The 72,089-nt window shown below is 32.5% G+C and overlaps 2 protein-coding genes across 2 annotated transcripts; both read left to right on the forward strand.

Moving 5' to 3' along the window:
• The first annotated feature begins 11,475 nt into the window (after window positions 1–11,475).
• LOC132751965 (solute carrier organic anion transporter family member 4A1-like) lies at window positions 11,476–26,393 on the forward strand. The gene is made up of 14 exons (XM_060742192.1): window positions 11,476–11,607; window positions 12,782–13,054; window positions 15,220–15,545; window positions 16,036–16,242; window positions 17,715–17,817; window positions 19,506–19,627; window positions 20,234–20,349; window positions 20,703–20,841; window positions 21,735–21,933; window positions 22,416–22,587; window positions 23,686–23,839; window positions 24,315–24,435; window positions 25,091–25,155; window positions 25,455–26,393. Exons 2-14 carry the CDS (start codon window positions 12,810–12,812, stop codon window positions 25,775–25,777), a joined length of 2,292 nt encoding a protein of 763 aa, XP_060598175.1. The 5' UTR covers window positions 11,476–11,607; window positions 12,782–12,809; the 3' UTR covers window positions 25,778–26,393.
• Window positions 26,394–29,179: 2,786 nt separating this feature from the next.
• Window positions 29,180–53,934, forward strand: LOC132751980 (SH3 and multiple ankyrin repeat domains protein 2-like). The gene is made up of 4 exons (XM_060742213.1): window positions 29,180–29,360; window positions 50,303–50,449; window positions 51,238–51,340; window positions 53,786–53,934. Exons 1-4 carry the CDS (start codon window positions 29,319–29,321, stop codon window positions 53,881–53,883), a joined length of 390 nt encoding a protein of 129 aa, XP_060598196.1. The 5' UTR covers window positions 29,180–29,318; the 3' UTR covers window positions 53,884–53,934.
• The last annotated feature ends 18,155 nt before the right edge of the window (window positions 53,935–72,089 follow it).

The following is a 72,089-nucleotide window of genomic DNA, read 5'->3' on the forward strand; positions in this document are numbered from 1 at the left end:
GGACGTTAAACATAATATTATTTAAATATATATAAATAAATAAATAAATAATAGAAAAAGATCTATTTGGGCATGGTTGTTTTAGCTTTTTCCGGGATTTCAATATCTTTTGAAGAAAATAACACTTTAATTAGATCTAGTCCAATAAAGTATTCAATATAGAATGTAATTAAACTAGTAATATGAAAGTAAATCACAAACTTATGTTTTAATACATATCTTTATTTGTATTAAATCGATAAATTGAAGAGGAGAAGAATTGCATAAGACATATTAAATTGTCTTTCATTCTAATAATGTTTTTAAGAATATTTGAAATGCTTGTATATTGAAATGTATATTGTTAATTGTAATTAGCATGCATACATTGAGAAATTATATATGTTTAAACTTAATTGGATCACGGACTTTAATTGTAATATAAATCCGCATAGAATACCGAAAATGCAGTAGAACTTTATAAAGTTGTCAATAGCCTACCCGCGTAGCCATATTAATGGGCAGCACTGTCGATATTTAAAATAAATAAATAAAAAGATAAATAAATAAATAAATAAATTCAAATTTAAATATACAATTAAACCTTAAGTAATTATAATTAACATTAACTAATTAAAGCAGTCTGATTCCATATAATGCTTTTATTCAAAATCGTCAAAATGGGCATTTTATCACATGGTGTATTACAGCTGCGTTACTGATTATTACTTGATATGCCCATCATTAACCCATTTTACATTTACATGTCTTAAATTTTTGTTTGATGGTGTGTCGATCCAGTGATGATTTTCTCAAGCGCCATTGCTTTTAATAATGATGCTATTTGATGTAGGGTTAAATTAAACTTGTTAGACCAGTAACTTGTGTTCATGCACTCCAGAATGTGAAGAAATGACCTTACACTTTACTAAGAATAGCACACACATACGATTTTCGATCTACATGTATTTCTGAGTACATTTATTATTTATTTTTGTATTTCATTTCATTCTGTTTTGATATTAAAATTTAAGCGAAGCTGTATCACATTTAACTCCCCTGTACATGCAAATATGAACTGAAGAGTCATCTCCCTTGGAATACCTGCCGTTTCACAAATAATTACTGTGTAAAAACATCACCAAACATCCTCAATTTATATGGCCAAATGCACCATTTGCATCGCAGGTGTTCATTACAGTCGTGTCACCAGGTAAATGCACATATCGTACCGTGGCGTTTGTAGGATGCTGCAACAACACATTATATACTGAGTATATTTTCTATGGTCAAGGGTGTTTACTTCTCAAAAATGGGGCTGCAGGTGTTCAAGCCCTACTTCAGCTCTTTGGTCATGCCAATATTTCATCGCATGGTGCCATTACTTGTTCCAGGCTGCAGTCTCGAGTTTGTTTCATATTAATTGCAAGACTGTTAAAAGTTTACTGAACTAGACTATATTTTGCATACATATTACATGAATTAGTTACAATTTATTCAGTGCAGCAGACGAACACCATGTCAGAACGCCGACAATCGTTATGAGTATTTAACAATTCAATTTACTCCATTTACCAACGAATCTTTCCTGCAATAGGTTGTTCTTCGGAATTATCTCTTCAAATCTTCGTTTTGCGCAACATCGTACATTTGATTTGGCAATTTTCGGTCATTGTTTTGAAGGCACGTTCGGGTATTTTTTGCAGGAAAGTGGTAAGTACATTGTGCATTAGAAACATTTTTTGGTTGGGTTTTTATGTCGCACCAACACATTATAGCTAATATGGCGACTTTCCAACTTTACTGGTGGAGGCCTCGGATGCCCTTCCGTGCATTATTTTAGTCTCGAATAGAACCACTGACGTTCCGTAAGCTAGCTTGATACTTCCTCATATGATAAAATCCAACGTTCATGTCGGGATTCGAGCTCATATCGGTTAGGGGCAAGTAGTTAGAAAGCAACGACCTTAACCACTCGCCCACGACGCCCCTTAACAAACATTAGTAAAAGTACTAGTAAAAATATTAAAATATGTATAAATACATGTATATAAGTTTAAAATGGAACTTTTGTTAATTTTTATCATATTTGTAAGAGCGCACATGATCCATATTCGTTCAAAAGAAGCATGGCCTTCGTGGCACTGTATAGTTTTTCCATTACAAATGGACCACAAAAATGTTTGTTTAGGTTTTTTTGTGTATTGTCCAACAACATTGACCTGGAACTTCATTAACTTTCGTAAAGGTCGTTTGAATAAACACTAACCAGTAACTATCGAATATATCAATATATTTGCTTACTTCACTCGTCTGTGAGGTGTGGTGAATTTGAATAGATGTCGGACTACCAATCTGAAGGTTTCTGGTTCAATACCTTACCAACACCACCTTATGATTTTTTTTAATTTAATTGCAAGAATTAATTTTTTCTGCACCTGATTTAAGAAACCTTTTAAGTGGTGTTTTTATACAAAATTAAATTTCTTTCAGTACAGTAGCTTTCAACGGTTGTCTTTGTGACATTATGCAATCATATATTCTTTAGCGCATATATACACGCTTTAAAGGAAGTATTAGAATAGTACATACAACAAAATTGTTTGCAATAGTTCGAAGAGAATGCAATTTTAAAATAAAAAGAAAAAAATAAATTGCTGAAATTGGGTTCGAACCTACCAGTTTATGTCTACATTTTTCATAAAACCCCTTTACCAACTGCGCTAAGAGGGATTTTTTAATGTACATCATTTTAATTGGATATTTAGATTTAACTTAACCAATAACGTAACTTCTGAAATTAGTATACTTTATGTTTTCATCACCTTTATACAGGTATTTTAAAGGCCTAAAGAATGAATGACTTTTTGTATCTGTAGTAAGGTCAAGATATCAAACTTAAATGATTGTTACCTGCCAGAATATAGCACTGAATGTAAAATAATTTGCGATAAAGGTAGCGATAAGATTTTGTCTTCCACACAAAATGCTAAATCATTTTAACTGTAATAATTGCCATAACAGAAAAAGTGGCTATTAAATTAAAAGATTCAGCTTTTTGTTTAATGAGTAACCTTTTGCAATTTAACAGGAAAGCAAAAATGAAAAGCTTTAGAAAAAATGCATTTTTAAGGTAAAATGGGCCTTTTCAAATAAACACCACAAAATATAAGACTAATGTTTGGCAACTAAACATCAATGTTGCGATGACATCCATGTCCTATAGACACAAGTTCAGTTCTATACGTACAATTATATGTTATCTTGAAATTCTTTTTTAGATCAGTGACCCTTTTCAGCACGGGGGAGGAAGTGTTACACGAAGGATGGAGTTCTTATGATAACTTGTTTGGAGTTCTTATGATAACTGTCACAGAGTTCCTGGAAAATGGTACGGATTTCTGTGGAAAACTTTTCTATATACTTGGAGAACTCGCCTAAAAAATGGTTATTTTTAACTTTAAATGGGGAGTTTGAGGTGCTAAATTAAACTTTGATAATTAAGCTTGCCCTACATATTGTATTTTGTTTCAGAAAAAATCTTTTAGTCCATATTTTGTCGCCTTTTTTTAAAAAAATCTGGAAGTTTTGAGAAAAATTACCAAATTACTTGCTAATTCGTACATATTGACCTTTTCATTTGTGATCTTCTTCGTTGCTATACTTAATTACCTAATTATTATGGAGAGTTGCAAACATAAAGCCCGGGCTAATAAATTTATACCCGATTTTTCAAATGTTACGGAGTTCTTGCGATAACTCAAAATATGTCCTGGAGTTCTTATGATAACTTTTGTTACTGCCAGTGTGTTTTTGTGCTTAATCACGGCGCGTTTAAGCGTATTTTATTAGACAATAAGTGTGTAAATCATTATGAAGCATAGTACGCTTATTATTTGCACAAAAATTTGGTTATATAACGTTGGTTTTGATCGTGTTTTTCAGTTCAAGAGATATTTTTCTTACCTCCGTTTCTTGTGTTTTTTGTGTTTGTTTTGGTCTTTTTGTGTGTGTGTTTTTTATATTTTATTGGAATGACTGTAAACATACTTGATGTAGAGCATTTACTTACAGGATAAAAATACGCTTTGAATCGTGTTTCGTCATATATACATTATTCCTGGCAGTTTTAGAGAACATTAAGTAACTATGCTATCGGTATGCATATAAATGGTTTTCAGCAAAATAGGAGGTAGTATGCACTACCTTTATCTAAATTTAATGAGGTGGGTGTCGTCTTTATGTTTCAACGGGTATTTCAATTTCTAAAAGGTATCAGTTTTTGTCATAGAAACGTATCAAGTTATATGACAATGATCACGGTGCATATCCATATTGGTACCCTCTTTGCGAAATCTGCTCAAACGGTACCCTCTTCGAACATGCACAGGTCATTCTCTGCTAAAAACAAACCAGCGATGGATAACAATCCAGTAAAATTTCATTGTAATAAGGAAAGGAGGTATGACACGTAGAAAAGATGTATACCACGGAACACTAGAATGTTTTATTTATGTGCTGATTTGTCATGTGTACGTTTTTCATGTACTGCAAATTCACAATAAGCTACAAAAAATCGACATGTCTTGCCTCGCCCATCACATCGACATATTTTCGGGCTGAAATGAACCTATGGCTTGATTATATATGCATCACACATATTTAATATGTTCATATACATATCATCTTCGGACAAATGGCAGTATATATTGTCAAAAATAAATGAAAAATTCATAAAAACACCCTACTTTCGGTTTTGCAGCGGCACGGGCTACCTCTCTTCATTTGAATTTTCATATCACAGGTACCCTCTCATATACTTTTATGTGTTAATCGCTAAGTATGTAATATTTACATAAAAGTAAGAAATATTACATACATACTTAACGATTAACGCAAATAAAAGCATATGTCGTGCTTTGAGGGTACTTATGTGTTCAAAAAATGAGAGGGTACCTGTGATATAAAAATTCAAATGAAGAGAGGTAGCCTGTGCCGCTGCAAAACCGAAAGTAGGCGAAAGTAGGGCGTTTTTATGAATTTTTCATTTATTTTTGACAATATATACTGCCATTTGTCCGAAGATGATATGTATATGAACATATTAAATATGTGTGATGCATATATAATCAAGCCATAGGTTCATTTCAGCCCGAAAAAATATGTCGATGTGATGGGCGAGGCAAGACATGTCGATTTTTTGAAGCTTATTGTGAATTTACAGTACATGAAAAACGTGCACATGACAAATCAGCACATAAATAAAACATTCTAGTGTTCCGTGGTATACATCTTTACTACGTGTCATACCTCCTTTCCTTATTACAATGAAATTTTACTGGATTATTATCCATCGCTGGTTTGTTTTTAGCAGAGAATGACCTGTGCATGTTCGAAGAGGGTACCGTTTGAGCAGATTTCGCAAAGAGGGTACCAATATGGATATGCACCGTGATCATTGTCATAGAACTTTATAAGTTTCTATGACAAAAACTGATACCTTTTAGAAATTGAAATACCCGTTGAAACATAAAGACGACACCCACCTCATTAAATTTAGATAAAGGTAGTGCATACTACCTCCTATTTTGCTGAAAACCATTTATATGCATACCGATAGCATAGTTACTTAATGTTCTCTAAAACTGCCAGGAATAATGTATATATGACGAAATCATGATTCAAAGCGTATTTTTATCCTGTAAGTAAATGCTCTACATCAAGTATGTTTACAGTCATTCCAATAAAATATAAAAAAAACACACACACAAAAAGACCAAAACAAACACAAAAAACACAAGAAACGGAGGTAAGAAAAATATCTCTTGAACTGAAAAACACGATCAAAACCAACGTTATATAACCAAATTTTTGTGCAAATGATAAGCGTACTATGCTTCATAATGATTTACACACTTATTGTCTAATAAAATACGCTTAAACGCGCCGTGATTAAGCACAAAAACACACTGGCAGTAACAAAAGTTATCATAAGAACTCCAGGACATATTTCGAGTTATCGCAAGAACTCCGTAACATTTGAAAAATCGGGTATAAATTTATCAGCCCGGGCTTTATGTTTGCAACTCTCCATAATAATTAGGTAATTAAGTATAGCAACGAAGAAGATCACAAATGAAAAGGTCAATATGTACGAATTAGCAAGTAATTTGGTAATTTTTCTCAAAACTTGCAGATTTTTTAAAAAAAGGCGACAAAATATGGACTAAAAGATTTTTTCTGAAACAAAATACAATATGTAGGGCAAGCTTAATTATCAAAGTTTAATTTAGCACCTCAAACTCCCCATTTAAAGTTAAAAATAACCATTTTTTAGGCGAGTTCTCCAAGTATATAGAAAAGTTTTCCACAGAAATCCGTAACATTTTCCAGGAACTCCGTGACAGTTATCATAAGAACTCCAAACAAGTTATCATAAGAACTCCATCCTTCGTGTAACACTTCCTCCCCCGTGTTCAGTATTACTTGATACAAGTTACCTTCAGATAAATAACGGTTATTTCAAAGTGATTCTACTTTGCGATAATGTAACATTTTAAAGAAATTTTAAGCAGCTATCGCTTAACTTGAATGAGGGTTGTTCATAATGTTCCACTTACCAAGGTAGAAAAAAATCACTTAATTTAAAAATGTTCATAATATACAACTAACCTATAGTAAAAGAAACTGTCGCTAATAAAGTACAGACGTTGAATAAGGGTTGTTCAAATAGTACCACTAACCTAGATAACAATTAAATGGTCCATTAATTTAGTAAAAGAAACTGTCACTTCATTGAAATAACCATCTACTCACGATAAATGAGGATTGTTTATATAACGTACTTCTAACCTAGAATGGAACTGACAATTATGATTGTTTATAACAACACAGCTCCTGCAGGCCCCGTGTTCACAAGGATCAAGATCAGGATCAAATCTAAAAACTCAAATATTCTGCATTATTTATCCTCATAGATTAAATATTCAGTGTTAACTTGCTAAAACTGGACTAGAAATAGCATGTTTATGAACTTTAAGAATAATCTTTTGTCATTTTTAAAAGATACGAGCATGTAATTGTTGATCCAAATTTTTATCTTGATCTTAAAATTGATTCTCATTTTGATCCGATTATTTTTGTATTTGTTTTGTTATTTGTTAAATTAATCCCAAAAAGGTTGGTTTCTTTGCATATAAACAATTATTTATATCTCAAATATGTAACATTTAATTCTAGCATAAAACGATCAGTTTTAGTTTCATAAAACAATTAAAATAAAACCAGGATCATCTGATCCTGATCCTGATCCTGATCTTTTCTTTGGTAACACGTGGCTGATTATCTGTACGGACCTGACTCTATTTTGTTGGCAAAGGCCAATCACTGCTGCAGGTACATGTAACATGCTTCTATAAAAAACTTGAGAAAAATGTACATGTACATTAGATTTTAAGAAAAGTAAATAAGAGGGCCAAGATGAACCTAGATCGTTCACCTGACCCATCGAACTCATCCGAACAATTACCTAGACAATCATTCTGACCAAGTTTCATGACAGGTGAGTCAAAAATGTGACCACTAGAGTGTTAACAAGGATTATCCAAATTTGAGCAGTGTGACCTAGTTTTTTCCCCAGCTGATCCATATTCGAACTTTACCTAGAAATCATCAAAACAAACTTTCAGACCAATTTCCAGGACAAAGTTTGATGATGATTGAGGCAAAGAGGGTTAACAAGGTTTTACTATTTTTAGCTCCGGTGAACTAGTGTTTCATAAGAGATGACCCATGCTCGAAATCATCCAAGCTATTAACTAGATAAGCATCCTGACAAAGTTTGATGATGATTGAGGCAAAAATGTGACCACTAGAGTGTTAACGGACAAGTGTGGACGGACGACAGATGACGGACGACGGACATTCAACGATGCTAAAACGATGCTAAAAGCTCACCCTGAGCTAGCTCAGGTGAGCTAAAAAAAGCTATGTGCGACATATGACTGTTTTTGTTGTTGTTTTTTTCTCGTATTTATCACTATATTTCTACTGCGCTACTAACGCATGTAGTAAGGGCTATTTTTTCACATTTTGACGCATATATTGGTAATTTATGTGGAATATAAGCGTTATTTGCAACGTGTAAATCAATTTATTAATTTGCTTCTTTTATATCATTTTCAAATGTTCTATGATAATAAGCATGGATCTGAAAGCACACTGCTTTAAAGTTTATAGAATTAATTAAAGATATTCGAGATTTATTGTTTTCTTTTGTTTTATTCATAAATAAACTTCCAATGGAAAATCGGGCCTTAGCCAAACAACTTCACGTGCATATATAAAAAACAACAAAAAACTTAAACAATGCAGGCACGTATTGTTGAATTCAGGGTAAACTTAAAGACACTTTCCCATTGTGACCACATGTTATCGATGTGGGATCAAGTGCTACCCACTCCCAGGATACCCACTCCCAGGATACTCTATACTACCAAAAATCCTTAAACCCAGCGCCCCCCCCCCCCCCCCCCAAAAAAAAAAATAATATTTATATATATAAATAAATAATTAAAATAAATAAAACAACACCAAAAAAAAAACAACAACAACAACAAAAAAAAACAACAACAACCAATATAAATAAAACAATATATTAATGAGCAATAAACTATCCTAGTGTGTGGCATCATGAATATATATATATATATTTTTACAATTGTTTGATGTTGTATTGAATTATCTTTTGAATGATAAATTGATAAATTTTGTTTCCGGGGGTTAAAGTAAATTTTGGTAGTACAGAGTGTCATGGTGGTCCCTTGAGGAAGGGGTTTTGTCCTACGCCGATAGACTGTGATTGTGTCCATGCTATACAACGAGCACACGTAACTTTCTTGATTAAAATTTGATTACTTATGAGAACATTGTTTGCAATTGAAACCTTCCAAATTTCTTTTTTTTTGGGACTTTGAATATATATTAAAATGACTCTCGGTGTACATATGTATATTATATAGATCATTTTACATTTTTCTGGGAAAAAAATCAACTGTTCGATTAATTCATTCATGTCTCCAGTAATCTTATTAACGTCAGGCAATTTTATTAAAAAGCGTAATTCAACTTAACGGTATTCTAATGGATTATGGGTAAAAAACCCTAAATTATCTCCCAATAGACCTTTTTACAATACTATTTTTCCATAGTTACGGATGTTGCATTTTGCGCACGCGCATTTTTCGTAGGGCAAACATGCAATAAGGAAAGATTACATTTTATCATACTTAAAGATTTCAAGTTATGTCATACAAAAAACAGTAATTTTGGGATGCATTAAAACGGTAATTAAGTACTTAAAACGTTAATTGATATTTTTGACAGATATACGAAAATATGTGCATACAGTCTTCTTTTTAAGGTATCATTAGACGATTTTTGCATGACTATTTAAATTGCAACAGCAGGATTTTAATGATAAAAGTCGATTACCCCTTTATTACATAATATTGCACATTTAGGACTGTTCACTTAATTTGAATAAGTTGATTGGCAATGCGGTAATGAAATGTGACCGGGTTTTTCTAAATTGGTTTACAATATCATTCAACCGGGGCGTTTTGGTACCATGACATAGTTAATTATGTAAAATCATATAAACCGTAATTCAAGTAACTTTTACATATATCAATCTCATCAATGTTTATTAATTTTGTGAAGTGACAAATAGAGTGACGTTCATTTACGGTTGTTATTTCACTGCCCATCTTAACCTTTAAGATTTTGAAAAAAATATTGAGATTTATTTAATTTTACCCATGAAATATGGTACTATATCAGTCAAATATATTTAATATTTTTTAAAAATAAATATGAAATATAAATATGAAAGTGGGCGGAGTCAAAACTCATATTTATTTTAAGGGACTTCTTTCGCCGTTTTGTTTGAAAAATCTGATAAATGCAAAACAACTTTTTCTTGAATTTTGTTTTGAAAACTACCTAGCATGATAGAAAATGGTCTAACTAAGAAAATTAATCCGAACGCCAATATCTTAAATTCAGTAGAATATATACCATATTTCACGGAAAACGAAAAAATAACCTTTTTTATTTAATTTCATTATCAAAGAAAATGGTAACGAATCCCCTTGCTTGCTACCAACCAATCTCCTACGCAGTGATCTCCCCTTATCAGTACAGAGATCTCTGCCATCACAAACATTGAAATATCCAAATTTGGATATTTATATTTTTTAGCTTTTTAATTTATTTTTCATTATTTTGTGTACTTTTGATAATTTTTTGTTAAAATATAACGGACGTAGGTACAAAAAGTTAAAAATAAAACAGAAATAGAAAAATGACGTTAGATTTTCTATGTAACGGTCGATATTTACATTTGAATTTCGACGTTACGTCATGTGACTTTCATCATCATGTGACGTCTGTGAAGGCAGTGATTACATAGAGGATATTTGTTTAGTTCAGTGTAAGATCGGAATTTATCATGTCATTACATTGATTTCTGTTGATAAAGTGCATGCCTGATAAACCTAGCTTTATCAGTCACCCCAAGCTTTATCAGACACCTCATCAAAAATATGCGAAATTTGCGAAATGAAATAAAAAGAATGGAATATATTTTCCTGCTACTGGGTTGGAAATATTTAACTGATAAACTTTGAATCGAATAGAAATTTTGAATATGAACGCGTCACTTACAATTAACTAAAACATTCGGGACTATTTCTTTTTGATTTGACATTTCACATATTATTGCGCGCCGTCTGAACACGAGAGGTTCTGGATAGGGTTTTGCTTCAATTAAAATAAAAAAAAATCAAACAACAATTGAAATTGAAAACATGATAAATAGAATACCAAACAAGTGTCAAATATTATAAAATTTATCAGGCTCGGCACGAAAACAAATGAGGAGCTCGGCAGAGCCTCGCCCTTCATTTTTTTTCTTAGCCTTGCCTGATAAATTTTATAATATCAGACACTAGCATGGTATTCTCTATATATTTCACCGAGTGAGCACCAAAAGGTATATTTCACGAGTGGCGCAGCCACGAGTGAAATATGAACTTTTGGTGTTCACAAGGTGAAATATATTTCGATCTTACACTAAACTAAACAAATTTTCTTTTTATTATATGCAAAGGAACGTTTTAAAAGACATTAAACCTAATACTGAATGAAAAGCGCGCCAAATAATAATACAACGTGACGTCATTTACGACGTCACGTCATTAAATTGGTACCCAGTTCTGTGCACGCTGATATTTTACTGAAACAACGTAAGGGGCTTAAATTCAAAACAGTGAAATTATCAAAGTGGTAATTTCACTGTTTCAAACAGTGAAATTACCAGTTTTATATCACTGATATATTTCTATACACCAGCGAAAAGCATGTAATAAAATTCTGCCAAGGGAGGTAATCAGTGTGAGGAGTTTGGCCAACATGATACCGGCTCGTGAAAATATGTGGCATTTTATCATGTTTCGTGAAAATATATTCCATATTTCACGCAAACTAAAAAATATCCTCTTAATATTAATGTGACTTATACATTTTCTTTTTGGCATCGCAGTGAAATCGGATAAAGGATAAAATCAGGTAAACTGGAAACTAAAAATGCATTACCACGTGTTTTGACTTCTTCAGAATTATATTTAACTTCGATTTCATATTTTTAAAAATTTTCAACAACAATAATTCGCTTATGATATGTTTCCACATTTCTTTGAAAATTGAAATCTTGGCCACAAAAATAAAGACATCTTTTTTTCCCCCTTTTTTTTTTTGCTTTTTCATAAAACTTCACACTTTTTACCTTAAACTAATTTTGAATTGTCTATGAGCTTCTACTACATTTTTATGTAGGGCGATGCATTTTTTGCCCGACGCAGTTTGCGCATGCGCTAATAAAACTACTTCAGCAACGGACCGCGTCGTAAAAGGGTCTATAACGTAATCCAGCCGTCTCTGGGTTGATCTTTTGGCAAGGAGAACGTTTTCTTCCCGGACATTAAATGTAATGGTCATTACTGCTGATTCGGAAAGCATGCTGGATGAGTCACTTGTGGAGAAATGGATAATTACTGGTTAGATATCCAGGAACGCCGGTTAGATGGACCAACCGCAAATAATGTGTTTAAATTGGACAAAAGTCAATGGGCGAAACAATCAACCATTCAAACTTAGCAATGATTACCTATATTACTCTTTAGATATGGCAATAATATGTTTTAGAATTTTGTTATAATAGATTAAGCGGAAGTTATACAATTACACTGGAAGTGAAATAGTTTGTCATAAAAGTTACAAAATATAAACAAATTGATATCAATGTTTCCATACAAAATCGCTTAATTACACTAATTGCCAAAATACTATACAAGCATTAGATGATTCAGGTATATTGCAAATGATTACTGTAAACATACTCCAAAATAATAATAAAAAAGATTTTTTAGAAATAGAATGTTTACTATTAATCCAGGTTTAAGCGGCCTTAAACAGGGTCAATTTAGTTGTCGCTTTACATTTCGAGATAACGCTATATAGGAAGGCCTACTCTTAGTAGAGAAAAATTCCCGCTGCAAGGATATACTATAAAACTTAAACTCCTCGGATTGAATTTTAACTGATTTTGATTCGAGAATCATAAAAAAGGATTGCCACCTTATTTTTCTGATAATTTCAATACGAAAAGTGAGAGAATAGAATTATATTTAGACATCAAGATTCAAATTGTATGAGTTCAAAGAGATGAATATTTTTTTTGAAGTGTTGCTATAAATAGTAACTGAAGGCAGATGACGATGACAACAAATGTGGAAAAATCCAACGGTTCGTGGCGCAGAGATATCAAACCAAGAAATAATGGTGCCGACTTTGAAAACCAGATTGACGACTGGTATAAGGAAAATAACGTGGTTTCCAAGTTAATAACATCAACACGTGGTGACACGACATACGAGAAAAAAGAGGATGAGGTGCATATGGACCCGGAATGGGAAAGGCAAAACTTGCGATTTGGTTGGGGAAAGTGGACCCCAGAGTAAGTTTGATTTTTGACTTAGAGAAAGAAGCTTTGTCATGCAATTCCGAATTTCATCTGAATAGAATAAGTGATTGCCCTTGATCTGATACAGAAATATAGAAGCAACAATGTTCATTTGAAAATATCTGTCTACTCACAAATTATATAATATGTTACTCAGAATGAAATAAATGTAAATAGAAAAATATTGTTTGGATATTCTTAATATTGCTTGAAAAAAAGTTCTTAGTGATTCAAATAGTAATGAGTAATAATATTTTGTCCTAGATCAATTCATTATCTGCTTATATAAAATATCAGATCATGTATATAATACTTGTCAACAACATCCATATATGATTATTTTCTATTACATGTATGTCAGATACTTAATAATATTAATGTAATTATTAGTTGTATTATAAACAGACTTTTCAGTTCACTCTAAAAATGGTGAATGAAAGCTAAAATTGTAATTTCAAATACCTCTATTCAAACCTTCATTAAGACACACTGCTTTTTCACATACTTTACAATTCAATTTATTACTATTAAAATTAAGGGGAGAGGTGCCTAGTGGCTACGGTGTCTGTCTCTCAGCCAAGGGATCATGGACTCGAACCCTACCTGGGTCTCGTCCATGTTTCCTCATATGTTACTATAGTATTTGCTAGTTCGAGAGTGATTAATATAAGTTTCAAGAACTTGTTTCGCATTCGAGCTAAAATAAATAGATTCAACTAATTTATTGCTAGCATTACTCTCCTGCGCATCGGTCGAATGTTCCACTATCGCTCACGTCTGAAGTAACGGGAGTGTATTCAGTAAGCTGCGAAGGGAGCGTATGCTAGCATATGAAACATGAAAATATCATTTTCACTTCTCAATTTAACCGTGTAAGATTATAATACTGCCCTCACACATACCTCGCGACCTTACTGCGTCGTTACTGCGACCTTGCTACGACCCAGGACGCAGCACAGTCGCCATGGACGCAGCAGGGACGCAGCGAGGTCGTAGCGAGGAACCCAAGGACGCACAAGGTCGCAGACCGTCGGCGACTATTTTGAACATGCACAAAACAGTCGCAGAAACTCTGCGTTCTTGCTGAGTCCTGGTTAGGTCGCAAGAACGTAGTAGGGTCGTCGTACAGTCGCAGGACAGTCGCCGGACACACCAATAGTCGTCGTAGAGACGCCGTAAGGACGCAGAGAACATAGCACAGTCGCAGCTGGGTCGCCGATGATCGCCGTGGGGTCGCCTTGGGGACGCAATACAGTCGCAGTGGAAACGCCATGGACGTAGAAGGGTCGTATTGAGGACATAGAGAAAACGTACTGAACACAAGACTGCAGAGCCCCGGACCGTCTGCGAGAGAAACTTTCTGCGAGAGAAATTTGGAAAATTGAAAGAAAACCAACGATTCTCAAAAGAAAAATGCTATTTTACTAGTTTTCAGGTCGCAGTAAGGTCGTGGTTTATGTGTGAGGGCAGCATTACCAACGATAGTTTTTCAATTTATCTAGTACACTCTTAAGATATTTTCATAATTAAAAACTACGTTCTAAATTTATCGGTGGACTATTTGCTCAGTGATATTGCCAGATGGAAGTCGTATGGTCAGATATCGGTCATTGCCCAAAGATGACCTACTTTCAAATCCAGCTGTACTCATTGACGCCCTTATACGATTGAAGATCTTAACACAAATTCCGTTTAGGTCGTTCAGCTATTTATTGATGACATAACAAAACAATAGATAGTATAACAGCATCCTTAAAACTGCGAGCCTCACGATTAGCCAAACTATCAAAAAAATCAAACTTGAAGAGAAATGTACTGAAATTTCTCGAAAAAGGAAAAAAGAAAGATTCAAAATATAAGAATTTATTTGGTGTGTGCAATTAATGACCGGTTTTGGAGAATTTGACACCATATTCTGCTGCATAACTAACGTTAGACATAGTTCCTCTTTCTGGTACGGTAATTGACGTTGATTGTAAATGCTGTTTGTTCACTGTGTAACATAATACTTCTAAATAAATTTTAATACAATTTTCATGAAATTTAGTATCTAGATGGCATGCTGCTTTAAAGTGTTTTATGTTGTCTCTTTGTCTTTGTAGTGAAATAAAATTCACGTTTAAAAGAATCAATTTCTTATGATTTTCTATTTATTCAAGCTGTCTACAAATATTTAATACTATTCGATGGTACGTGTTCTGGGTATGCATCTTCAGCATCGTTCAAGGTTTTATTGTCAACGGTGTCGTCAACGCCATCATCACGACTTTAGAGAGGAGGTTCGATCTTCCCAGTTCCAAATCCGGCCTCATTGCCAGCTCCAACGACTTCCTGGCGTTCTTTTTAGTGCTGGTAATCAGCTTCTATGGAAGTGAGCGTCACAAACCGAAACTTATAGGCATTGGGGTGATTGTTCTGGGATTGGGTTCATTTATTTTCTCGATACCCCATTTCCCGCCAGATCTGTACGACTATGGTGGATCAGGTAGGCCGCACGAAGTAAAAGTGTTTTTTTTATCAACCAGGATTGCATATTTATAATATTCGTTTAATGTTTCAATCATAGTCCATGGAAAATGACGCAGATATTTTCATATGTCCATTGTACTTTATATTTTATTGTACTTGAATGTTTGTTTGTTTATATTTGTAATGTATCTGTTGATAAATTAACACAATTCAGCATCATTATCATAAGTATAAATACAATGTACATACAAAAGTGTTGGACCAAAAGTTATACCAGCATTATCTAGGGTCCTCCTTTACAATTTATCTAAAAGAGCATGTGTGTAATCTACATCAAATTACTTTTCTTCATAAAACAAACCATTAGATTATACATGTATAACACGAGCGTTTTGCTCACCTTACCTGATGCATAATAATCTCAAATAGTCTCATTTGTTTTATATATACTACTGTTATTAAGTAATTTTAAAACGAATATCAATGAACAGCAACTTTTTTTCAAGATCTCCATGCCTTTGAAAACGTATGCCGCCCTAGCAATGGAACTATGGAATGCTCACAACAGGAGACAGTCTCTAACCACCAGAATTATCTCTACGTATTTATGTTGGCCAATGCTCTACATGGTGCCGGGTCAACGCCAATGTTCACTCTGGGAACCAGTTTTATAGACGAGAACAGCAAGGCTGAGCAAACACCATTGTTTCTTGGTGATTGATTTTTTTCAATATTTTGTTCAGTTTTAATACCAAGTATGTCTCATTGAAACAGGCCAGTTATAAAATCCAAAAACTCACTGACAAGCGTCCAACTGGTCCAGTTCTTTCATTCGCCGGTATTCGCAACTAATACATATCAATTCTAATGTTAACATATGTCTTGTTTATGTAAGTTATGAGGGATCTTTTTAAAAATAACGACTTCACATTTTCACAAGAATGCAACGAAATATTATTTTGATGAGATTGCAAAATACATAAGATAATGTCATTTTTGGGTCTAAAGGTCTTTTGAATGGCTTAACGTCATGTAACGTGTCCAGGTAATCAACGAAACCGTTCAGTCTGTATGTTTGTACTGTAAATGAGAAAGTAACATAATTATTACTATTTATAACATTTTAAGTCGATGTAAAAGATATATCACGCTTTTAGTATATCACGCTTTTAATTTGAGACAGTCCGTATAATACGCTTTTAATCTGGACAGTCCGTATGTCACCTTTTAATTTGGTACAGTCCATATATCACGTTTTAATTTGGGACAGTCCGTATATCACATTTTTACTTTGGGACAGTCCGTATCTTACGCTTTTAATCTGGGACAGTCCGTATGTCACCTTTTAATTTGGGACAGTCCGTATATCACATTTTTACTTTGGGACAGTCCGTATCTTACGCTTTTAATCTGGGACAGTCCGTATGTCACCTTTTAATTTGGGACAGTCCGTATATCACATTTTTAATTAGGGACAGTCCGTATACCACATTTTTAATTAGGGACAGTCCGTATATCACGCTTTTAATCTGGGACAGTCCGTATGTCACCTTTTAATTTGGGACAGTCCATATATCACGTTTTTAATTTGGGACAGTCCATATATCACGCTTTTAATCTGGGACAGTCCGTATGTCACCTTTTAATTTGGGACAGTCCATATATCACGTTTTTAATTTGGGACAGTCCATATATCACGTTTTTAATTTGGGAGAGTCCATATATCACGTTTCTAATTTGGGACAGTCCGTATATCACATTTTTAATTAGGGACAGTCCGTATACCACATTTTTAATTAGGGACAGTCCGTATACCACATTTTTAATTAGGGACAGTCCGTATACCACATTCTAAATTAGGGACAGTCCGTATGTTACGCTTTTAATTTAGGACAAGCCGTATATCACGCTTTTAATTTGGGACAGTCCATATATCACGCATTTTATTTATAACAATCCAATCTGAGTTTTAAGGAATTCAATTTGAGAACACAAAAATACCTTCAAAAGAATTAAACCTGCATGTTCATATTATACGGATATGCAGGTTGACTAGGCTATAAACTGATGCCAAATGTAAATCACGTTCAGCTACAAAAGGTAAAGTGTTGAAACGTCCACATTTTTTTTCTTTAGTTGCTTACAAAAAACATTATAAAAACGGTATATTTTTCCCGCATTTCAGGTATAATTTACTGTGTAGCAGCCCTAGGGGTAGCTGCTGGCTATATGGGTGGAGGCCAGTTTCTTAACATATACACAGACGCGGACACTGTTGACACAAGCAAGTATGTTGTTTTCACTGTTGTTGAATGCTTATAAATCACCTCAGAGCCAGATTCTAATTTCTAATTTAAGGTTGGTTAGTCTGGTTTTCAAATCGCTTCGGCACTGTCAATTTCAACCAGCGAAGTCTATTTATTACGTGAGGAGTAAGACCTAAGGTGTTGGGTGGACTCCTGGATAGAAAATTCTACCTCCCGTTAGTTACTTTGTTGAATAATTTCCTCAAATGATGACATTGACAGGGTTTGAACCCTTGAGAGTATAAGAGAAAGTGTTTTATTTCGAAATGACGAACTGTCTTGAACTGTAACCACAAAGTAAAATATTGTGAAGTAAGTTACGCATTGCCTATGGCAATTACAATCCACGTGAATTTCCTGAATGAGGAAAAATTTGTAAGATTAATCCTTACTGCGTTAGTCACACAGTAAAAATAAATATATACTTATAAATGCTGAAAAACGCGTCATTAAACGCGCATAACATGGCAAATTATTACTTGAATCATGAATCTTTGTTACTTTTCCTAACTTCATATGCATTTTTAATTTTATTGAAACATTTGGCTTATGCAGGCATGCAACTATATAGCTACTAAATATTATAAAATGATAAGGGCGTCATTTCAGCGGGTCTAAACAGGACAACGAAAAAAGGACCTTTTAGCAATTAGTTTACATCAATTACTGTAATCTAATGGCCTTTTAGCCATTTATTAACACAACGTCACGAAGACTCTGGTCATCTAAGGTCATTGAACACCACTTCAATATACCAGATTAATATCTAGGCATTTTGGCAGTGGAAAAACAATAACGGCCAATGCTCCATCAAAGATAAAATATAGTTACGAAAATATTTATGTGGAGAGTGACCTCAATCCCGAAGGATGTACCGTACTAAACATACACATTATAGTCATTATCCGAAGTTTGGTAGGAATATCCGAAAATATATCATTAGAAAATAAACGTATTCAGCAACAAATACTGCATCGATACACCATTGTTGCAGCTTGTACGCCAATTACTTTTGAACTTATCAGTTCATTGTATAGAAATAGATCCCCCGTAATTTTAAAGGACGTTTACCATTATAAGAAGTTTAATTTTGGGGGACCCGGAAAAAAAAAAACCCCTCCCGATTTTTTAAAAATTAAAAGTTTAAAGGGGTTTAATTTAAAAAAGAAAAAAAAATGTTTGAAAGACGAATTTGAAAAACCAAAAAAAAATTTTTATAATTCCCTTTTTAAAAAACAACCCGAAAACCCCCCCGGAAAAAAAATTTCATTGTATTCATTGTATTTTCATTGTATAAATAGATATCGTCTTTTTCATTGTATTTCATTGTATAAATAGTTTAATTTTAATCCCTTTAAAAAAATAATCATTAAAATTTTTGGCAAAATTTTCCCTAACCCCGATTAATTTTTAAAAAAAAATTTTTAAAAAAAAAAGGAATAAAAATAATCTAACCTTCAAATATAATAAAAACCCAAAAAAAGAATAAATATTTTTAAATTTTTTTTTTTTTGGCTTTTTTTCCAATACCTTTTTAGTCTGGCGCTTTTTGTTTTACTTCTGCTTCTTTACATATCTTAATCAGTTGCAAGGAAAACAATGATTGCGCATTGTCTCTTAATTACTTCTCAGAAATTCAGGACTTTGTTTTGTTTTGTTTTATTATTTAGAATAGATATTACACCAATGGATCCTAGATGGGTCGGTGCATGGTGGATACCGTTCCTGATCAGCGGAGCCGCCATGTTTATTATAGCTATACCTATATTAGGATATCCAAAACGTCTGCCTGGTATGTTTAAGTCTTTACCTTCCCTATTCTTAAAACTCGTTAAATTTATTTTGGGAAAAGTCCCCTTTTCAATTTTGGGGGTTATCAAAATAAATTTGAATGTTGGCAACCCCCGGGGGCAAAATGCACGCATTTGGAACTGCAGATTTGGATTGTCTTTTATTGGGGAAAATATTATCACTTTCCGGTTTAAGATCAAAAATCCCAAAAAAATGAAATGAATCATGACTAAATATATTCTTGTGAGAATAATTCAATATAGATATAATTTACAAATTTAACATACATGTACAGTAATCTTCTGAATTGTTTGTGAAATCCTAAGCAGTAACGTATAGCTATTTGTGCAGCAACAAAACTTAATATATTTTGATTGTTGAAGACTTCTCAGATTTTCAGAAGGTATTTGCTTGCATGTTTGAATGGTGCCTTTCATGAACCTGCCATGTTATTTGGTGATAAACGTGACAAAATCTGACTGTGAGTTTCCAAACGATTGTCTGTGTATTCGTTATTTAAATTTGTCTAAAATAGTATTTTAATTATTTGAAAGTCTACAGTTAATTATATTATGAATACATTTCATTTAACTATGCGTGTCTACAGGAAGTTTGAAGTTACAACTGCAAAGGAAATCGGAAGCCATCAAAGGCGCAGACGACAATTTGCAGCAAAATTTTGGTAAAAATTGGAGGGATTTTCCAAGGGCATTGTTCAACTTGGTATATATAAAAGTTCATTAGACAAATTTTTACGTCCCTTCAATATATGTCAAATTCACATTGAACTCACATTGTAAATGTAAATTACACTTTAAAACAATTTCTTTTAATCTGCAGAGTTATAAAGGTTTAATTGTTTATTTACAGACCTATAAAATAATATCTTACGTCAGACACGAAATTTACAGGAATGCAAAAGAGACATTGATTCACTCATCAAATTAAATTCACGAGCCGCTCTTGTTCCAGACTCGTTGCTATTTTTGGCTATCATGGTCCTTAATAAATTCCACTTAAATTCAATCGAATCGAAACTAAATGTTTTGATTATCAGTTATGTTTCCATTTTCTAGATAAAGAATCCGACTTTCCTATTCCTGTCACTGAGTGCATGTACAGAGGGGATGATAATCAGTGGTGTTGCAACATTTGGCGCCAAATTTCTGCAAGAAAAGTTCAATCTCCCTGCAGCGTTTGCAAGTTTTGTCATGGGTAGGCCTTATCAGTTGAAAACTTGTTATAAACCTTATTTGACAACCCCATGTCCCTCAAGCCGAGGTGTAAATGTATAATAGATTGTTTTCGTTTTTGAGTGCAATATCGTATTACACGGTACAGATTCAATTTTGAACGCATTGTCGTACAATATTGCAGGGTATTGCGCATTTTGTTCTTTCCGCACAAAATGTGTAAAGGCTCGGATGATTTATCACGGACAGAACATCCGAACACCCTATCATCATACATGCAATACATATACACGTCCCATATTACAATGAACTCAAATTGAAAAAAAAATCCATTTTAACACGCTTTACCTTTGAAGAGGAAAAGAAACATTAGGTCAACTGGTTCTTTTGTTTGTTTTGCATTGCAGAATAAAACGGCGAGTGCATTATTGCGTATTAAAGCAGGGTTCCTGTTTTCTTTGTTGGTAAAACAACATCTCAATGCACATTAACCAAAATTCCAACACTGACTCCCATTGTGCCCCCCTTTGCAGTAGCACAGAAATAATGAAGCTCTTTCGAAGGTCCAAAATGGTTGTATACAAAGGCTCATGCAATGATTTATACATTTCACTACAGAAAAAGCAACTGCTATCCACACGCAAAAGAGCACTGTGATTTTTTACATCAATGTCTCAATTGATATAGATTATACGAGTTTTTTGTTGAAATGTACCGCTATTAAAACTTTTTTATGGAATTAAAGAAGCTCAGTTCCCATTTCAGTATTCATTTAGAAAATCGCATAGCAAAAGATTCTAAAATAAATTTTTAATCAGAAATATTGATTTCCATGAATTATCATCGGCCATTTCTTTTTGTATTGTTTTAAATGTTTTTTTTTACCATTTGGTGCAGATTCGTTGTTTATTGTAGGTATAATCACGGTACCAGGGGCGGGTGGAGGTATGTTATTGGGAGGTTTTATAGTGAAGAAGAGGAAACTGAAATGTAAAGGAATTATAAGGATGAACATGATTGCTGCATTCCTCGGTATACTGGTCAGTTTTGTCTTCTGGTTACAATGTCCTACGCAGAGTATTGCTGGTGTGACGTCAGAATACGTCTCAGGAACGTGAGTATAAAACTGTGTACTGTCCGGTTAGATCCGTGTTCGATTCACGGACAGTGCATGTCACTTGTGTCCTTGTGATTGATCTACTAATTCTAAGGGAACTGCTTGACAGCCTCTACAGGAACGGTGCGGTGGCTCAACTGTGCTCTGGTAAATTCAGTGTGGCTGCGCGAGCCGGTCTTTAAACTACCAGCATCAACAACAATGGCTAAAGACAAATACTGTTCATCAATGATCATGCTGTATGCATGCATCTTTTTCGTTGTAATAGACAAGGAGAGCATGCACTCACACTTTGTGTCGTCATGTGAGTGTCCTTCCCCCAATTATTTTTGCAAATCCTACCTTAGATTGTAGATGGATTTGTTTTCGTTCTATGAACGTCATGCTCACTTGTTTTTCACTCATATTTTACAGAGGACCACCTTCTTTTATGATGTACACACGCAAACATTATGTCAAGCATATTACATACATTTCAGTTCTTATAACGGTCCGGTGACTTTGGATAATCAGTGTAACACAGACTGCGCATGCTCGGGTGCTATGTACGAGCCAGTGTGTGGAATGGACATGAGTATTTACTTCACTCCTTGCCATGCTGGTTGTAATGAACAATTTGTGTTGATGGAAGGCCCGATGGGACCTTTCAAAGTGAGCAAATTTTCTATAAATAATTACGTTACAAATAGAAGTTCCCCTATCCAGACGAAACGTTGAAACATTTTTTTTTTGTCAGACAAAGACTTAAATAAAGAAAAGAAACTTTTCTCTTATGAAGGCAGTTCAAATGTAATGAGTTAATATTATTTAAGATCATCATGTTTTCTCTTTCAACAAACAGGGTAAGCATTAAAATCACAAACATTAAGCCGCTGAAACGAAGTCATATAACAATTTTATGAATTGATATATTTCTGAGTTACGAAATTTATGTGATAGGGACAAGGGGATGAACTCCGTATAGTCTTTAAATTGAGCATTGTTATAAAAAAACGTATGCATTTTCGCTGATCCAGATGTGCAGTAAAAACTCCATATGTGAAGACGACAGTAAGTAATTCGCTGGTTAAGTTTTCAACCTTTTCAACATATTTTTAATGAAATTCCAAGCTCGTTTCGACAATTGTTGAAAAAAGTATAGTTTGGGTTGTGCATGTTCGAGGAAATTGTTTATAATAGTTATGCCAAGAGTCACCATTTTCATGTATTCAGTATTATTAGCATTCAGTGCAAGCCTTTTGTTGTACTTTCCTCAATGATATGATATCAGTATTGTTGCTTGAGTCTGGCTTTTCAGTATTTATATGGAATTGACTTATAGATACTTTCGTTGTGATTGATAATGAAATCCTTTCTACGGTAGTTTGCACTGTTCCTTTGTGTAGATTATTTTCTATACCACTTCTTTTTCTTAAACACCTCAGCAAAGATGGAAATTTGAGCAGCGGTTCCTTAGTTTGAAGCCAAATTTCAATAAATGTTTAAATGAAGATCCAAACCAGAAAATGGTAAAAATAATGGAAAGAATTACTTTTCAATTTTATAAAAAAAGTTTTGAATTTTATTTTTTAAAAGTTAAAAAAGCTAAATAAATTGCCTCTTGAATGTTTTATACTTCCACACTCACATATGGAGGTTCTAAAGCACATATGTATCAGCGGAAATGCACATTTATCCATATCATGTATCCACTACTCAGTTTTGAGATATTGAGATCTGGAGATATGGATACACATTCCTCTTTTGCAGATGTACACAAACTGTAGTTGCGTTGCATCAAGTATAATATATAAAATGAACGTTACTGTGCAAGATAAAGAAACCATGACAACCACGCTCCCAACAACACTTCCGGTTTCCACAGAAAGCCTCATGTTTTCTAACGAAACTGGACCACCTTTAGGTTTGTTTTCATTTTACGCTAATTAATATTATGTAGAGCTAGCCTACATGTACGTGGTTTTTATGCAATTTACCACTGAACATATTTTTTCTGAAACAGGTGAAAGTTTTCCTCAAAGAATAGTATTAAAAAAACAAACAAACAAAAACAAATAAATACAATGTAAATAAATAAATGTAAATAAATAAAGAAAGACAATTTAATGTTTTTACAGGTAAACAACTGGGGCACCATGCAAATGATAACTTTGCCCGATGCGCGTAAAAAGATTTTCTTTTATATTTTTGTCGTTTTGCACAATTAATTGTTAATTCTGTTAAAAAAGAGTAAGCAAATGATCTGAAATTTTGCATTTAAGTTATTTGTGCAGACCTCCAAAGTGTACAGAAATCTTGAAAAATTGTCCATTCCCACCATGTCGAAAACTTCAGTTGAGTCCCTTTAAACTTGACAGAGAGTAATTTGTACATTTTAGGTGCGTTCCAGGGTATATGTATGTCTGACTGTAAGTTATTGTATGTAGTTGCTCCATTGTTGTTTGTTGGAATGCTGATCACATTTATGACATGTTCTCCTACACAAACAGCCACCATGAGGTAAATTCTCGCAAACATTTATTGTTAGACGTCACCATTCCCTGCAGTTTAACAAGTTTATTTCCATATCTCCGAGCGCAGACCATTTTAATCATTCAACCAAGTTACAAAATTATTGCTATTTCTTTGTATGTTGTTTTCAATCGGGGATTTACAAACTGCCCTTAATTTGATTTACACAATGTATATCTAATGACCAGTTTTAAAGAGACAGTGAAATGTTCTTAAATTTCATTCATACAAAATCAAAATCATTCTATGCAATGTCACAAATATCCACAAAGATTGAAACATGACAATGTTTGTATAAATTGAGCCGCGTCATGACAAAACCAACATGGTTTGCGACCAGCATGGATCCAGACTAGCCTGCGCATCCGCGCAGTCTGATCAAAGGATCCATGCTGTTCGCTAATTCAAGCTTTTAACTACTTGGTTTAAAGAATTTTGTAAGTTGAAACAGCAATGGATCCTGATCAAGAACTGCGCGGATGCGCAGGCTGGTCTGGATCCATGCTTGTCGCAAACCCACTATGTTGGTTTTGTCATGACGCGGCTCAATTAAATAATTCATTAAGCATGATGCATATGTTGCAAATGTAACTCCTGTTTTTATTTCAATTTTCATCATATTTTTTCCGGTGTTGTTTTCAAGGTGTGTACAAGAACATCAGAGATCGTTGGCTATTGGATTGCAGTGGCTCTTTCTCAGACTTTTAGGTAGATTTTCTTAAACTTTAAGTACAATTGTTACTTGAAAAAGAGTTGTCTCTCGTGCCTCATTCTCAATCTGAAATTGTCTAAACGAAAGTATAAGAAATACGACAGGAAAATTATTACTACATGTACTTTGATTTATGCAGTTTCTTTGTAAGTCAATACTTCTTTCAAAGCTTATTTTAGAAGCTCAGATTAGTCATTGTTATCCTGTCTAATTTACATGTATACGCCAATGGGCAGGAAATAGCCAAGAAGAAGTTAAAAGAACATTTTTTTATAATATACATTATATATTTCAGGAACCACACCTGGACCTCTTATGTTGGGGTCTATAATGGACAGTGCTTGCCACGTCTGGCAAGATATTTGCGGCACAAGCGGACATTGCTGGATTTACGAGAAGACTAGCATGGGCGTGAAACTCTTTGTTTGGTGGATTATAGTTAAGATAGTGGCCTTTGCATTCTACTTTGCCGCTCAGTATTTTTATGAACCACCAAGCGATGACAACGATAATGGGAACAGTGTAAAAGATGGTGCTGAGCCTAATGACGTAGAAAGTGACGAGAAAATAGATCTTACTTTCCAAGATGAAATTGAGTGCAAAGAATCGGTGATATGATGATTTGACTTGATAAAAAACTATAACGCCAGAGCTTTCTTTTAAGTGTGTTGTAAAAGACTACACTTGTAACAGTTTGGAAAGAACATACCATGTTGGGTTCTTAAGGACCTATTAGACGTCAAACATCCCTAGCTTGATCATTTAACCAATTTCTTTGTATAATTTAATTTTCCTTAACTTAGTTGAGACTTTTCAACCGTTTATTTCACTGTTGAGTGAGTTAATGTTGTGTGAGAGATGTTGCTCGCTCTGTTCATTATCTTGATCAAATCTAGTCAGAATAATCTCCAGCAGCTGCTTGACATACATTTTGCTTGGATTAAAATCTCCCATTACAGGCGGAGATATTGCTAATATATCAAACATGTGAATAAAGGTTATCAAAGGGGAACCTTTAAGTGGGCTTTATTTGGAGATGATTTTGTTCTTTTTAAACCATGAAGAGTTGTTGAAGAGAGGTCTTTACTAGCAGGATGATCTGTATTCAGAGGTGGTCTTTAGCACAGGTTTGACTGCAGGTCACACAGAGTATCTTTAATTAAAGAAGGTCAAACCGAGTTTGTAATTTTCATTATCGTTGCTCTTTATTAAGGGGCCTCCCCTATTCAGAATGTTTATATATTGTTGGTTATATGTTGACACATGATTGAATGATTTACTTTATTAAGTACCATGTATATTAATGAATGATCTAGCAAGGGTTAATAAGTTTTCATTAAAAGCGTTTTAGCATTGTGGAAACTTGGAAGGTCCGGTTTACGGTTGGGTCGTCTTTTGAGTTTTTCATGACAAATTTCTCAAAATTTCATGACAAATTTCTGTATGTATGTATGTATGTATGTATGTATGTGTGTATGTGTGTATGAATGTATGTATGTATGTATGTATGTATGTATGTATGTATGTATGTATGTATGTATGAATTTATCGATCGTATGTGTTGTGATTCGAATATTGAGATCGCAAAACTCGAAGTTAGTGCTAAGGGGTTAACTGCACTGGTCCACTATCTCTCGGTCAACTCATTGACAAACAATATAACCGATCCTGCAAATGTTCAACTACATGTTATTTTGTTAGTTATCATTCTCATCGTGGATCTCCCTGTTGAGCTATGTTCAGGCAGGGCGTCAGCTAAAAATTTCCGCACGAATCGTGAAAGAAAATTAAAAACTCTCATAAAAAGCACTTTTTATGCAATATAACCACCAGATAGCCCCAGGCACATGTGTTGGGGATATTTACACTATCCCAAAACTTAGCTGGGTTAATAAACGTCATTATTTTTTTCTAGAATTACTTTTTTACACTATCCCAACACTACGTGCTGGGTCCACTGTGGCGTATAAATATCACAGGAGGGAAAAAATTTGAGTGCGACTATTAAAAATTTCATTGGGTTAAGATTAATAGGAAAAAGCAATTTTCGCGGAAACAACACCCTCAATTTATTTTGAATAAAAAGGATACCCCGTATTTTGCAACAAATATGAGCGATGCAAATAAATGAGATGAAAAGATTGCAAAAGGGGGATAGATGTAAAAGGCACCAATTATCTCTTAACCACTGGCTGAAATGAATGTATTTTAAAGACTAATTAATTCAATTCATTTATATTATTAAACTTTTTTTTAATCGGAACACCTCGACTATTGACTCATCAAATAATTCCGAAGTTTAGAGATTGCCGATCGTAAAATTTTAAATTTATTCACCTGTTTTACATGCATGCATATCAAAAACTTAAAGTAATGAAGTAATGAAGTATAGCCCTTAAAGCCGACTGGGTAAAACAAACAAACACATCTTGTTTTTTGTCTCCCGCCCACAACTCATGTAACTGATCGTTTTCAACAAATTATGTCTGGCCTATTTTTTGGCCGTTCATCTATAATTTTCATATATGGTATTGGTTACTAATTTTCCCGTTTGAAACCAAAAATTAAATAAGTCAATCATACTTCTTTACTTAAAATTTTTTAAACATTCGGGCAGTTACAAAAAATAGTTAAATTTATTCCCCCAAAAAAAAATTGATAATACTATTTTCGGGAAAAAATTCTGTCATTGTTTTAAAAACGTTGCTTATTTTTTTGGGGTGATTTTTAAACCTAAAAAAAAAAATTCCCTGATTTCCATCTCCCAAATCAACCTCCTAAAACATTTAATCCCCCCCCCTCCTTTTCCTCTCCCGGCCTTACCCCAACCTTTTTTTCCTTGAAAAAGTTTGGTTAAAAAATAATTTAAATTATTCCCAAAATTTTTAAATTAAAAAAAAATTTTAAACAGCCTTTATTTTTTTCCCGGGTTTTAAAAAAGGTTTTTTTTATTATAATTTTTTTTTCTTTAAATTTTGCTTTTAAAAAGGGAAACTGGGTTTTGGGTTTCAGTTTTCTTTTAAAAGTTTTGAGAAAATAATTTACTGAAATTTTCGGTTTTAAAAACTTTTTGATTTTACTAATTTCCAATTTCGGGGAAAATTCCTTTGATATTTAAAAATTTGTAACTTGAATTTTCTAGGGGGTTTTTAAAAAAATAAAAACAATCTTTCTGCCATTCTGATAAAATGTTTTTAATTTCATCCCCCAAATAAAGTTTCCTTTTATACAAAAAAATTTTGTGATGTAGATTAACCCTTTTAAAACATTTTTCAAGTATATACATTTCCCATTTCTTTTCATTTCGATATACGTTTTTTATGAAACTTAAAGTTTTAACAAATTATGGGGGAACTTCCTTTTTTTTAAAAACTGCTTTTTTCATCCGGGGTTTTTAAAAACCCAATTGGGAGACTTAATAAAATATTATTTAAGCTCAGAAAAAAAAGAACAAAAATGAGCCCCGTCATGACAAAACCAACAAAGTGCGTTTGCGACCAGCATGGATCCAGACCAGCCTGCGCATCCGCGCAGTCTGATCAGGATCCATGCTGTTCGCTTACCAACCCTAAACTAATAGCGAACAGCATGGATCCTGATCAGACTGCGTGGATGCTGGTCGCAAACGCACTATGTTGGTTTTGTCGTGGCGCGGCTCAAATCATAATTCCAGCAGCACTGACCACCGCAAACGCACTTGGTACAGAATCAAACAAGTAACTAAATGTAGGACAGATTCATCACGTGAGCTCACCAATAAATGATGGAATAATGAAATCAAAGCTATATACTGTATATGAAAATGATATTTAGAAACACAATCGTTTAAAATTGTCAAGTAGATTCATTAATTCAGGTACATGTGTTTTGGAAGTACTTTCTTTACAATTTTAGAAGCAGATATTAACTTTATAGTAATACATTACCATTTAGTAAAACATCATTATAAGGGCGGCAACTTTGTAGGCTGATATTGTTGTTTTAAAAGCAGAGTTATCCGAACTATAAAGCTGTTAGCTTGTTTGGGTCAAAGGTCGTATCAGCTCGCGAACGTTTCAATATACAGCTGTCAACAGTGTTTACTTATACGGTTGTTTTGAAGATCAAATTAAGGAGTAAAAATTAAAATGACAAATTAAATGGAATAAAATATTTTTAGATGGAGTATACAGTTCGAACGAGGAAGAAAATGAAGGGCAAAGTAAGTTGATTTAATTGTTTACAAAATTAATATCGTCTGCACGCGACAAGAAGGGGGCGGATTATATCTACACTGGAGAACAAAATAAATTGTAGGCCTAAAAGCTTACTAACTCTTAATTTAAAAAAAAATAAAAATTGATATTTAAGAAACATTGGATTTAGTTTTTTTTAATCAGAGAGCAATTTCTGTAAAAAAAATAATTTTGTAATTATGGAATATTAAAATACAATTAAATTTAGGTATGATTTTAAAAAATTGCCAAATGATTACAATACAAAAAAAAAATCAAACTGTTTCAACTTTTTTATTTGTTTTGACTTGTTTCTTAACAGAAGTGACATGTTACATGATCATACACATGTTAAAAGACCTTTATAAGTCATGTGTAAGTTACATTTTCAACTTGCTAAAATTTCTTAAATTTCCCAAAATATTAAGTAATTTTTCCCTATTATGCCAGGGGCCTTTTCCAGCTTCTTGGGCCTTTTCTCAAAATAGCTGGAAAATAGGTTGCAAAATAAAAAAAGGGTGGCATCATGACATGATAATCAGCTGTTGAAGTATGTGAAAATAACTGTTGGCAGGAACAGTATGATACTAGGTACTATCATTCATTAACAGGTATCATCTGAATGGTTTCATTTTCAACCATCCCATTAATAAAATGGAGAAAGCCACAATATCTCAGAAATTATGCACATAATTAGTGGCCTTCATAATGGATGTACCATAAAATAGTACACAAAAAAGGGACGATGGAGGTTGAGACCAGGTTTAACTTAAAGATGCAAATATACTGGAACACTGGAAGCATGCATTTTGTTTCACTGTAGACAGACACACCCCTGTGTGAAATGTGTATGTGCTGTGTATATTCTGTGAACTGTTTATGTACATTCTGTGTACTATTTCCCAGGTGTACTGATAACATACTTGTTCCTCCTGTGTACATTCTGTGTACTATTTCCGTTGTGTACTGTCAACATACTTGTTGCTCCTGTGTACATTCTGTGTACTATTTCCGTTGTGTACTGACAACATACTTGTTGCTCCTGTGTACATTCTGTGTACTATTTCTCTGTTATACTAACAGCATACTTGTTCCTCCTGTGTACATTCTGTGTACTATTTCCCTGGTGTACTGACAACATACTTGTTCCTCCTGTGTACATTCTGTGTACTATTTCTCTGGTGTACTGACAACATACTTGTTCCTCCTGTGTACATTCTGTGTACTATTTCCGTGGTATACTGTCAACATACTTGTTGCTCCTGTGTACATTCTGTGTACTATTTCTCTGGTATACTGACAACATACTTGTTCCTCCTGTGTACATTCTGTGTACTATTTCTCTGGTGTACTGACAACATACTTGTTCCTTCTGTGTACATTCTGTGTACTATTTCCCTGGTGTACTGACAACATACTTGTTCCTCCTGTTTACATTCTGTGTACTATTTCCGTTGTGTACTGTCAACATACTTGTTGCTCCTGTGTACATTCTGTGTACTATTTCCGTTGTGTACTGTCAACATACTTGTTGCTCCTGTGTACATTCTGTGTACTATTTCTCTGTTATACTAAAAGCATACTTGTTCCTCCTGTGTACATTCTGTGTACTATTTCCCTGGTGTACTGACAACATACTTGTTCCTCCTGTGTACATTCTGTGTACTATTTCAGTGGTGTACTGTCAACATACTTGTTGCTCCTGTGTACATTCTGTGTACTATTTCTCTGGTATACTGACAACATACATGTCCCTCCTGTGTACATTCTGTGTACTATTTCTCTGGTGTACTGACAACATACATGTTTCTCCTGTGTACATTCTGTGTACTATTTCTCTGGTGTACTGACAACATACATGTTCCTCCTGTGTACATTCTGTGTACTATTTCCCTGGTGTACTGACAACATACATGTTCCTCCTGTGTACATTCTGTGTACTATTTCTCTGGTATACTGACAACATACATGTTTCTCCTGTGTACATTCTGTGTACTATTTCTCTGGTGTACTGACAACATACATGTTTCTCCTGTGTACATTCTGTGTACTATTTCTCTGGTATACTGACATCATACATGTTCCTCCTGTGTACATTCTGTGTACTATTTCCCTGGCTGTAATAAGACTGGTATGATTGTCTCCTTGATCCGGTAGAGATTTGCTGTCCAGACTTTAAGTCAGAGAAGTACATAGAATTAAGAAAATAAAATTCAGCACCGGGCTGCCTAAATAAAAATTGGTTTAAAGTCATATGCAGTGACTCTAAAATTAATCTAATAAAAACAATAATAAATAAAAGACTTATTCAGAATTATCTAGATTATATCATGGAGAAGTTTTATGGTATTATCATGGACATAAAACTATTTATTATATTATAGCCAAAGCTATGTATTATATAATATAATAATATAGCCAGTATTAAATACCCATTTTGTTCTCAGGTGTAATTTATAATCTTTCAAATCAATAAAATTTTGAAATGTCATGCGTTTATCTCATTAATTTTAAATACAGATATTAACACACGCATTTAATGATTTTTATACTTTATTTAACATGCATACTGCGTTAATGACTTTATGTCTTATTATGTTAAATGCTTTTTGGTAAAAGGTCATAGTTGGCACACTTTTTGAAAATTTGAAACTGTGAGTGTCAGTGAGTGTTGGGTCGCTTGTTAATTAGAAACAGATAGGATTGAAATATACAGAGATCTTAGTGCAAACATGAAATTACCATAGACTACCATGGCAATTACTAGCTTATAAGCCATTGGCTGAAATTCCCCTATACTGTAGTTCAGCTTAACATACTCTTACATTTAAGTACACTTAAATAGAAATAATTGGTGATTAAAAATGAATGAAATTCATGCGGTCATAGATATTGATTGTTGGTAATATATAAAGATATTTCATATGAATTTCCATTATTTTCATCTTTATGTATTATATATGTTATATTTTATCTAAGTAAGTAAATACGATTTTGGAAATTTTGTGGTTCCCTGGGGTGTATTAAATCTTGAAGTTTTCACATTTAAATAAATGTTTTAAGAATTCTAAGACACTACCCCTTGCAGTAATTTATATCATTTATCTTTAACATATTAAAGCTCTCATTTTAAAGCAGCAAAACCTCTTAAAGCAGATTCATGCTAATTTTCATGAAAATTTTGAAATATATTCAAAAGTTAAAATATTGTAAAGTGAACAAAAAAACAACTTACACAAAGCAAAACAGCACTTAATTTAAACCCATGTAAATTACCAAATAAAGGCCAAAAATTGCAAAAAAAAAAGGCCTAATTATTCTGCGTTAGTTACTGAATAGAAAATTTGATATAAATGATAAATACTGCAATTAATTGCACATAACATGTAAATCATTACTTAAATTGTGAATATTTTTACTTTTCCTAAAATACATTTTTCTCAAGTTTGATTTTCTTGAATACCGGTAATTTTGGCTAATCTGGAGGCTGCATGCACAGTCATGTACTTTTGCGGCTTTAATAACAAACTCGAAAATCATATTTCATTCTTAGGGTATTATTAAAATTATTACTTTTCAAAATATTACATGGTGAACCAGGATGTTTATGAAATTTGAGCTATTTTAGGGAGGTAGCATTTTAACAAACTTTTACAAAATAAAGTGTAGGTTTAAAGTTACAAACCCAAGAAAATTTATACTCCATCTAAAATCATAAATCTCATTGAAGGATGAGAAAATTGTACTATCTGACAATTTTTTAAAATCCTGAACTGTTCGTTATTAAGGGGAGAAAGTCACAGACTGTAAGCAGCCAGATAGCTCAGTTGGTAGAGCAGCGAAACTGAGAATTCCGGGGGTCCCAGGTTTGAGTCCCGATCAAACTGCTCATTTTTCTCACCCTGTGACATTTGGCACCCAACATGAGAATTAATGTGACTGCATATAGCTCAGTGTTTAACTCATATCAATTGCTCTGCGTAACCCAGAGATATTCAAGGATAAATGTCAATTAATATAGCAGGGGAGTATGTCACGTTTAAGAAGTGTTCGATACTTAGGGGAGAAAGTGTGTAAGTGGCCGGAAAGCTCAGTCGGTAGAGCTGCATAACGAACTATTCAAAGGATCCCAGGTTCAAGTCTCAGTCAGGCTCCACATTTTTCTCAGCCTGTGACACAAGTCAGACCCTCTGAATAACTTGGCGGCAGCTTTGTCGCAATTAATTCTGCCTGTAAGTGAATGTTTCTATAATGTATTATATTAGTTTACATATATTAGTCACAGTCAATTCATGTTAATCTTTCATCTTATTGTAAGTAGTATGTATCTATTTAAGTTTGTGAAGTTTTGGCTCAAAATCTTTTGAAATCTTTCTTATAAAGTTACAGTAAAACCTCGTCATATTTACACCCTTTGGGAGACAAACATTTTGGTTATTGCTGAGAGTGGTTGTTTAAGAGAGGTTAAAATTATTGTGAATTAGTCTTACTTTGGGATGCACTCATTGTGTTGTTATAAAGAGGTAATTGCTTTATAAAGGGTTGTTCTGCAAAGGTTGCACTGTACCAGCATTATGGCACATTATAAATTTTATGGTATGATTATAGTAAAAGAATAACAAGTAAATAGGTGTTATTTTTGGTCAGAGTCCTTCATTAACTTACTTGAGTCCAGCTTAACATTAGATACATTGTGTGTGGATTGACCGACAAATGAATACATGTTTTAAAAAAAAATTAAAGACCCATTGTTTTCAAGTCATATTTTTCATCAGCTTGTAACAATTGCCTATTTCCTGGTGTACAGAAGTGAAAAATTACTCTTAAGGAAATTAAGCACACTATCAATATTTAATCTTGATATTGATATATTTTCTTATAATACAAATGTAACAAACTCTTGAATTTTGTTGAATTTATTACTGTATAATATAAATACTGGTAGTAAAGAATAAGAAGTTAAATAGAAATTCCTGAAGCCTTTAATATACCAATGTGTCGGCTGTCAATAGCCTTCTTCAGGGTACATAAATAAATAAATAATAGAAAAATACTGTATAATATAAAATATTTATTATAAGTCATAAAGATATATAAATTGTGACAGGTTATATTATATAACCCTTTACAATATCGAAAATAAATTTTTCGAATTTTGATTTGCTTAAACAACAACAGTGAAGTTGAATAACAGAAATCTAATGATAGTATAAAACGGCTATATTTATAAGTAAACAAGAAAAAAAATCAGCTTATGTATAATTTAGCATGTCAATGGCCTGTACGTTGTCTTTCTTTAATTAAACTAATGCATGCCGATTGACATTATACCAGGTATAGTCAGTTAGCAAAATCAATCTTTCAAGACATGCAAGACACGAAGCTTTATATAGTTCCTGCTAAAAACAGACATACCGTATACCCCTGTATAGATGCTCCCCCAAATACACATGTAAATATCCCAATAAACCTCCTGCCCACAACTATATTATAAATTAAAAATTAAAAAAAAAAATCTTCTTTTTTTATAAACATTAAAATTACTTAAAGACTGTAATGTGTGAAAAATCATAGATAAATATTCCCTTAAATGAAAACTCTTTTATAAATATATTTACAAATCAAAGGAATACTTAACTTATTATATTAATTTAAAAACAATTTTTTTGTCATGCCCCAGATTTTAAAAGCAATGCAATGCAATGCACATAAGGGCTTTAATACAGCTGAATTATATTATGGTATATCAACAAGTATAGTACAATTAATTTGTCACATTATCATAATCAGTATCTGAGACTAAGAAGCCCATTAAGCCCTAGAAATGCCCCTATTTCATTTCTAAAAACCTTTCAATTTATGGTATCCTGCAAATAGTTTCCAAAAACTTACTCATTGACCAATTACCACATCTATTTTTACTTCAGTTGCATTGGGTGTGGCAATTAATACAGTTATACATGATTCAGTATTTTGTATGGAAGTCAATATACCATTTTGTTTACATTTGGCTACATTTAATGACAAACAGTTTTACATTTAGTGCTAACTTTTTACAAGTTAAAAGGATATAACTTGCTCTGTTTATTTAAAACCAACATTTAAACATTATACAACCAATATTTGCCTTTAATTCTTAAAAAGGAAAACATTATTCGTATCTGAAGCATTATCAATGTGCCTTTAAAATATTTACTTAATGAAACTGATCAGTGGTTTGATTTGATAGGGTAAATATTAATATATTTAGTACCTTTATTATCGTTTATTCTTTATTTTTCATATATAGTGCATATCAAATTTCAACACGAAAATAACCAGTGGCCTAATTAAAGTACAAATTATCAAATATTGTTTATATGAATATCAAATTTCAACATTTTAATATACATTGTATCAATTAAAGTAAGTAATGGCTAAGTGATTAAGGTTTCTGCCATTTTAAACCTACCGGTCCAGGGTTACAGCCCTTACTTAACGGTTGGGGCCATTTTAGGTCGGAGGTTAATTATGACAAACTTTTCCAAGCTCTTTCAGGTTAAGAGGCAGACATTTTACTATTATAAGGCCTGTCTTGTCACCTAAGTGGCTGCAGTAACAGATTAACTCCTTATATAGTTTAATAGGAGTTAACCTATTACTGCACTAAGGTGATGATCTATCCCTTAAATTGGCACCAAGTATTTCGAGGGCATTCAAGTAACACCAGGACTGGTGCCTGTATATGTTCTATCAATGGTTCTTGAAAGTTTATTGTGTACACCTTTAAATTATATACAAAATATACATAATAGAAAATTATATGAATTACGTATAAAAAAGGGAGTTGTCTAAGTCATAAAATTTTGACTGAATGTAATTGCATCCAGGATTTAATTTAGTATTAAAATACCAATGTAAAAACTGTAATAAAATATTTTATCTAACTATGCAAATTTTAAGCAGTAAAGGCTTAAAATTTCAATAACATATATCCATCCATCTATGTAAATGTCTTATTTTTTGTGAGTACAGTATTTTAATTTGCTACAGTTATTAAGAATTAATGATGCAGGAATTCTTAAGTGTGTGCTTATGTCACAAAAATGTGCAACAACTGTATATTATGCATGATGAAATAAAAGTAATTAAATTTGTTGGATGTGACGTGATCCGTCAGTTTTGTGAGCTTGCAATAGCTTTGTGTGACTGCAGGGGTCACTGCATTATTAGATGCAATGCAGAAAATTATACGGAAATAAATTTGCTAAAATATTAGTTTTGTAACAGGGGTATTGGCCGGGAGTTATAGATTTGGAGCTAGGGGCAATTGTATGATGAAACGTGTCTCAAATTTATTCAATTTTGCTTAAAATGCATTTATTTCAAACCACAGCTACAAATTTGTTCATTTTGCCGTAAGTGCTAAATTAATCGTAATAATGAAAACATATGCTTATGCAGCAGTCAAAATGTACATCAAATGTTTAAAATTTATGTCAAAGGTAAGAATTATAGTGTACCTTCTAATGGACCAAACCTGTGTAAAGCAAAAACCTCTGTAAAGCAAAAACCTCATTTCTTCGAAACATCTCTTCTGAAGACTTCTAAATAGTTATTTCTTCAACAAGTAAGCAGTTAGTCAGTCAACGAGAATCACATCTTTTTATCTTTCTCATATTTCTGTGTTGTATGTGCTGGGATATATGTTATATAAAACAATGAAACTTTGATTAAAAATTTTAAGCAGATACTAAGCATTCATGCCTTTTTTTTCAAATTCATGTAATTTTAGATAGAAAAAAATTTATGGATAAAAATAGTATTTTTCCAACTTTACTGCACCCTATTTTACTCAGAAAATATAGGTCGAGTCATGGCCAAAACAAAGATAATTTTAAGTCAAGGCCTGGCAAAGCGATTTCTTTAATGTTATTTTTGTTGTTGTCCTTTTTGCTGTGCTTATAGATTAATTGCTTACAATATGATAATAATTACTTGAGATTGTTGTTCGGCTAATTGTATTATATGTGTTAGTTATAATTGTAATATGACTGTATAAATATTGACATTAAGGTGTCAATACCATGATTTATTGCACTATTTGGTCACATTACCGGGCTATATGAATAAATAATCACCAGCATATTGTATTGTTTTTTTTTTATCCTATCTCTCTGTTAGTGCAGAAAAGTGTTGGTGCATCTTTGTTTTACACAAAAAGAAAAAAAATTAAAGAAAAAAAACAACAAAAAACAAATTTACAGACGTAAACAATGTTGCACACTTTAATGGATAAACCTGCTTTTTACCAAGCCAAGTGGTTGACTAATCAAAGTGGGGTAGGTTCATAATTAATTCTTTTTAATCATCTATTCACATTATAAGAGGCATAAATATGGATATATCAATGATACTGATAAAAAATACTGTACAATCCAATGTATAATCATGTTTCTCAAATTGTAACATGAAGTAAATGCTCAGAAATTGCTATTGCATGTAATATATCAAAGCACAGAAGGCGCTGAATTTGTTTGGGTCTCAGAATGTAAGAAAGGTGCAGGTTGTGAGATTATATGTTTAGTGCCACCAATGCTTTCCAGCGTTTTAATTGTAGTAAATTGGCTATAAGACTAATTGCAACACTGATATTCAATCCAATGTTTATTTGACTTTAACAATTTAAAAAAATGAGTTACCTTTACTGGGATTTGAACTCCAGACCTCTCGCTTCCTAAGCGAGCCCGAAAACCCTTCAGCCACGGTTAAATTTATATGTGAACGGCCTGAAGAAAACCATATTATTCTAAATTAGGGCTTGTAACGACTTTTAACTGTTGTTTAACACAGATGTAAATAATCCTGAAGCTTACTATAAGCATGTATATTTATAAAGAATCAAAGGGCTTCAAGTTCTTTGGTATTTTCTGATCTTTGCAATCTAAATCGTACTGTATATCTGTATGCATTTTCCTGTATAAGTTTATTTTTATGTATTATAATTCATTTTGTAAGGCACATACGGAATTCTGCATAACTAGAGTTGCATCAAAAAATCATTTATGTACTTTTTTTACGACAGCCACACTTTATCCTTGTAAATCATGGCTACTTCCTTAACAAAAACAATTAAAAAAAGAATTTAACAAAAAAAAGTTTCCTCGACTGGGATTCGAACTCGAGACCTCTCACTCACTAAGCGAGCGTGTTACCACCGTACCACGGAGAAGTTATACACAGAACGTCTGAATAATATCAAGTCATTCTAAATTTAGAACTTCCATTGCATTCAGGTTTGTAATCCTTATTAATTTCGAGGTATTTTGTTCAGGGTAAACCTGTTGTTTAAAATTGAAGTAAATATTTTAGCGAAAATCCTCTCGCCCAAACAGTCCGACATGTAGAATCTATATATTCCACTACTCGGTTTGTGTAGTATTCGGTAATCTACATGGCTAAAAATAGTATTTTCATTGATAAAATCATATTCATCCGCGTAATTTGTGATTGTGCATTTATTGACAATTCTATAAGCCAACGCTATTGTTTAACTTTAAATGCGTTGTAATTTGTTGGATACTTGTAACAAAATAAAATATTTCTTTCTTTTAAATCGCTAGTTTTAAGCTGTTTTGAGAACTACTTGTTGTTAGGTTTGTCATAAACTTCTGTGTCAGAGATTGAATGTCCGCTTTGTATTAAGTTATTTTCGATCAGAAAATACCAGAAAACAATATTAGAAATCTTGACCATCTTTACGCAGTGATCTCCCCTGAATTTTTCGGCTTTAGTGTACATACAAAAGGGAAGTAACCGCTTCAAAAAAGTGGACTACTTTCGGCATTTGCAATTAAGAACATTAGACTCTGAAATTTCGCTACCATTATTTGTTTGGTCTGACGACCCAAACAAATAATAACTATAAAAAGTTAGAAAAGTAAAATTACTCCTTACTATATTATATTAATGTAGACAGGCTATATTCCTTAACAAAATAACTTTTTTGTTTTTGATTAAATGAAGCCATCATTTTGGGCAGAATCGCCACTCTAATTTTGATTTAAGTTAATAAACATTAAAGGTCACATTTAAGTTTAGCGTCAGGTTTTTCTTTTCATTAATTTGTACACACATTTACGCATCATTCTGATGTTTTAACATGTTTTCCAGCATGATACTGGATAAAAGAAGATTTGGGCCTTTAAAGAAATAAATATATACCATGTACAATAATGTAAGCTTTAAAGGACTGAGGTCACAAAGCCTAAAACATAAGATTTTGAAATTCTTACATAGATCAAGTAATGCACTTGAAATAAAAAAATCTTCAACAGATAATAAAGAAATATACTCGAAGTTAATCAAAAATTGATTTTTAGTGTAATTCTTTATAACCTGATCAAGTGAAAAGCGTTGCAACACTTTTCATTTTTAGTTATTTTGTACAATAAAATTGATTATTCCAGGAAAATAGATTGAGGGAATGATGTGAAATTTTGCACATGAGAGACAATGCATCAAATGGTACACAAATCTAGAAATTTTGTTTTCAGTTTCCTCATTTCAAAAAACTTCAGTGGATCGAGTCCCTTTAAGGTAGCAACAAATTATATATGTATTAAACTCATGTTGATAAAAGCCCAGCTCTGATTTAACAACTCTGATTTTCTATACATCAACCTGATATCCTATTGGGCTATTATATTGTACCAATACTTTATGTACCAATATCATTTGATATCATTTTATCGACAACCATAATGTACTCAGATAAGAAGAGTAAACATTGAAAGTCATGGCCTATACATACTTTGTTTACAATTAAACTTGATATAGTTAAACCTGCCACTAACATTGGCTTAATTGCTGTTTATATTTGTGGGTCTAATTTTGTTTTAAATGTACTGAATATTATCATATTATTAAGTATTTTGCTTTGCAATGACCTCTATAAGCACCAGTATGAATCTGTTATTGTCAATCAGTTGTCATAGTATTAATTATTTTTACTTTTTCTTTCAAGTATATATCTCTTGAAATGCACCCCTCCTTATTGTTCATAATTGCGGGGTTGCCATTTAGTAATTAAGTTATTTATAAGCAGTTGTGGATTCAGCTAGCACTGGTCCTTATAACACAAATTCATGCAACTTATATTTATCTGTTACTAAAATCTGGTCCGCTTTTTATTAGTAGAAAGTGACTATAATATTGAATAAAATCAGGCACATACAGGCATCCGGACTTGTTAATATTCAGCATCTTAAATTGTCCTGATTCAAACCAACATCATTTTGGAATAACTGATTCGAATCATTCACATATTATCCCCTATTGATTTTATTGGCATAGAATTTATGCCACAAATTAATTGGTATTATTGAAATCTTTATTGATATTTTCATTGATTTGCTTATCAGATTATTTAATTTGTATACAATATGTATATATATAAAGAAATATGTGAAATTAAATAATAATTTCAACACAGTTTTACAAGATATATTCAATATAGTTAACGAATTGTCCACCCTTAAGGCATTTTTCTTTTATATTTCAATAATTTCATAACATTAAGTATAGCTTTTGTGTATTAACTTTAGCTTTGATATAATGTTATGCTACAGTGGTATTAACTAGTGCCACTTTAAGCCTGGGATTATCTTGTAATTCTCTCATACTTAGGATATACACTTATTAAAAAACATATATTTTTTTTGCTTCAGTTAGCATAATGTACTATTAAGTCTCTGAATGTTTAGCAGTTAAAATGACTCATTTGTACCATAGGTTAGGAATATAATGATTATATATTCTATTTACTGCCAATATTAACTTTTTGATAATTTGAACACTGCATGGCCTATAAAGACTCAAAATCAAGGGTACTGGTACTTTTTCTGATTTCAAGTTATTTTTTTGTTATTTTGTATAATGTTGGCTACTTAATTTATACATGTAGTAGTTTTAGGAACTTTAAGATCATTTAACAGACCCTAATTTGAACCAAAAGGCATCAGCTGTAACATTACTTACAAAAATATACTCAATTTTAGATGCTTTTAGTTTAAGACATTTATTGTAGCATAAATCAATATTAGCAAATTGAACTTTCAAAATTCTTTATTACTGATTTTTTAAGTGCCACACCCCAATATTTGCCCAAGTTTTATGTGCAACTTATTTCTTTTTTTTTCATTTTGGACCTATACAAGTAACAAAATAACTTTAATAACCAGTGAGTTTTGCTTTTAACATTTTTTTCCCCATCTTTAATAAATGCATATGTGTGTAAAATTATGAAACTCCCCTTTTCACAGACTCAATGGGACAATGTCACATCTTTACCAACAACTTAAACTGGTGACCATGTGTAGTGCATCTAATAAAACTAACAAACATCTTCAGAGAATGTATAAGTATATATTCAAGATAACATGGCAGTGTATGTATAGATAATGTCAAATACAAAAGATTCAGCAGAACATGGTCTTGGAAAATCTTATGAAAAATGTCAGAACTTGCGGGATAATTAAACACTGATACAGAATTAACACGTATGACATCAATAGCTTCCTATTTATTTAAATATAGCTCTGTGTTTGCATACATTTTGGCATATAAATATAATCTTGAGAAAAAATGATCGCTTAAAGAGACATTCAAAAAATTTAGTTGCCTTAGTGGACCAGAGGATTCGAACCCCACATGCGTTTAACGCGTGTTATATATTGTCGCTTCTGGTTATTTTATTACGTTTTGCAAAGATGAATTTAAGGCATCTAGCCAAACTGTCTTCAATAGATGATTATTGGATGTTCTTTTGTGTGTGGTGATAGTGGTGGTATTGTAGATCACACAGTAAAACCACAATGAATTTGCCAGAGCATTATAGTTCAGCCATGCAGGCTGTCAAGCACTTTACCAGTACTTGTTGCCTTCACAAGGAACTGTTTCTTCTGTACATGCCAGAGCAGAGGTCTGAGTGTGATTGATGGTGTGATCAATCACAACGAAATTGACCTGCACTGTCCGGGAATTGAACCCAGATCGCCAGATTCACAGTCCAATGCTCTACCTTTTGAGCTAACCAGACAGCTTTTGTTTGTGTGGTTTGTTTGTTAATTACATTTAAGGGTTTGTAATTCTGATTACAAACCTGCCATTTTCATGTCATAGAATTATTTTTATACTGAGAAGAGAACTGATATTTCATTTTACGTTTGTACATTAATTTATACAAACAAATGATACATTGTAGTGAATAATGGCTGTATTCAAATTGCCATTAATCAATATGCAGCTATCATTGCTTTTAATACAGGGGTCTTTCTGTTTCAGACTTATATAAAAATCACCAGAGCATAAGCCCATAATTGCTGTAAATTTTAAAACTTTGCTTATGCACTGTACATTAAACAATTCATGTATTGCAGTTTTTTTATCATCAAATTTGGTTTTTAATAATGTTTAAGATAATAAAATTGTTTGCATTATAAGTTCCCCCCTACATACAATATCATTATTATACATGTACATGTATATACTTACAGTTTTCTAATTTATTCAGCTTATCTTATCAGCAAATTTAAAGCAAAATGCATGATATAGATTATATGTTCAAGCAGATCAGGACCCCCGCATTTTTGTATGAAAATTAAAAAAAAATATCAGAAGTTATCAAATGCTAACAAAGTATATGGTTTAATGTTTTTTAGTCAGTTAAGACTTAATTAATCAGTAGAAATATAAGAATATGTAGCAGTTTCTCTAATTACACCATAATTATGTAACAAGTTAGAAATATAAAGTGATGAAAACTCTACATTCTGACCTATTTTGCATATTAATACATTTGACTTGACTGGAAATTGAATAGTTAATTCTGACCTATTTGCATGATAAATTCACCTTGATTGGAAAAAAGTTTATTCTGTCCTATTATGCATGATAAATTCATCTTGATATAAAAAGTTTATTCTGTCCTATTATGCATGATTAATTCACCTTGATGTAAAACAGTTTATTCTGTCCTATTATGCATGATTAATTCACCTTGATGTAAAACAGTTTATTCTGTCCTATTATGCATGATTAATTCACCTTGATGTAAAACAGTTTATTCTGTCCTATTATGCATGATTAATTCATCTTGATGTAAAACAGTTTATTCTGTCCTATTATGCATGATTAATTCACCTTGATGTAAAACAGTTTATTCTGTTCTATTATGCATGATTAATTCACCTTGATGTAAAACAGTTTATTCTGTCTTATTATGCATGATTAATTCATCTTGATGTAAAACAGTTTATTCTGTCCTATTATGCATGATTAATTCATCTTGATGTAAAACAGTTTATTCTGTCCTATTATGCATGATTAATTCACCTTGATGTAAAACAGTTTATTCTGTCCTATTATGCATGATTAATTCACCTTGATGTAAAACAGTTTATTCTGTCCTATTATGCATGATTAATTCACCTTGATGTAAAACAGTTTATTCTGTCCTATTATGCATGATTAATTCATCTTGATGTAAAACAGTTTATTCTGTCCTATTATGCATGATTAATTCATCTTGATGTAAAACAGTTTATTCTGTCCTATTATGCATAATAAATTCACATTGATTTGAAGTGGTAAATTATGCCCTATTTTGCAATAATAAATTCATCTGGATTGGAAAATATCAAATGCTGTCCTATTTTGAAAATTAGTAAATTCACCTGGATTGGAAAATAGTAAATCTGTCCTATTTTGCATACATGTATTGATTATAATTCACATTTATTGGAAAATAGTTAATTCTAGCATATATTGCATAATAAATTCACCTGGATTGGAAAAGTAAATTCTACTTTATTTTGCATAATTAATTCACCTGGCTTTAGAGCATTTATATAAATTTAATGTATTTTTTTTGTGTTTGATTAAAGATTTATTCAAATCATCAATATGGAGGTCACAGTGCTGCTTTAAAGTAGATTATGAAATAAACAAGAAAGAAATCTATAGCTTTTAAGTCAGGACTCCACTATCAGATATTAATTGATCAAGGTTTTTCCTTACTTAAAAACTGCTTTTAAGAAATATAACAGATAAGTTTATATTAAATGAATTGTGCTATGAATGTCTGTCACCAAGGGCACATGTAGATTGTAACGTTTTTGTGTTATCTCTTCAAATGTTTACATAGATTCACTTATATAGCTCTTAGGAATATGTTAAACAAGTTTAGTTTTGAAAATATTTTCGATTAAACTTTTAATAATTACTGATTTATCAATACTAACAGGTACTTGAGAGTTTGAAGGTCATTTAAGCCTTTTATTTAATTGAAGACAATGTTTATATATCCACCCACATAAAACTCTATATAAGGTCACTGCTTGAGATCTTTGTTCTTGAGATAAAAATAGACATAAAAGATATTGACAAAAAATCAGATTAACATAAATATATAAGTTATATATAATATCAAACTTGAGGGCATTAATCAATCATCAATTACATTATGTATCATTTCTCCATTACTAAGAAATTTTTTATGATACTAAATAACATTTTTTAGGAAGTGTGTTTTCCTATGACATTGTCTTCACTTTAAAATTCCAAATATTCAATAATGAAAAAAATCTACAACTGCTTTAAAGGTGGCAGCTTAGTTGATGAAAGACAATTATGCCAGTACTGTTAATGTCCTCTTTTCCAGATTCAAACAATAACTCAGGTTATTCCAAGATACTCCACCCCCGCCTGCCGAGCCCAAACCCACCGAAAAAGGGCAAAAAATTCCTGGTGTTATAAAAACCATTCAATAATTTACTTACTGAAATTACTGATATAATAACTAAATTATGGGTGGGATCTATTTTGCTGAATTTTACAAACAAGCCAGTTGCTATTAACATAAAAAACAAGAGTCTGTCGAATAAATAAGATTATATATAAATTACTTAAAGCGGCGGTAATCTGCGATATCCCCCAGATAGATGATGCCTGCTTGAATCTCATATATCTGATGACACTAATTGAAATTTCATTTTCTGATGCTATCTTGCATCCATAATCAATTAAATGAGTATAGACCCCAATTAAATTTTGACATCCAATATATGGGTGTATATCATTTTAAAGCTGTTTGTAATCGTCAATTAAAGGTACACCACCAATAAGGTGGAAAAATACAATACAGTGAAATACTTAATAAAAAAAAATCTTCAAATTTATCTTCCTATTGTCATGGTTTGGCACTTCTAAACTTCATATTGTCATGGGTTTATACTTGTTGTCATGGTTTTATACCATTTAACTTCTCAATTGTCATAGTGTTAAACTTCAAACTTCTTTTTGAAATGTATTTAACTTTTAAACATCTTTTTGCCATAGTTTTACACTTCTAAACTTCTTATTATCATGGTTTTACATTTCTAAATTTCTCATTGTCATGGTTTTATACTCTCATTGTCATGGTTTTATACTTGTTATGAATTTTACCTCTATACTTCTTATACATACAATGTAACTATCACAGTTTTTAAGCTCTTAACTCCTTATTACCATGGTTAACACATTTAGACATCTGTAACCCTTAATTACCATGCTAAATGATATTAGATGGATCTTTCAAGGTTGAATATAAGCCATTCATAAATTTTAGAGAATATTTCAAAACCTAGCGAAGAATGCAGACCATATGCTTAATCATCTTGGTCTACTAAATGTTCCACAGGTAAGTTCAGTTGCCACCAAAAGTCTAAAAGTTAACACTGTTAAACATAGGTAAGGCACAGAACTGTTACACATACAAGTAAAGTACAGAATGATATGTGGTCCAATGGTAACATGCCGGTCTAAATAATTCAGGATTTGAACCTCGCTGATAACAATACAAGGGTTTGATGTAATACTGCTGTACATGTGGCGTTAATGAACCTGGGACATCCCTGAAATGGGGCAACTGCTGTATCCATGCACTCTTTCTGAAACAAGAGCTGTTGATAGGACATGCAGCATGCTGGATTATTCTCTGTTCTTGATAGTGAAACATTAGAATCTGGATAATGTAGAATTTTCTTAAGTTTCATAAAGGACCAAAATTCTGTCAAAATTCATATCAGAGTTATGGAACTTTGGTGACTTATGTGGCTCTAAAATAGTAGTCTGTGAAGTTTCATTATAGTAGTTTTGGAGATAACATTCCATGCAAATACAGGTTGAGTACAAAAGCTCTCCCTAATGTCCCTTATTAATTCTTTGGATAGTTAATCTAAAAGTCAAACAGCTTTAGTATTATAATTGACTCTACATGCAGCATCACAGATATGAGGAATGAAAAGGTGTAATTAATGAACCAACAAAAAAAATCCCCCCAAAAAACAGAACAAATAGTTTACCTTCTTTTATCATGTGTTCACACCTTTAAACATTGTGTTAAGTCATGGGTTCACACCCATAAACATATTACTAGAGGAATGGACCTTTAAAAATGCTTTTTTATTATAATGTTTTACAGAATGCAACCTCATTTAGCCATTGGTTTCAACACATTTTAGTCATAGTAGGAAACAAGTGAATAAAATAACACTTAAAAATCCTTTAGTAAGATTTTTTAGTCATGGATACACTGTTTAGTCATCATGGCAGTCAAGACTTAAATAATTCTTTTAGTCATAAAGTTACAGTGTATTGTTAAACCATCTTTTGAACTCAAAGTTTACACTTTTAGACAATCCAGTGGGTGGATTATGGAACGCCGTGACTATCTTATGTTATCAATGTTTTTGCTATCTTGTGAAACGATGATATTATTTTGTCATTTAAGCATATTATCATGTGCAATAAAATTATTTCTTGTCTAAAGACAATGCTGACTTGTTCAAACAGCATGTTAACTTGTCAAATAATCATTATGACATGTGCAGACAACATGTTAACTTGTCAAAGTATCATGATGACTTGTGCAAACGACATGTTAACTTGTCAAGATTTCATGATGACAGCAAACAGCATGTTAACTTGTCGAATTATTGTGATGACATGCTCATAATACCTTAACAAGTTAACATGTGTTTTGCACAAGTCATCACGATTTTTTGACAAATTAACATGTTGTCTGCACAAGTCATCATGATACATTGACAAGTTAACATGGCATTTGCACAAGTCATCATGATACATTGACAAGTTAACATGCTGTTCGCACATGTCATCATGAAATGTTGACAAGTTAACATGTCATTTTCACAATTAAGTCACCATGATACTTGGACAAGATAGCATGTTGTTTGCACATGTTATCACGATGATCTGACAGGTTAACATACTGGCTGCACATGTCATCATGAAATTTTGACAAGTTAGTATAGCATTTGCACAAGTCATAATTATACTTGGACAAGTTAACATGTCGTTTGCACAAGATATCATGATACTTGGACAAGTTAACATGCTGTATGCACATGTCATAACGATAATTCGACAAGTTAACATGCTGTTTACACATGTCATCATGGAATTTTTACATGTTAGCATGGTATTTGCACAAGTCATCATGATACTTTGACAAGTTCACATGTTGTCTTCACAAGTCATCATGGTTATTTGACATGTTAACATGCTGTTTGCACAAGTCGTCATGATACTTTGACAAGTTAACATGCTGTTTGCACAAGTCATCACGATAATTCGACAAGTTAACATGTCGTTTTCACAAGTCATCATTAAACTTTGACAAGTTAACATGGCATTTGCACAAGTCATCATGACACTTTGACAAGTTAACATGCTGTTTGCACATATCATCATAATAATTCGACAAGTTAACATGTCGTTTGCACAAGTCATCATGATGCTTTGACAAGTTAACATGCTGTTTGCACATATCATCATAATAATTCGACAAGTTAACATGTCGTTTGCACAAGTTATCATAATACTTTGACAAGTTAACATGTTGTTTGCACAAGTCATCACGATACTTTGACAAGTTAGCATGTTGTCTGCACATGTCATCATAATAATTTGACAAGTTAACATGCTGTTTGTACAAGTCAGCATGTTCCTTTGACAAGACGTGATGCAATTTGCACATGTATGTTAACATGCTCAAACGACAAAATAATATTATCGTTTCACAAGATAGCAAAAACATTAATAACATAAGACAGTCACGGCGTTCCATAGTGGATCATCACAAACTTGGTATATTATATATTAGGCATGTCATGACAAAACCAACATAGTACATTTGTGACCAGCATGGATCCAGACCAGTCTGCGCTTCTGCATGGATCCATGCTTTTCGCTATCAGTTTCTCTACTTGTAATAGGGTTGGTAAGCGAACAGCATGGATCCTGATCAGATTGCGTGGATGCGCAGGCTGGTCTGGATCCATGCTGGTCGCAAACCCATTATGTTGCTTTTGTCATGGCACGGCTCATATAAGGTAGGTTAATTGATTCAGATTGACCAAACAATTAATTTTAGATCCATAATTCCATTCCCTTTGATTTCAGTGTCATCCTTATGATATTATATTATCATATTTAGATGAAAAGGTATATAGTATTGTATAGAATTGTGTGTGATTCTAATATTACCTTGGTTCGTTTCAATGTTAATTAATGGTTTTATACCATCTTCTCTTTTGTGCTGTGTCACTTCAGACAAAGCTCAAGGTTTGAATTTAAGACGTTTGATGAAAATAAGAAGCCTGTAGGTTAAAGTGTTAGTGACACAAAGATGGTGTAACTAACATTAAGATTTATTTCTGAAATTTTCATGGTAACAAGATCCAACAGGTTTTAATTACCTGACACATAGTGGAATTATGGATAAAAATATAAACACTTGAAAGACAAACTTATTGTCATTAAAATCCTTTTCAAATTACTTAAATGGACAAGATTTCCTTTATACAAATTTAGCTTGAAGGATTTAATTTAACTGGTTATTAAACAACATATAATATGTTATAATATATCAACTTAATTTTGTCTTTTACCATAAATATTATATCTAAAGGTCCATTATGAATGCCATGCAAGAAATGGTTTTATGTTTATTTCCCGAAAACTTCTTTTTTGGTGTCCTGTTAAAGTTTTTAACCTGTTATATAGTTTCTAAAAAGTTGCTCATTAGATGATCATTAGGTGATCTTCTTTTAAAGTTGTTCAAAACAATTTATTGCATGCAGAACTCTGGTTGCCATGGCAACGGAAAGAAAAATCTTTAAAAATCATCTCTTCTGACACATGAAACATCATGTAGTGGACCTCTTCAAATACCAGCCCTGGGGTCAAAATTTATGTAGACCATATTCCCTGGTGAGCGATTGAGGACCATGAAGGTCCTCTTGTTGTGCGAATTACAAGTACAGAGTCAGTTGTACTTATTAAGTATTTTGTATGGAAGTTAGATTAATACTTTACATTTTTAATACTTTTAATATGACAATATTTTTTTCCATTCATTATTTTCCTCATGTTATGTCATGTTGCCTTTTTTAAGATGGGAAAATCTATTTGTTTCTTTAGGAAAATGTACCTTAAATCTTGATTATGTCTTGTAAAACCTCAAATAGTGAATAGCATCAGTGTTGGCATAGTGATTATAAACAATTATTTTATTATCTAATGGGGGCCAAGTGAAATCACCTAGATGAAGACAAATGTAACTTTTATTATTTATTTTTTTAAGACTCAAATGGTAAAATGAGCATTAGTGGGGGGGGGAGTTATAACTTTTCTTGCTTCTTATTAAAGCTCAAATGGTGAAGAGAGCATCAGTTAGGGCGGAGTTATAACTTTTCTTTTTTTCTTTTTAAAGCTCACATTGTGAAGAGAGCATCAGTGGTGGCGGAGTTATCATTTTTCTTTCTTTTTATTAAGGCTAGCATCAGTGGGGGCAGAGTTATAAATATTCTTTCTTCTTTTTAAGGCTCAAATGGTAAAGAGAGCATCAGTGGGGGCGGAGCTTCACCACCTAGATGAAGACAAATGTATAACCACAGATCCAGGAGAAAACAGTAAAAGACGTACTCTGAAACTTATAAAGAAACAAAACTCTTGGGGATTCACGTTACAGGTACAAAATGTTATGATATAAAACTGATACTGTACTCTTCTTTTCAAAAATTCTTTCTGCATTCAATTCCTTTAATTCATATCTTAAAATTTTGTTTCAGCATATTTAGTTAAGCTTGTGTTTCAAGCTTGAAGAGTATTGGAACCATCTTTGAACTCACTTCCTGGAAAGAGCCAGAACTGTTATTGCCAAATGAGTAACCTCGGTATTGGGATCAGACCAACGATTCATTTTTTTGAGAGGCAGACACTTTAAACACTTTAAACACAAGGTCACTACTGGTTTATACAGTAAACTAGCATTTTTGGAATGAAAATTTGTCAACCCTTGCAAATGGAGAAATTTAGCCATATGTAATTGGAACCATACCAATTAATAGTTTTCACATAATTTTATGAGTTTAAGACTTGTATATACTGGCAATTTAATCAGATTATTTTCAAATAATTTGTTAAAAAAAATCAGTTTTAGTAATATTTTCTTCTATTCTTTGTAGTTGCAAAGTCTTTAAAGGCACTGTTTTTATGTCCTTTTCAGGATCATCATTACAGTCATACAAATATGTTGAATTATCTCCCTTTATTGATTGTCATGCTTTTATATTTTTATTACTTCCCTTTAAGGATAAAGACATATATTTCATATTTTATTACCTCCCTTTACAGATTTTGTTAATGACATTAAGACAAAACTTTTAAAAAATAAGTTATCTTTAGATCTGATTTGGACAAAATTGTTTTTTATAGATTGTAAAAGAAAAGTATTTAATTAAGAATTTATTGTTTCAGACATATGGAATTAAACACAAAAAGACAAATGATATAGAGATTATGACATATGTAGATTATGTAGAGTTTGATGGAGCGGCCTGGATTGCTGGTATGAGACGAGGTAAGAGAATGGTAAAATAAATTCAATATTGACCTTTATGGTAAAATATGAGTTAGTTAATATTATATACTGAGGTCTGAGATACTTAAGAGACATTTAAGATAAGATATTGACTTTGAAGGTAATATATTGACCTGTGATGTATCATATTGACCTTTAAAGTTCCTGTATGTTTTGATCAAGGTGGTTAACCACACTTAGTGAAATTATATACATGTATGTGTACATAATATTGCAAAATAAAACAATTTTCAAACATTGAAGAATATGTAAAATATGTACTGCAAATATTTTTGTATATGTATATGTTATCATTAAAATATGTGCATTCATTTCTCATTGTAAAATTTGACTTAAACTTTATAGAAAATAAATATTTTATTACCTCCCTTATTAACATGAAATGTTAAATTTGGTGATATCTTTGTAAATAATGCTTTTTGGAACCTACAATATTGATAAATCTTAATTTGAGCATCATATTTATGATTTAAAACCATAAAAAAGTTGTGTTACAGGATCTTTAATGTACCATTTTGACCTGTTAGGTATCATATTGACCTGTGAGGTATCATATTGACCTAGCTGTGAAGTATTATATTGACCTGTGAGGTATCATATTGAGCTTTGAGGTATCATATTGACCTGTGAGGTAATATGTTGACCTATGAGATACCATATTGACCTGTCAGCTGCAAGATAATAAATTGGCCTATGAGATGATATATGATATACTTACCTATGAGGTAAAAACATTGAATTGTTAGATAATATACTGATCTTCGAGGAAACATAATTTATGAAACTGTAAGGTATGATTATATTAGGATATATATATTTACCTGTGAGTGTGAGATGATATGTGTCATGAGGTAACGCATTGACACAATGTGATCATATAGTGACCTGAGAGGAGATTATTTACATGTGAGATATGATATTGACTAATGTGGGCTAATATATTGACCTCATCACCTGTAATGAAATATATTGACCTGTGAGATAGACCTATACTACTTAATTTTGAGATAATAAATGTACCTATGAGGTAGCAGGCTGAGAGATTGCATCATAAGCTGAGAGAATTAATTTACTGATATAAGTGTTGACAACAAATATTGACAAGTTTGGTAAGGTAAGAACCTATGAGGTCAGACTTTGACCCATGAGGTGAGATATGAACTTGTGAGGAAATATTGTACCTTAAGTTTGAGGTAACAGCTTATATATTGGATATCATTATGGTGATAAAACTAGGATATTTTGCATAATTTGCATTATAAATGCAAAATTTTATTACATACAAATGTACATTGTGAATATATACATGTACATAGATTGTGATTTAACTTTAAGGTTCACTTTAAAAAAAATACTATTCTTGGCACAGCCCACTTAAAATAGAAATCATAGATAGAAAAAAAAATTGCAGTTTTATTATTGATAACAGATACTGTCATAACAAAATATTGTTTATTATTGTATGCCTAAAGTTACTAAGTGTTAGTAAAGATTTTTTGCCTGTTACATCCTTGTACGTAGTACATGTAAACCCTCATTATTACTTTAGCTGAGATGATGTATAGTTGTACCATGAAGTTAACCTACGTCAAACATGATCGTAAATAATGAAAAACAATAACCACTATTAATTAATTATTTTCTTATTTCCTAAACAAAAGTGATGTAAATCGGTATATAGAGATTATTATTAAGATAAGAGTTGAATATTCTTAAGGGAAAAAAAGAACAGGAATAAAAGATTTTTGTTATAAGTTGTAGATGTATGATTGTCAAAATGTAGCATTTGACTGTGGTAACTTCCCCTGATTGACCATCTCCTACGCTGTGGTCACCCTTTGCTTATATATCCCATCAGATGAAGGAAAGTTTCCTAATTGACCCCTCCCCATAAACTGTCAGTCATGTGGCACTATTACAAAAATCAATGATGAAATGAATTATGAATATGATTGAATTATGAATGAAGAACTTGACACTTAAGGAGATGGCACTTTCATTTCTCACATCATTCTGGAAGTTAATCATGAAGTTTATGGCATCATACATGATGACACTGATCACAAAATATATCCAGATCTGTGCAAGATGGATCTGATATAATTAAAGTTTTACTCCAAGTGGGTTTATTTTCAAGAAACAATTTATCAAATGTAAAACAAATTAATTTGTAATAAATTTTTAAGAAAATTTTATTGTACTATAAAGCGATTTGAATATAAAATAGTGAATACAAATTCTTAAAAGGGTAAAAAATGCAGACTACTCGTTTTCGTCTCGAAGTTTCCAAATCAATGAGATATGTAATGTGAGGTCTGGCAACTTATGTCATACTGCCTTGTGATATGGTAAGCATAACCAGTTCTTATAATACTTAAAGTTCTAATAAAGGTTGAATAAGTGATATTTTTTCTATGATTTCAGGGGACGTAATTTTGTCTGTAAATGGAGAAAAAGTAGGGGAGATTACTCATCAACAATTAGTGAACAAAATCCGACAGGCTGGAGATACATTAAGGTGAATATTATTTTACTTCATATTCTAGAACTTTAAGGATTTGTTGGTTTTTATTATATTCATACAAGGCTATGAAACAGTTTCCTTAAAGGGACTTCACTGATCGAGTTTTTTTGACATGATGACACTGCAAAAAATGTTTTTTTGAGATAAAATTCATTCCATTTGATGTAGGTCTAGACCTATAACTTGTGTTTCAGGTCATTCACTAACTCTGTTATCCCAGAATAATTATTCTTAATGTGAAAAATGACCTAAAATTGAAAAGCCATGCTATGATTTCCACCTAAATAAGGCTAAAAATAGAACAAAAAAGTGCTTTTCAATGTAATTTTCTTGAAGCATCTTTTGCATATCTTTCTGTTTTAAGTGCCCAGCTGAGCAGATGTAAGAATTTAAAATTTAATATTTTTACGCTTTTGGACCTCAGCAGCATTTCTTTAAATTTAATTCACATTTCTAGTCTGTTTCCTGTATTAACTATCTTAGAACCACCAAACTTCCATAATATAGCTAGATAGCTTCCTCAAAGGAAAGAACCAATTTGAAAGGTCCTTGGCCTGGATTTGAACCAAAAGTGATTTGAAGTGAGTGGTTTGAAGTGAGTGACCACAATCAGTCAGGCCTCTAACTTCCAGAACTGGTGCCTTAATAGGAAAGATGGTCATAATTCCAGTAAAGCTCATTTACTTCTTTAAGAGAGGCTATAATGGTCTGGTGCCCCAAAATTTCTACCAGTTTTTGAGTCTTGAGCAGTTTTTTTCCATACTAAAACATACGAGATGGCATTTGTTTGCTAAATATTTTTTAAAGATTATGAAACAAGATCTTTTGAGCCTAGTAAGGCTATCACCACTTCCCCAAACATAATGATGGGCCTGGCTCAAGTGGCCAAATTTATGAAATCATTAAGTAACATAATATACCCCCTCCCCTCCCTCCCCATCTCCCCCACATTGATAAAGTTTCACTTCAAAATCCACGAAAAGTTTGTTCCTTAAATTGATCGGAATTAAGTGTTAAAGTTAATGGTAGTTTTTGGTTTTGATACCATTTCATTTTAAAGTCTCTTTATTTGTTTTAGTGTATATTATGTATATTGGCAGGTGGGTTTGTTTACAGTTTTTATTAAAGCCCCATTTTATAAGATTCACCTACTTTGGCAAAGAGCCATGAGCAGCATTTTAACTCTAACTTCTTTGGTGCATTAATTAAAATAACACCATGATTTGTTAAGCCTATTTTCAAATAATCACATTTTACCGCAAAGACTAATAAAACAGGTAGATGAATATTTTATTAAGTTGAAATCAAAATCTAACATGTTAGAGTTGATCTATAGAGGCTATAGCCCTGCTTTAAGTAGTTACTTAACCCATGTTTGTTTTCCTATACAGAAAAGTTTATATTTATATGGTAATATATAAATTCTCTTAAGAGTGCACTTCAGGAATGTCTTAAAAGTTATAATGCAAACAATATGTACACATTGCAAATAAAAACCACACAATTTAAAGACCACTTGAACAGGGCACCATTTTGTCTATTCTACAAAACTTTTTGCCCCCGTTTTTTCCGGCTCTTGTGTTATTGTCTTTGGCTTTTGTGACGTTATTATGTCGACCTTGACAACAACAGGGAATGACGCAACCAATTTAATACAATATTTCATTTACCCTTGATCTAAGCAACAAAAATTAATGATTTGTCTATGGAAACAGGAAAAATGCATCGCAGTGCAGCTAGCCATATTGGTACCGTTGCGAAATCTGATTTAATTCCTGTCAATAATCTATTAAAAGCTTCTTTAGCGTAGATAATGATCCATGCATGAGCAAAATGGGTACTGTTCCAGTAGGTTTTGCAAAGAGGGTACCAATATGAATTAGGTTACCACATAGTGCCAGGCAAGCTTGCAGTTATTCATACAGTCAGTAAAATATTTATAAGTTGGGGGCTGTGACTGAGTGGGTATCAGACTAGTGATCCAAGGATCCGTAGCCGTGTGGGTTCAAGGCCTTGTCAAGGGCAAGCCCTTGCTTCCTTGAGAGAGAAAACTTTATGTTCACTGCTGAGTACTGGAATGGGTTTATAAGCTTACAGCTTCTGACACAGTCAAACTAATATAAATTCTGTATAAACTAAAAGTTTGGTAAAACTGCTATGAAGTCTTTGGTCCTGAGCCTGCATATAATTATTGCTCAGAGCTGAGCCCAAATAAGTTCAAACATCATCGTAGTTTAGAATCCTTCATACCTTAAAGAATATAACATAAGAGCCGCGTCAGGACAAAACAAACTTAGTGTGTTTTCGACCAGCATGGATCCAGACCAGCCTGCACATCCGCGCATCTGATCAGGATCCATGCTGTTCGCTTACAAACCCTATTACAAGTACAGGAACCGATAGCAAACAGCATGGATCCTGATCAGACTGCGCGGATGCGCAGGCTGGTCTGGATCCATGCTGGTCGCAAACGCATAATGTTGATTTTGTCATGGTGCAGCTCATATATTACCAATTTATTTTGGATTTACTTCTGAGGTATATTGTCATCATATAGTTATTAAAACATATGGCTATCTCAGCTCGGACAATTAAGAAAGATAATTGGTAATACAATATGGCTTATTACAAAGTATATGGTAATGTGGGCTTATTAAAGAATATATGGTAATATGGGCTTATTTGTTACAGAGTATTATGGTAATAAAAAACACAAACAAACAAAAAACGGTAACAGCATATTATAATTTAGGCTTACTCAGCTGAAAAGATGTATGATTGTGGTTATTTGATAGGGGAAAATGTTTGTACTTTTAAGCTGTATATAAGGAAATGTCTGTTTATAATGTTTAATACAGATGTTGTCCAATTAGGATCCGATGATATTCATGTTTTACTTGTCCACAATAAACCACATACACCGTGATTATTTTATGTTGGTGGTTATTAACCCTAGTATACCACTAAATTTGTAAAACGGTATGTACTATGATGAATTGCAAGTTTTAGAGGTTTGTTTAACTTTGAAATAGTAAAAATTGTGCAGAAAACTTATGTCTGGTAAAAAAAGACCATGTGCAATTTTACTGGCCCAATTCATGCAAATTTTCATGTAAATTTCAATTAAGGTTATGAAGATTTTTGACAGGTTATATGGTTCTAATATAAATGGTTGTTTGTATATATAACCTGAGCCATTAGGCTTGGATTATGTTGCAAACAGCTGTTTATATATGGTCATATAACCTGTCAAGGGTCTTGGTAGCAAATTTATAATAATTCAAACATTCCTCATTACAGAAAAAAATGAATTATTTCAAAGCCTGTGTATATAAATTATGTAAGTGTTACAAACGTGCAATATTATATAATACATTGTACAAATTTATATTGAAAACAAGAATACATGTATTTGCATCTCTAAACACAGGGATTCAACAACTTCTGAGTTGCTTTCTGAAATTGTTCATTAAAATCTGATGTCAAAACCTGGTCATAACTGTACTAAGGATCAAACCAAAGATGCCTGGGTTAGATAAGACACCAGTTAACCTCATGCCCACTGCTTCCCATGAGTTGACCGCTTTGGGTTTGAATCTCTACTGGGACTTTGGATTTTTTTATGTGAGGAAGCTATCCAGCTAGCTAAAAATACCGAACATTAGTGGTTCTACTCAGGTGTCCGTTCCTGCCTGAAATAATGCACAGTAGGGCACTGGAGGTCTTCTCCCACCAGCAAAGCTGGAATATCGCCATATGATTTATACTGTGTTGGTGTGACATATAACCCAATTAAATTAAAACAAACAAAACTAATTCCCATGAGTTTAAGTGTATAGAGCAGTAATTAGCCGTCTGCTAATTTGCGTAGAGAGCTACTTTGTTTTGATATCTTGAATCAATAGAATAATACCTTTATCATATAACGAGTGATATAGATACGTCATTATCAGTTCATTGTCGACAAGAGAATGCTTACACTTTTTGAGGTCTCATATTATAATATATGAAGTTAGTGCTCAGTCCGCGTGTGATCTACGTGCAGAGCTGATTTGTAGTAAATAGAATATTTAACGTGAACCTCTCAGCGACATTGCTGGTGAATAGAACATGAGGTCACTCATTGAATTACGAAATGATATTATTGTATAAGATATGGCTCTATATTAAATTGTTCTGATGACTTTTCTTTATGGACACTTGGATAGGTGGTAATTACTTAAATTTTTGCTCTTTGTGATCTTGTCTCGTTATCTTGTGCGCATGCTATGTAGTGTCATTCTGTGTCACACATCTTAATTTACTTTGTGACATTTTTTTGAAGACTTAGCAATCATAACCAGTGACGCAATTAGTGGTCCAAGTATACTATAAGTGAGAGTATTTCATTGTTGTCGTTTCAATATAAATAGAACGATTATCGGTTTAATACATTATATGACAATTTTTTCTAATATGAATAAAAATTTTATTCTTTAATCTCTCAGATAATATATATGAAAATAAAATGAGAGCTTTATGAAATGCTCAAGCATTGTATGATATATATTACATGAGTGGAGATTTCTTTTGAGTATTAAAATTGTAACCAAATGGTCTCTAAGTTATAGTTTACTTTCATTAGTCGATTCTCTAGGGCTGTTACATGAGAAGATCGATCAATCTCTTTTACAATAGAAATCAAATATATAGTCTAGAAGATGTTATGACTGGGACATGTTCGGGGGTCCGTGGGTCTAACAGTTACATGGAATAGACTTGACATATAAAGGTTTATAGGAGCGTGTGATTGTGTGGACTCTCTAATCAGGACTGGTCGTTAGGTATGTAGATTGTTTGAAGCTGTACTGATAGAGGTTTATCATTGGGATCTCCACATAGACTAGAACGTTGTGTCTGTCTCAAGTTATAGATAATGGTTTTTACTTATCTGGAATTCGTGGGTCATTGTAAAGCATTGTCTATATATAATGAATTTTTCATTAATATTTGAATGTGCTGCATTATAAATTAATTAACATAGTATTCCATATATAATATAATTACCCCAATGATTCAAAATAAGCTTTTAACATATTCTGTCGAGACGCAGACCTCTGTTTTTTTTTTATTTATAGAATGTTAGGTTTGAATCTTCTATTTACCTTATAGATACCTCTGTAGATATCTAGATATAGCGATTAATCGTCTTGTTCTACTTCCTGACTAGTGACTTGATACAGGTGATAGTCTGATTGAACCCCTGGTATTACCACTTAGCCCTCACTACTCTTAACGCACTGTGGGCGGTTCTTCAGAACGTTAAGTACAAGCGCAACTTACTCTAGATTCTGTATCATTTAAGAGTCCTCTGGTGAAAGTTCTCTTCTCCATTGTGTTGTCATTTCCAGAGGGTCGATCGTACCTCTTCTCATCATCGCTGATTTATCGAAGACATAGATATGCTGTCTCTCCAAGAGTGACATCATCCATTTTGCGTATCTGACTTGCAGTAAATGAATCTCATTTTAAGCGTAAAATCATTAGGAGTGCAGTCTACAAAAATGTGTTTTGCGCATGCCCCGTTCAAAATTACGGCTTAACTTAACGAAAAATTAACATCGAAGTGAACAAATCTGTACATAGAAAAATCGGGAAAATTATTCATTTATTTAGTTAACTTAAACACTACGTTGATGTTTCATTTCCGTTGAATCTTTTAAACTGTTATAAATCGATTTCCGTATGTTTCTATACTATTTTCATGTTCTGCATATAATAGTTACAGTAAACCATTATAGCTACAATATCACCTATTCATTCATATACCGCCTCCGTGGTCGAGGGTTAGAGTTGATGACTTATAATCAAGTGAAACTCATCTGGCGTGCGGTTCAATCCCGAGTGATGCTTTTTTTTTTGTTAGTTTAGCTTGAGGAAGGTTGTCTAGTACTGGGATGTAACTCTTCCATGGGTTAGGGAAAGAACATAACCCGCAACTGTATGTTATAATTAGATACTATAAATATTATTACTAGTTTGATATGATCCAACCGGCTCTTGTTAATACATTTGTAGTTTTGTATTAACTTGTATAGACATAATACAAAACTATACAAAACTCAAAAACAATATCTAGACTTTTGATATTGATTTTACTGAAAGTTTAGTACTCGTATGACTTACTGAGTAAGTCAGAACAAAAACAACACAGTTATAATAGGTCTCTACAACTTACGCAACAAGTTGGAGACAATTCTTTAGGGTCTCTGTCTCGATAAAATGACTGAGCATTACTTTCTCTTTAACCCTCAGTTAGTGATCTGGTGGCTTGTAAAAGTGACTATTGTTGTGGTATGGCATAGCAGCTTTTAAATATTACCTGTGTCCTTTTTTCTCCCAATAATTGAGAACACGATGGTTAAGTAAATATAACTCAGTAAATATGCATATAAAAACAATATAATTTGCGTGTTTTACTAATTCAATAGAACATTATTCGGAAACAATCAATCTACTTTTATAGTTACTGTGACAATCTGAAACTCAAATAGGTGGAATCTTTGTATAAGAGTGTAAATTTGTGTTAAATGTTAGGTCTCTGTACATGGAGCATACTCATTTTTTTGCGCGGTGACTTTCATACAATTCGCGTGTCTAGGTGTAGCACAATAGCAGATCATTAGAGAAAATGCTATACTTGTATATCATGAGTTTATTGATTTAATCATTAATGTTTATTTCTCTCAAGAGTGACGAAAAAATAATTTATTTGTGTAAACTATATTCTAATCGTCATCTGGATGCTAGAAAGCACTTATTTTAATTTTATATGCATTACATAATAATAATTCTAAAACATGACAATAAATTTCACTAATAACTCATATATATGATCATAACAAGAGTTAATGTTGCTTATAATCTTAATTTATTACATATCACTCTCATAAAAAAATGTATTGTCAGTTATAGAAATTGGGTCAAATCATGTCAATTTTGAGCTACATAATAATATTGCTTTAGAAAAAAAAATTGACATCCAGCGGTATTACTCGATACAATCTCTTACTCGACTATACCAAATGCTCACGCATAAGAGGAATACATAAGCTACTGTAACATCCCGCTGCTATTATTCGTCTCTTAATAATGAACTAAATATAACAAAAAAAGATGTATCAGTGTAATATAACTATTACTGTGTGTTGCAACCACACATAAATTTAGATTTATAAGTATGTTGTAATGATAAATTTCTTTAATTTGGCATACATATATGGGGTTGTGAAATATGTTTGCTCAAATTTTAAGTTATTTAACAATGCTCACATTCTCTATCGACCTGGATTATTCTTTTGTATTTCCATCTGAAAAAATTATAATAAGTCGCGACTCAACTATATATTTTCCATATATACTATGAACACATATTCTTTCTTTCATAATATAGAAGTCATTTAATTATTAGCACATATCTCTCCTGCCTCCGTGCCTTCATCTCATCAGCTATTAGCCCAACTATTCCTGCAATTTCATAGTTTGTTCCAAAACTCTCCAGTTGGATATCTTTCATAGTGGGGTTAACATACTGGCCTTCGCTGTGATGATCCAGACATGTTTATTTCTGACTAATAGAGGTGATCAATTATAATTAAAAGAGCACATGGAGAGATACTCACCCATTACTATATATTCTCTAATCTATATTTTTAAAGTCTGGAAATATGAAGTGTCTATATAATTGGTATGCGAGAGTGCGTGTGTGTATTTTAGTGTTAGACAAGGACGTTAATACAACTCGCTAAAATCATAATGAAATGAAGAGAGATAGTGTGATTCATCGCATTACAATCAAAATCATAGTTGCTATCAAGTTTAGTCGAATTCAATCGATATTTAGGCGCTGTAGATAAGAGTTTAATTTGCATTTACTGTAGATTATCATCTTCAGAAAAAAGTATTATACGGTAGCGAGTACCAGTTACAGATATTCAACAATTGATGCTTATTATTATCTCTGTTATTATATTGTAGCGAAATTATAGGGGAGAATTATTTAGAATATATACTTAGCATAACGGTTTAAGTATTATGCTACATTTCTAACACATGAACTCTCTCTAATGACATTTTGTTGAATGTGCAGTCTTGGAGTTGATTCTGATTATAATGTGTATTTTGCAACACACTCTTATGATAATTTGTTTATAGGTAGTTATGTCCTATATTAATACTTGTGAGAATCGAAGCTCTACTTTTGCCTATTATATGTGTCCCCTTATGATTATGATCTCTATGAGCATCTATGGTGTTATTGGATAACTCGGAAGTTTTGTGTAGAGTTATGTATTTAGGGCCTTTTAGAATAAACATTCTGTTATTATGCTATCTTATCCAAGAGTGCTTTACATAGAAACTTCTATGAGATATACTATATGTATATTACTGACTGTTAAGTACTTTATGTTTATGTGAGTATCCTGAAACTTGTAAGCTCAAGCTTATTCCTATAATTCTTCGATATATATACTTACTAAAAAATGATATAATAAGTCTAAGCACTTCTTTACCAGCATTCCTAGTTTAATTCTAAAATCAAAGTGTTAGTGAGATATCAAGAATAGCAAAGATATATTCAATGACTAAATATATCTCATTATTTAAGGGCCTTTCAGATGTGTGTCCCGAGCTTAATGAATGTGTTGGAGTCCACGTCTCATATTAGTGCATACGTTTCTATAGAGGTTTACTTTCAAGAGTGGTTTTCTGTCTTAGCCGGCGTATTTCTTGTACTATGTTGATCCTATCATAAGAATACATTTACTATGTCTGACAATATTGACCTGAAGTAATTGCTCAACAGTATTATTTAGTGTGTGCCTACAGGTATATCTTATTCACGAAATCTGGTTTTTGATGTATCGAGTATGATCTCGGTCTGATCGCTATAATAGGTCCTTTGATTATAATGGAATGGCGACACAAGGCTTTAAATATTCCATACTTGTTCGTCTTGTCTCCTAGCTGTGTCTTGATCTATGATATGTCAAATTATTTACTGATCGTTAACCTTAGTACAAGGAGTATGATAATCTCAGAAGGTTAAGATAGAAAACGTGAATAACTCTCATATCTTTTCAATACTTTATGAAGTTACTTCTGTTACAAAGTCCTCCATTAGAATCACTCAGAGCTGTTTCACTATCAGGATTTACCTCCAAAATCTGCCATTGAAGTGTAGTGCTAGTGAGAAATAGAATATAGATATAGAACATGTCTATAGCGCTTAATATTTGTTCGAGTGAAGTATTCAATATATACAAAGAGAAATAAATGTCATTTTTAAAATACCTACGTGAAGTTCTTATGACACTAAGGACCTGTTAACTCACAGCTTATATATAGCAATAAAATGGCATACTGTCAATTGTGAGGTTTATCCGATAAGTATATAATATGGTCTACACACTTACCATTATATAATAAGTCTGTGGTGACGATATGTAGATCTCGGTAATAACACTCTCTTATTCATTTAGTTTGATTCATGAAATATGTTTTCGCTCTCAATCTCGCTCAAGTGCAGTCATCTGTCCTTTTATTACGGGTGAAATATACCTTTTACGATGAAATGTAATACGTTATTTATTTCATTCACCTATATATGTGTTTAATAACATGCTCGGTGAATCCGACAGTATTTGTGTATTATGACAATAGATGAAAGATAGCACACCTTATCCTTACATATATATCATGTGTCTTACATCGAGTATTCAGACGCATTCTCTAAATGTTTGAGATATGTTCTACATCAGAGTTAATTATGGAAAGCGCTCAGTGATGTTAAATTGACAGAGGCAGAAGACATATTCTACAATATCTGGACCAAGTGTACTACGAGACGTCCATTACTCTAGCAACAAAGGAATCGAGATAATCTAGGATCGTTTAGTTTCGTGAACTCTATTCAGATCTAATTGGTAGATATTTGTTACTACTACCAATCTGAAGCTAAATAAAACATATTATCAGTCAATCGATTGTTCTGCATGTGAAGTTTAAACCAGTCTCATTGTTATATATTGTAATAGAATGGGAAGTACAAAATGAGAAGTATTTAAAAAACAACAAACTTTAGTTGTATTAAAGCCTATTAGTGTCTCCACTAGAAATTGATTTACTTTTTACATTTTTTATTGCAATTAAATGCTGTTATTTGGATGTTGCCTGTATTATCAAGTTATCACATTATAGTATTTAACTATTAGTGGCTCATTCATTAAGTTACTACCTTGGTTCTCAGGAAAATCCATATTAGTCTTAGTATCTAAATTTAGTTGATATAGAAATTTCGTATATACTATAAACAGTCTTATACACTTACAATTGCATTTTAGTGATATCCATATAGCAGATGTAATTGCGCAGAGTGTACAAAGTCTGTCCGTGCTCTCGATCCTAATACCTATATTTCCTCTTTGATACCACATCGATAGGTTTGCCTTCTGACTCACACAATGGACAAATATATTATTTGTTTTGTAAATCATCAGAGTACCGTTGGTGCCATTGTTGAAAATACTCTCCTTGCAATTTAGTCGCTTAAGCGTGTGTAGAGTTAAGCTCTGTATAACTTGATATCTCCACTCTGAAAAGGTGGCGCCCTAGATAGCTGCCATAAACGTGCACCATATTACGCGTGTAAAAGAAAAGAGTTTCGAAAAAATAAAATATCAAAAATGAAATCAATAAGTTGGGCGTAGATTGATTAACATATTCGTAGCTGCTAATTGATTATGCAGGTATGCTTAGGATGTTACCATATTCGAATATGCGTTAACAATCAAGAAATCAATTATAAGAAAAGGGAGTAAGCACATATGAGCAAATTAAAATAAAACAATTGCTTGGGTATATCAACGGAAAGCCATTTTAGAGAGAATTATTCTATTGTTGTGTCAGTCTCGAATCCGAGAAATCAGTGTTTTAAGGAGGTATGGTTTGAATTGTCTTTAAAATTTCAATTTATATCACCCTATGCGAATGATGACTTTTAAACTCAGAAAACAAAAAATTCGGCCTTTCAACAGAAACACGGAGTGACGTACACAATGTAAAAATATGATATTTTAAACAATTTCTTTGGAAATTTCTCTTTTTTTCAGATTGAGTTAAGCTTTAAAGAATCAATGTTATAATGCTAATAAACCCTCGTCAAAAATCAAAATAATGATAAGAAATGGTCCAATATATTACAATCATTTTTTTCAGAAGAATCAAGATCAGTGAAAACTAAACATTTTTTACATCTAGATCTATTATGCAAAATTAAGATCTTGTCTGCGACTTGGAGTTTGCAGCCAAGTGGAAGAGAGTTAGCTGTATGGAATTTACCTTGTAGCTGTAAGTCAGTGTATTATTTGTTTATTTAGTTACATTCGTCCATTTTATATTCATTTCAAATTATGTAGAATAGTTTAGGCCCTATGCATAAGATCTTTGCTAGCATCTAATCGTTACAAACCGAACTCAACTTCTGTTTATTTGACCATAAAAAATGAATACATGTATTTACAAAATTTATCACTACAGAAAGATGTTTCTACTGTATTATTTTATTGTGTATAGAAATAAGTTGCATACTTCTGCAAACAATGACATATATATATTCTTTATTATACATAGTCTCATTTATAGACCTGTAGATTGGCTCTCCCGATCACCTCCTCTGTCCAGACACTGTGGCTCCTCGTTGACCACACTGGCCACCAATGTCACAGGGTATAATTAATAATGAACTCCTGGCGTAGGTTCGTCAATTTAATATATAATACGAAGATAAAGCCTAAAAACATAAATACATGATTATAATACAAGTTAATTAAAACATACATAAAATACAACAATTAATACAACAATTGAACGATGTAAATAAGAATTATTTCAAGTAAATGAATCAAATGAAAATAAATCTTACCTCAGCGTCTCAATAAATAACTTAATTATAAGTTATTTCCAAAAATTCTTATTAAATAAACTTAAAGAATTTATCTACTAAGTAGAATAGTATATCTTAACTCGTAAGAGAATAAAGACGAAGTGAAGTGAAGAAGGAAAGTTCGCGGGAATTTGGAAGAAAAGAAATGTTAAAAACCAATCTAAAACTTTCTCTCAAAACTCTTTCATACAACGTACAAAACGATTGGACATACAAAAACAGTTCACAAAATTGCACGAGAAAAAGACATAGTTGAATTGTTTTGGCCGTTTCCGTGAATTTCCGCTCATAAGCGTACGTTACGGAACCATCCGATACAATACAATAGCAGACGATAACAGACGCCACGGAGACAAACGATAATCGACGCATGCGCGGACATTAAGATTACTTTTCCCGCGACTAAATGACGAACAGTGCACGGCAAAATGAACAATTAACATAATAAATAAAACGACCCGTGACAAATTAATTTAACGAGTTTAAGTAAAGTTATAAAATTCAAGGTTGTGCTTAATGTAAGATTCCTCTTATCAAGAAAACTTTTGACATAATTAATATGACACTGCATAAACCAAATACCACTTATAAACCGATATACAATGATATTTAATTGACAGATCTAAAAACTTGTTATTGGGTATCAATTGTTTGCCTTGAATTTGTAATTGGGCATCAAATATTTGCAGGTACATTTGATTCATACACATAACACATAAAGCTCATCCGATTCATTCATTCATTCATTCATTCATTTATTTATTCATTTATTCATTCATTCATTCAATTATTTTAGAATTGTATATTACTGACGTGAAAACGAAGACAACCGTGGCAACAGGAAATCCAGAAATTGTTAAGGAAACCATAGCAACAGCGTTGGTAGAAGGCAACAATATACTAGGTAAACTTCAAATGGTTTTTGTCATACACTGATCATTTTTGTATGAATTATGGTACGTAGCATACGAATTACGTGCATGTATACTACTTTCATATGTATGTAAGCTTTTATACAACTCAATCTGGACACGCAGACATTTTAAAGGCCCAATAAGCCTCAGCAATGTTATCATCTTTATTCCTCAAGAGTTTTCATTTTAGCTTTTTTTGGCGTCCAGTCATAGTTTACTGGCCATATAGCTGAGACAACTTTCGCTTCTTTTGTGTTTTATCAATGAGTATATTTATAGTGATTTATTATTTTGTATCGATGTCAAAATATTACTTAATTTATATCTAGCTAACTGTATGACAAATTGTTTTCACATACAATGCTAGTTTCTCTGGTGTGATAAGCATTTAAGATGTTCTACATACATTATTCAACATTGAAAAACACTATTTGCCCCTTCCACAGAAGGTAGCAATTTAATATTCCTTTCTGAGGCAATGTGCCTTTTAAAAGGAACCGTACGCAGAAAAAAAAACATGTACTCTAAATGATCATTTCATAACTATCTTACTTTACACTATCATCTTAATTTATAGCGAGTAAAAAAACACAACTCTACTTTAGGTAGATATTGTAACTTTTTAAGAATTTTCATATTTGTAACAGGACCTGTTGATTGCTCGGTTTTTTGCATGGACCTTGCCATCAAAAAAGCCAAAAGAAGCCGGTATTGGTTGGTTTGTCGGGCGAGTAAATCATTATTAATCCAGGTCAAAGCTAGCCGCTAGTGAAAAGTTTTGTTTATAAGTGTGCACACTCGCGTCTTCAGTATCCGATTTGATCTATACTTTATTGAGAGGAATTTTTCTACGACGTGAATTATTACGGAAACCGGATGACTAAACGCCGGGATGAGGGAAAGGAGAACATTGTACATTTTGAATGAATATTTAGCAGGTATCTCTTGCTATATAACGGATTTAGGACTTTATTGTGGTGTAAATATTGCTTTAGGAATTTATTTGATGTGATATATATGTATAGAGGTTTGTGAATTTTGTTTTGTGAGTATGAAACTGAATTGGTCATAATTTTTCGTGAGGTATTTTTTTTTTTTCTCGATTTTTCCGATTTTTTTTCTTTATAAAGTATATAATCGATTAGGGATATATTTTTTGTCATTGAGTTTGATCTAGATAGAGTATATATTCAGTAAAACACAGCGTCTTATAGGTTTTTTTTGGTATTTACATTTTTTTTTTCTCAAATTAGGGTGTTGTTATTTATTATCATTTTTTTTAAACGTTTAGGGTTGTCGGGGTTAAATTTATTGAGTTTGTCCAAAATCCTTCGGTTCTGAATTTTTCTTGCCCAATATCGAGCCACTTTTTTTGGAATCTTGTATTCACATACTCTTTCACTTTCTTCCATAGATGTATGTTGAAGAAGAGGAGGTGTAAAGGTAAGGTTATTATGTTGGGTGTTGTGTTGTTTTTGTTGTTTTCAGAATTTGTAAATAGTAAAAATTTTTGAGCAGACAACGGTTGAGTAAATAGTGACCTTGAACTTAATATAACGTATCTGTTACCAGTTTGTAAAATTTTTGTATTAAACAGTAATTTTTTAATTTATAGTGTTTATTACTATTCAGCATTTAGTGTTGGTGTAATATTTAAGTAACATTTTTACGTACCATAACTCAGTCCGTGTACTCCTGACATATTTTTTGTTGTTTTTAATAATTAACTTTTGTGTTTTGGTTAATAATATCATACCACAATATTTATTTTTTTTCGCGTTATTGCGTTCTTGTTAATTTGGTGACCGAACACCAAATAGCTTAACTCATTCCGGCGATTTTAACAAGGGGTGTCACAGGCTGCTGCAGTTTTTTTTTGAAGTGGTTTGACTGTAAAACGCTGGGAAATTATTGTAAGTTTTTGTAAAGTTTAGGCCTGAATTACAATGCATTTGAAGATAAATTACAATTATTGGTAAATTTTTCTATGGTTTTTATAACTTGTTGACATATTTCTTCAAGGAGTATATTCCATTGGGTGGTGGGCCGGTCAATGTGAATATTTATTTTAATTTTAAAATTTCAGGTGCGTTAGTAATTTTTTCATTTTCAACTACTATTTGAATTTCTCTTACCGGTTTTATTTGTGTATATTGTGTTCAACTTCCTGTCTTAAACATTTTTGTTTAAAATGGCTAGGGGTTTTCTGATTTAAAGGTGGCATGGGTTAGGTGAAAGATGCACCTTTGTCTGCGATGCTCAACTGAAAGCAAGGATTTTAGAGGTCTAAAGAGTAATGGAGATTAAATTTGTGGCTAACTAATTCTGAGTAATGCAGGCTTTGCATAAACCATTAGTAAAAGCACACATGTCCCTAAGCGGACAAATTGACTATTTTATTAGAGCTTCTCAAGCTAATTGATTTTTCTAAATGATCCATCACAAATTTCAATGGACCGAAGTTCAGACACCAAAGTTGCCTTTTTTTCAGGTGATCAACCCTTCCTAAAGGGTGACGAGTTTTGCTGTATGGGATTTGAAACTAAATGTTTTTAATTTCAGAAAATTTACCGCTGAAAAAGTATTTTACCGGTTTAAGGGTCATTTCATGGTACTCAAAGACGTACACTTATTTTCTTTTGGGTGAACATGCATCAGTTTGGGTTATTTTAGATAAAAATTTTTATTTTTTTTTGTGCGAAGTATCTACCAATGGGTCTGTTAATGCAATTTTTTTAATAAAGCATTTAGAAAATTTCAGGAATGGTTTACGCTTAGCGGTGTCGTCTTGAAGCTTTACTTTTTAAGTCGCGTTGAAGTGGACCACTGTAACAGTTTGCTGCTTAGAAATATATGTTACGTTTCTAAAAAATTTTGGAAGGTTTGCGTGATGAGGAAAGTTGAAAGCATTTTTCCAAATAAATAATGATTCTTTCAGATTACAAACTTATTAAGGAGGTGGGTTTGTTTGAACATGAAAATTGTCGCGTTCTTGCAAATTTTCAGCTTCTGTTTTAATGCAGCACCCACAGCCACACCAGTTGGGATTTAGAAAAACTAAATTGATGATTCTTCACTTAGAAAATGATTTACTTAATGAAAAAATGCTCTCTTTAGAAAAAAGATACAGGAGAAGCCAAAAGAAACTGCAAAGTTCCGTAACAAAATTATTTTTCTAGAAATAGGTAATTACCAGAGACGTGAGGGGGAAACTATCAAAGTTATAACCCCAAAAGAGACCTAGATATGTAAGAAAGAATAATTCTGATTAGTAAGGGTTATGTTGGTAAATTAGGTCAATAGTTTAACAGGTCAACATCATTAAAAGGTAAAAATGACCCCAAAATAGGTAGAATCCTCTGTTTGTTTGGGCGAACTGGGAAGTCCCAAGTAGGTAAAAGCCCTAAAGTAACAAGTTAGTAATTGGGTTAGACAGAAAATGGTTGGCAAAACCCAATCAAGGAAAGGTGGTTTATGGTGGGTGTGGAAACTGATGTACTTGTTGATGTGGGTCTTGATTTAACCCCTTTGATTTCAGGAATCATTGTCTTCCACTTGAACCCAAAACTTTTGGTTATATAAATGATTTTTTAATTTGATATTGTAGGTGCTAGTTGGTAATAAGTTCCATATTTGGAATATATTGAGGGTGATATTTTTAATACCCCTTCATATTTTGATCCTGGTGTTTCTGTTTTCCTATTTTAGTTTGTGCCAGATCAGAAAACCGCCAAAGAATTACCTTGCTATTTAAATTGGGTACAAAGGTGTTGCGGGTTTATGAACAATGACTGTTAATACATGATAATTTCTTTCTTTAGATGCATACAGAAAATTGCTTTGGATCAATGACATGTACAAGTCAACCAACAAAATTCCTATTGTGTAATTTCCAATCAAGATTTTCTACTATTTAGGTCTTTGTTTAGGAATCATTTAAGGGTATATCAACAGCTTATTTCAGAGGCTAATGGTAAACCACAGTTAGCTTGTGGGGGTTTGAATATTTGTTCCTCGGGTTGTCTCCCTTGAATTGGTGAAAGGTCGTGTACTGTTGATTACCAGTCCGTTATCATATTACTTGTAACCCATCAAAATTTACCCAATAGCTCATATTTGTTTTCTTTAGAGGTGAAAAGTTGTTTGAGTTCATGGAAACCCTGAAAAACAATTTTCTTACTAAACCAGAAGTATCTTCTTCTTTTTAAAAAATTTACACACTTAGGGTAATAGTAAAGGTACATGAAAGGAAAACTTTACAGGGAGCAGGTATAATTTAGACACAGCAGATTTTTTTAGGCAATTGGGAAAATTTTTTTTCTAAATCTTTACGTATTTTGGCAAAAACTTGACTTAGTTAAAACATCACATTAAACTTACTGAGGATAAACCTTTTAAAAACCTTACAGGAGAATTCCCCCATTTTAGTTTTAAGAAGTTTCCCAACATTTGCCCGGGAAAAGTTTGTTGTGATTGGGTTTTTGGGGGAAAGCAAACTCCTTATTGTGCAATGTTTTTTTGGTCAGAAGAAAAATAAAAGTTTTTAAAATTTTGTATTAAAATTTGGTGAATAAAAGGAAAAACCCTCCCAAAGTGTTATACTTTGCCTCGTGTGATGACATGTTAATTTCTTTTTTAAAAGCAAATTTTTTTAAAATGGAATTTAGTGGGGTATTTAAAAATCGAGATTAAATTTAGGAAGAAAGGAAAAAGCAGGTTTTTTGTGTTGGAAAAACCTTGGTTTTTAAAAATGTGAAAATGGCTTTTTGGGCCCCAACGCTCCAAGCACATTTCAAAGGTTTAAAGGGGAAAACCCTTTTGGGTGATTTAAAATTTAAAAATGTCTTTTTTTTGTGGGTCGCCTTGAAAAGGTGACATATAGGGTTACTTTTTGTCCCGGCCGGTGGTCGGCGGCGGGTCTTGTGTCCGGCGGCGGTTCATTTTTTCGTTTTTCCGTTGTCGGCGTTCGGGGTCCCTAAAGCTTGTCCGGAAGGCATAAAACTCAGTCATAAAGTCTGATTGACTTCCAAAACTTGGTATGCATGCTTCTTTCAATAACCCGAAGTGCAGTGCACAAGGACCAGTAACTCTGCAGTCTTATTTTTTTGAGTTATTCCCTTTGTTAATTTTCATACTTTAATTTTGTCCAGGCCTTTCTCTTCAACTAAAAAAGCTATGGACTTGAAAATTCATAGGATGATAGATCTCATTAAGAAGAAGTGCAAGTGCACAAGAACCAGACTCTGCATTTTATTTTTTTTTTTTCCCCTTTTTTATTTTATTTTTTTCCTTTTCTTCATCTTTTAC

The sequence above is a fragment of the Ruditapes philippinarum genome, unplaced genomic scaffold, assembly GCF_026571515.1.
Source record: "Ruditapes philippinarum isolate M1 unplaced genomic scaffold, ASM2657151v2 ctg1029_1_1_1_1, whole genome shotgun sequence".
NCBI lineage: Eukaryota > Metazoa > Mollusca > Bivalvia > Venerida > Veneridae > Ruditapes > Ruditapes philippinarum.

Bases quoted from the DNA above. Each gene is read 5' to 3' on its own strand.
- LOC132751965 (XM_060742192.1), top strand. From the start codon at position 12,810: ATGACGATGACAACAAATGTGGAAAAATCCAACGGTTCGTGGCGCAGA. The intron at 19,628-20,233 runs GTATGTTTAAGT...GCGTGTCTACAG, and splicing joins ATATCCAAAACGTCTGCCTG to GAAGTTTGAAGTTACAACTG. The intron at 21,934-22,415 runs GTGAGTATAAAA...CATACATTTCAG, and splicing joins TCAGAATACGTCTCAGGAAC to TTCTTATAACGGTCCGGTGA.
- LOC132751980 (XM_060742213.1), top strand. From the start codon at position 29,319: ATGGAGTATACAGTTCGAACGAGGAAGAAAATGAAGGGCAAA. The intron at 29,361-50,302 runs GTAAGTTGATTT...CTTCTTTTTAAG, and splicing joins GGAAGAAAATGAAGGGCAAA to GCTCAAATGGTAAAGAGAGC. The intron at 51,341-53,785 runs GTAAGAGAATGG...CTATGATTTCAG, and splicing joins GATTGCTGGTATGAGACGAG to GGGACGTAATTTTGTCTGTA.